Source organism: Mercenaria mercenaria, chromosome 14, assembly GCF_021730395.1.
Source record: "Mercenaria mercenaria strain notata chromosome 14, MADL_Memer_1, whole genome shotgun sequence".
Lineage (NCBI taxonomy): Eukaryota > Metazoa > Mollusca > Bivalvia > Venerida > Veneridae > Mercenaria > Mercenaria mercenaria.
This window is the reverse complement of record NC_069374.1, coordinates 71,304,899-71,365,846: the sequence shown is the minus strand read 5'-3', so window position 1 is coordinate 71,365,846 and position 60,948 is coordinate 71,304,899. Positions and strand designations below refer to the sequence as shown.

The following is a 60,948-nucleotide window of genomic DNA, read 5'->3' as shown; positions in this document are numbered from 1 at the left end:
TGCCTGCGCGCCTTTTCAAGAATTTTAAAAGTAGAATGGACAGGAGAATAAAGAAATCCCGAATGTATTCCCAAGCATAAATACGTTGATGTTTTAAAAAAAAGAAGGATTTACAATAAAAGCAGTTTAAAAAAGAAACAGGCCCCTTTGTTAAAGCATTGTGTGCAAGTTTGGTTACCCCCTTTTAAAAACGGGTTCAGGGTTGGGGTTGCACAAGTTGACGGGAAAGGGAATTCAAGCCTAGGGTGCTGGAAAAAAAAAAAATTACAGAATTTACAGGGAGTGAGGATTAGGTTAGGAGTGGGGATGCTATGTTTTTTAGCGGGTTTGGGGGGGGAGGGGTGACATAGGGGAATGGTACGAACCCAAAACCCTCTGCAAAAAATTCCACAATGACGTTTGCAGGAAGCGAATTTCAATTTTAGTCCGCGTGTAGTTTACTCGCCCTTTTTAAAAGAACTATAAATTGTAGACTTTTTGTGAAAAAACTTAAATTTTTAAAGGCAGTGCATAGTGTATTTTTTCAATTAAATGAAATTTAAGTGCATTTTCCACGTGCTGGGGAAAGTTACCCTGCGAAAGGATTATACTAAAAATCAAAATTATCCTGTAATCATTATTTATTCCCCGATTCCCCAAGTTTTAATGCGGGCAGCAAAACCATGAGAGTGCCGCAGTTATTTTTTAATATTCACACAAAATAGGTATCCCACAGTGATGCGGGGCCCGTTTAAAATGGGACTTTTAATAAAAAACTTTAAATGTTTTTTTTTCTGCTAAAACCCATAGTAGACTATTGCAGGAAAAAAAAAACTTAATTGTCCCACAGGTAGTTTTACCAATAACCCCCAAAAGGGAAAAAATCCTGTTAGCACCTTTTTACAAAAAAAATTTCCGAGCATAAAAGTAGTATATTTTTTTTAACCCCTCTATTTTTAATTGCGAAAAAAATAAAATTTTTTCCCCAAATCGCATTATCGCTAAGGAAATGAGCACCCACATTTTCTGGTAGTTTTAGTTCTGCGGTAGCCCCCCTTTGCAAAACGTAGCGGAAATGGAGAACCCAAAAAAATATAGTCTGCTTTGGCATCTCAGGTAGTGCTTTGGGTGTACATAGGGTAGTCGAAAGGAATGCAGAAAAAAAACTGGTAAGGTACTCTGCAAATGTTTAATTATGAAAAATATAAAAAATTTGGGAAAAACTTGATTTTTAAGGCTAAAATTTAGAATTTGTAAAACTAAACTTGATGAACTGAAAAACTGCAAATGGAAACATTTGTACATTATATTACAATTTTGTTGTTAAAGTAAAGAAAGAGTTCAAAAAATTGAATTTTAAAATGTTGAAATTTTCAAAACTAAACTTAAATTGAAAGTTTGTTAGAAAAAGATTTGGACAAAATGTGTTTTTACATTTTGCTGGTGCGCTTATCATCAAATTATCATGATTTGATTAAAAAGAACAGTTTTACAGGGGAAAAATTAAAAAAATTCCATACTTTCCAATCAAGCAAATTGGATTTTCCTTGGGAAAACCTTTCCCAAAATTTTGTTCCATTTTTTGACATACAAACAATGTGGGGTCTGCTGAAGAAATCTAAAAAAAATAAAACAAGACATTTCGTAAAATCTAAAGCCCCAGATTAATTTTCCCACTTTGTGTAATTTTTCCCAGTAAACATAGGAAATATTTCACTGAGAACCCCCTTTAAAAATTTTTCATGTGAAAAGCTATAGCTGCTTACGAAGATCATGGTTGTATGGGTTCCGCTGTGATGAAAAAATTTTCGAGGGGCCCTGCAATCTTCCCCATCATCAAATTGGAATTTCCCCCCTAACCTATTCCCATAGACTTACAATTGTTTGGTGAAAATGCTTAACCCTACCCCCTTCGAATCCCATCCCCCTCAGGGCCACTTTAAAAAGCTGTATGGCCGGGAACGTCAGTGTTTTTTTGGTCAAATTTTACTGCGTTTAACCCCCGAATTTCGACGTTTCTATTTTCGTCAAAAAAACAGTCTTTCCCATACAGAAAAGGAAAAAAAAACTATTCACCTAAAAATTTAATATTTAGTTTTAAAATAAAATTTTAAATTTTTAAGGGTATGAACAGAAATTTTTAATTTTTTGGCAATTGATCACAAAACCATATTTTTTTTTTAATCCATTTTTGTAAAAGTTTTCATAACAGAAAAATGTGGTGGAGGGTATTAAGTAGGTTTTAGGGAGTTTTTTTTTCGGTCATTAAATTTTAGATTTCTTAATGCCCTGGGGGGAAAAAAACAAAGGGGAAAGCAAAAGCGTTGCAGCCAAAAATTAAATTTGCCAAGTGGAACCCTCATTAAAAACAGCGCTTTCTTAATTGCACGCATGAAATCAAAATTGCCTTCCCTTTTGTCGGGCCGAGCCTGAAAACAACCTTTCCCCACAGTCCCCTCAGACCCTTTTAATAGGTGCATTTTGATTTTTCTACGTAAATTTACACCATGCCCCGCAGAATGGGGATGCTGTAAATAACAAAAAAATTTAACAAATGAAAAAGCTTTTTAAAAAATGAACACTAGAACACTTGTGTCGCCCGCTGCTTGTTGTCCTTGATGCATACTCACCCCGCCCGCACCCCAAAAAAAAAAGGCGGTCACTTGGGCCAAGATCAATACTTGCAAGTTTTGAGATTTTAAAGAAAAAATCTTGTAACTGTCCATGAACAATAAGCCTACCCGTTTTAAGATTGTGGGCCTGTTTCTTCTGTAAAATGAGAAAAAATTTACCCTTTTAACCGCTACCCCCAAAAACAATATGGGTTGACTAACTCCCAAGACCTAGTTTGATTCCCCAGGGGTAAGTGTTCTAGTAGATGAACAAATCAAAATGCCCAAATTTCAAAAAATGTCACTTGGCCTTCACCCTTTTACCAAATGACCCCAATATCGTACTACGACCCAATAAGCCTACAAAGACTGTTATCATGACCAAGCTTTCTAAAAAGTGAGGAAATTAAAGCGGAAACTGATGCCGGCGCCAAAGTCAAAATGATCCCCGTGTGTCGACATGTACGCAGCGCACAAAAATGCAACAGTAATGTTTTACCTGGCTCCCGATATGCTTTTTCATAACAAAGTTTTTTTGTTATTCAACTTAAACAAATTTTTTTTTTATTTATAATGTGAAAAGAATTCAAAAATTATCACTGCCTGAGTCAACTCGATTTCCTATAGAACAATCAATTAATTGTTATAAAAACCATTATTTTTAACTAACGATATACTTGTTTTGGTCCCTCTGCCCCCGGGGCCTTTTAAAACTGAAGTGTCTATTTTTCTCTGTGGTAAAATCCCCGGGTGGGGGGGGTGGGGCCCCTGAGTCAGGGCTTTAACATGGAAATGTCCACTAGACAAGCCCTTGTAACATATCCAAGCTCTGTTCAAGACGGGTTTTAGAGAAAATGCTTTTTTCATTTTTTTGAGTACTCTGAGATTCAAAGACCCCAAGGGGGACCATATAACCCGGGTCATAATTTGTTAATCTTTGGGAAAGAGTAATTGGAGACTTTGGTAAGTAGTAGGGTTAGTAAAATATTTTTTTCAATAAGAGGGGAAAAAAGGGGAGCCAATAAAAGTAAGGAAAAGTAGGCCGTTTACAGTCTGCAAACACCATTTTTTTGTTATCTTCCTTTCTCCATGAAACAAAACGATCTCCCTAATCTATCTTATTTTTTTCCCCGGACAAGTCCGCAAACCAATTACAGCTAGCTGAGGGTTTTTGTTTTGGGGCGTGAAAATTTAACCTTACGTCGGATGCCTTACTCTCGGATCATTTTTTCCCCCCCCCTGAAAAAAAATGTTCCATCAATGTGAAAAAGAAAAAATTTAATCAAAAGTAGTTAAAATCTTTTATTTCATTAATTTTTTTATCCTTTTAAATTTTTTGTTTTTTCCACAAAATTTGCCCTGGGGTTTTGTCTTTTTTGATATGACATCTTACCATTCACACAAATACTTGAGTGCAAGCAGGAATGTTTTTCTTTGTTCAAATCGCTCATTCTGGGATGCTGTGTATGTAATTTTAATGTATGATAACCCTGTGTGTTTAGGATGAATGGATTTCATGTGATCTGTAACTGTACTTTCTGGTAGTGATAACAAAAGGGAGTTTTAAAGATAAATTTTACTTGATCTAAAAAAAATCATTTATATTAACTTTTGAAAGAAAGAGGAACTGGAAAGTTCTTAGATTATGTCACAGTAAACTATCCTAAATACTAAAAGACAGGAAATCGCAGAAAAAAACTGATTTAATTTTCCCACAAAATTAGCTGTGGAGAATGTGTCTTTTGTTGATTTGACATTCCCGCCCCCCCGGTTTGTTTTTTTTTTTCCTCGGGCAGTCCCTTTAAGAAGTTCGCAATACCCATTAAGTTACCTGGTCAGAAAATACCACAAAAACCTAAACTGGCAATTTTCAAGGAATACTAAATTCAAAAGATTTTAAAAATATATCTTTTGGGGTGTCAAAAAATTTGATGTACAAGATGCATCAGATATTGGACTGCGCACAAAACTTTGGGCGACCTTGCTAAAAAATTTCCCCAAACAGGGGTCTTTTACCATGCCGTTTTTCATCAATTACAACATCACCGTTCTACAAAAGTACACAAAATTTTGCAACAGGAATGTTTTACTTTTTTCAAATCAACATCTGTTTTGCTTGTAGACAATTTTTAAGTATGACAACCAGGGGTTTTTAGGATGAATGGATTTATGTGTTCTTAAAAGATCTGTAACTGATACTTTTTTGGTTGTAAACAAGGGACCATATGTTTTAAAAATATAATTTTATAAGGAAATCGCTTTTATCAAACAAAAGCGCCCCCAAGGGGGGCAATATACACCGAAGGTTACATCATAGGATTGGAGCAAAAAAATTTTAAAAACTTGCTGTTGTAGCCCCAAAGGCTGGAACAAAAAAGGAAAACTTTAAAAAACAAATCTAAGCCACAAAAAAAAAAAAAAGTCACAAAAAAAACCTTACAGGTTTTGGTATGTAAAAATACACCTTAAAAATTTGGGGGTACATCCATGTTGTACCACAGAAAAGTGTCTCGGTTTTTCCCCCACGGCAATATAAAAAAAAATTTTAAAAAAAGTATTTTTTTAAAATAAAAAAGGAAGTAATTCAAAAAAAAAATTTTTGTAAATTTCAAACAAGAGCACGCCTTTTGGGTTGCGCTTTGATTTTTTTTATAAAGAAATATTGTCCTACCCATGATTTTCTAAGTCTAAAAAGGGGCCCTACTTTTGCAAAAAGCAGGATAGAGTTTTTTTTTGTGTACAGTGTCCCCTTATGAGGTTTAAAAAAATGTTTCAAGTTTTAAAGCAATACTTTGATGTTTATGAGAAAAGTTGACAAAACTAATATTCAACAAGAAAATGTTTTTCTAAGTCCAAAAAGGGGGAAAGATTATTGCAAAAGCAGGATGAGTTATTTGCTTTTGTACAGGGCAGCTTATGAAAGGTGAAAAGAGTTGAAGTTTTAAAAACAATAGCTTTGAAATTTAAGATAAAAGTTTACCTAAAATAAAAACTTACCAAGAAATTGAATTTTCTAAGTCCAAAAGGGGCCCATAAAACTTCAAAAAGAGGATGGAGTTATGTTTCTTGCTGTACGGGGTAGCTTATGATGGTGAAAAGTTTTAAAGAATACTTTTATAGTTTGGGGTAAAAGCTTGCCCCAAACATAAAACTTAACCCCAAAAAAACTGATTTTCTAAGTCCAAAAGGGGGCAAAAATTCTTGAAAAAACAAAAATGGGGTTAGTTCTTGATGTCAGGGTTGCTTTGTGGTGAACAAGTATTCCAAGTTTCAAAGCAATAGCTTTGATAGTTTAGGAGAAAAGTTGAACCAAAACATAAAACTTAACCAAGAAATCTGATATTTTCTAAGTACAAAAGGGGCCATAAATCTTGCAAAAAGCAAGATGGAGTTATGTTTCTTGCTATACAGGGTCAGCTTATGATGTTGAACAAGTATTCCAAGTTTCAAAGCAATAGCTTTGATAGTTTAGGAGAAAAGCTGACCTAAACATAAAACTTAACCAGGCAACGCCGACGCAGACGCCGACGCCGACGCCGACAACCGCTCAAGTGATGACAATAACTCATCATTTTTTTTCAAAAAATCAGATGAGCTAAAAAGAGATCTGCCAAATTAAAACAAGACCACTGCAATGCAGAGCAATATACACAAAGCAAAGTCATACATGACCTTTGACCCTTAAGTGTGACCTTGAAGCGAGTCATCCGGAACATGCGCTCTGCACGTCGTCTTGGTGTGGTGAACATTTGTGTCAAGTTTCTTTGAAATCCTTCAAGGGGTTCAAGAGATACAGAGCGGACACGAAACAAACTGATATGACCTTTGACTCCTAAGTGTGACCTTGACCTTGAAGTGAGACATCCAAAACATGCGGTCTGTACATCGTCTCGGTGTGGTGAACATTTGTGTAAAGTTTCCTTGAAATCCTTCAAGGGGTTCAAGAGTTACAGAGCGGACACGAAATTGCTAACAGACAGACGGACGGACGGACGGACGGACAGACGGACACCAGCGTCATAACATAATACGTCCCTTCGGGCGTATAAAAATCATTTATATCAACTCTTTGAAAGGATCATGATGTAAACTGGAAAGCTGCATCAGATAATTGTGTCACAGTATCATGCTAAGATACTAAAAGACTGGTGAAATAAGTTTAAACTTCTCAGAAAAGCACTAATGACAGACAGAGCTCTTGGTTACATGTACTGGCTCTAAAAACAACTAAGAATCAGATATTTAAAATTCTCCCTATTGTACGTCTATGTTATTTTACATGACCCTCACAGATTTGACACAACTGGCCACACTATGACATTTTTTAATGAAGTGACAGTCCTGTGTGTATGTTAATGTAGTCGATTTCCTCTATGTTTCGTAAGTTAGTCTGGTTAATGTGTAATACATTGTATTCTGAAACCAAATACTTTATTCAAATGACTAATAATACAACCTATATATGTGACAGAGCATGAGATTTTGGGTCCAAATGCAATTTTGGTCAAAAATGGGGTTTTGGGCTAATCTGACAGACTGACCCGTTCTGAGTATAAATCGTCAATTTGACAACAAAAATCAGTCGTTGTCATGGAGATATTACCACTTTTCGGACACCATGTTTTTGTCTAACTATATCAAAATTGAGACAGTATATCTTAATAATGAGACCATATTTAAATAATATCAAAATAAAATACATGATAAAATAACAAAAACAACATGCAATTAATGGAATATATTTCTTTTTGTCTCTTTCTTTCATGTAGTATAAAAATATTTATGTTCTAAAAATCGTTTCTATAGCAACACTGTTGTTTAACCTCTTTTTTAACAGTCTCTTGATGAATCTAGCAATAAATTACATAGAATGTGAAATAAATACACAATTAACTTTTTTCTAGTGTGCAAACAGTTTACAGACAACTGTTTTATGACATTCTTTTGAACAAGATACAGAATTTATTTGATATAAAATTAGACAACATCCCAAAAACTACGACATTAATCTTATTATTATAGACACCTTATCTATTAAACAGTAAGAAAGTAAATCAGGGAAGAAGATATAAATTATTAGACTGTTATTATCAACTGAAGTTTGCTAAAATTTCAAAAAAACTTAGATAATGTCGTGAATCTTACCATGGCAAAGATGTGGTGAATACAAGATATGTAATTACATAGCACTCTAGGGATGCTTGTATGAATGCAAGATATGTAATTACATAGCACTCTGGGGATGAATACAAGATATGTAATTACATAGCACTCTGGGGATGCTTGTATGAATACAAGATATGTAATTACATAGCACTCTGGGGATGCTTGTATGAATACAAGATATGTAATTACATAGCACTCTAGGGAAGCTTGTATGAATACAAGATATGTAATTACATAGCACTCTAGGGAAGCTTGTATGAATACAAGATATGTAATTACATAGCACTCTAGGGAAGCTTGTATGAATACAAGATATGTAATTACATAGCACTCTAGGGATGCTTGTATGAATGCAAGATATGTAATTACATAGCACTCTGGGGATGAATACAAGATATGTAATTACATAGCACTCTGGGGATGCTTGTATGAATACAAGATATGTAATTACATAGCACTCTACGGAAGCTTGTATGAATACAAGATATGTAATTACATAGCACTCTAGGGATGCTTGTATGAATACAAGATATGTAATTACATAGCACTCTGGGGATGAATACAAGATATGTAATTACATAGCACTCTGGGGATGCTTGTATGAATACAAGATATGTAATTACATAGCACTCTAGGGAAGCTTGTATGAATACAAGATATGTAATTACATAGCACTCTCGGGAAGCTTGTATGAATACAAGATATGTAATTACATAGCACTCTCGGGAAGCTTGTATGAATACAAGATATGTAATTACATAGCACTCTGGGGATGAATACAAGATATGTAATTACATAGAACTCTGGGGATGCTTATATGAATACAATATATGTAATTACATAACATTCTAGGGATGCATTTATGAATACAACATGTTATTTACATAGCATTCTAAGGACGTTCGCGTTAATATCAGTCACGTATGGTATCCGTTCTAGAGATTCATACATGCATATCAAGCACGTGTATAGCATTCTAGGGATGAAACATTTTATAGCATTTAAATCATGCTTGTATTTACATGATATATGTAAAATGTATTCTAAAAATATGTATTTATCAAGCGTGCATATAACATATAGGAGATGCTGACTGTAATGAAGTTTGTCCTGACGGCTGGACAAGATTCCAGGGATCCTGTTATTGGATTGGCTACCAGTAGCAGCTCTCTTTCATAGAAGCAGCGGTAAAAAATGAGTATTCTGCTTCTCTAAGAGGTCGGATTTAATATTTTCAATTTCACTATCACAAAGTAAATTAATTATTGTTAGTATTGACTATCATCCGAACATCATTTCTTAGTTATTTTGAAAACAAAGCTGCAATCATGTAAAGCAGATGTCATATACATTAAACCTGGTAGATAATAAATTTTGTGCATGTTTTATGTAGACAGAATGTAAAATATACATTTTCTGTATATATTTTTTCAGCACTTTTGCAGACAACATATGTCGCATCTTATACATGTCAATACCAACCAGGAAAACATCTTTATAAAGGACCTACTTCACAAGACAACAGGTATAAACACACAAAATATAGAGCACATTTGTTTGTTTTTTAGTGTAAGATCGAAATTTCAACGAGTGAATTTTCACATGTGGCGATGTCACGATTAACAAGAGCACCGCCTTGCGGGTGCTGACGCTCATCTGATTTTTTTTTGTGTAATAGAAATATTGTCCTACCCATGATTTTCTAAGTCTAAAAAGGGCCATCATTCTTGCAAAAAGCAGGATAGAGTTATGTTTCTTGATGTTCAGTGTCCACTTATGATGGTGAAAAACTGTTGCAAGTTTTAAAGCAATAGCTTTGATAGTTTATGAGAAAAGTTGACTTAAACATAATACTCAACCAAGAAAATGATTTTCTAAGTCCAAAAGGGGCAATAATTATTGCAAAAAGCAGGATAGAGTTATGTTGCTCGCTGTACAGGGTCAGCTTATGATGGTCAACAAGTGTTGCAAGTTTCAAAGCAATAGCTTTGATAGTTTAAGAGAAAAAGTTGACCTAAACATAAAACTTAACCAAGAAATCTGATATTTTCTAAGTCCAAAAGGGGCCATAAATCTTGCAAAAAGCAGGATGGAGTTATGTTTCTTGCTGTACAGGGTCAACTTATGATGGTGAACAAGTGTTGCAAGTTTTAAAGCAATAGCTTTGATAGTTTAGGATAAAAGCTGACCTAAACATAAAACTTAACCAAGAAAACTGATTTTCTAAGTCCAAAAGGGGCAATAAATCTTGCAAAAAGCAAGATGGAGTTATGTTTCTTGATGTACAGGGTCTGCTTATGATGGTGAACAAGTATTCCAAGTTTCAAAGCAATAGCTTTGATAGTTTAGGAGAAAAGTTGACCTAAACATAAAACTTAACCAAGAAATCTGATATTTTCTAAGTACAAAAGGGGCCATAAATCTTGCAAAAAGCAAGATGGAGTTATGTTTCTTGCTATACAGGGTCAGCTTATGATGGTGAACAAGTATTCCAAGTTTCAAAGCAATAGCTTTGATAGTTTAGGAGAAAAGCTGACCTAAACATAAAACTTAACCTGGCAACGCCGACGCCGACGCCGACAACCGCTCAAGTGATGACAATAACTCATCATTTTTTTTTTCAAAAAAATCAGATGAGCTAAAAATGTAAATTATGGTTTTCACGGGTGAAATATATCTGATTTTACTGTGAAAACAATTAACTTTTCTATTTATTTTATGAGTTTTAAATGGTTTTAACCAACTCCAGTTTGTCTACGCAACGTCACGTGCATCGCACCCAGACGTAATAATGCAGGAGGATATCTTTGTAGAAAAACTTATATTACGTTTTCTGTTTTCTTTTACCTTTATTATCATCATGGTAGAATGTATATATTTATGATCCTGTCTGTATTTTTATGCATCTATATCTTTACTGAAATATATTTTGCAAGGAATTTTCTGTTATTTATAACTCATATTCTTACACATTCAAGTGTAGTTTCGTACCAGTGAAAAATGAAAATGATATTTTCTCTGTTTGAAACAGTGAAAACATCAGTTTTATTTCACTGATAAATTTCAGTATTTTACTGAAGAGCATAAAATGAATGAATTCTCCTAGCCCCATAGTTCGTGCTCTCGGGCTCTGTTGTAAAAATCAAAACATTTCTCCGATATTTGTCTCGTTTCGTACTCGCTATGTATTATCAATTTGTATGGGTTTTGGAATTCCCTCCACAACAAATAAATGCATACCTACTATCTGAAGTAAAATGTTGCAGTTACCAGTTTTATCCAGTATCCAAGTTGAAAAGAAGTCACCAGAAAATATGTCACTGTTTACGTAAAAAGTCTAACTTCACGTGTCAAAACAGTGTTTTGATATTTGGATGGACAAGATCTCAATTGATTCGGATAAAATCTGTGTTTTTACTGTTAAAAATGAACATGAATATTTTTTTCCTGAATTGACACACTCTATTTTATCTAAACAGAGAGAACTATGCTTTTACTGATAATTGGTGTTTAACGATTAGCCCCATATTTGGAGTAAAAATCAAATACACCCAACTCATAAAAAGAAAGAGCTATTTTAGGTTAAAATTTATCAACATATAAACATGTGCATTGTATATTACAAACAGTTGTCAATTTACTGATATATACATTGAATTTCAGAAAAGGACTGCAAAAAACGGCCATATTTTGGGATAGTTCAACGCCTTTAAAAACTAACCATTTTCAAAGAACTGTTACATATCTTTGTGTTGTGACATATGCAAAAATATCAACTTTTTGAAAATACTTTAAATATCTAGTCGTATGGGACAAAATATGTAATGGGCAGGTAGTCTCTTCGTAAAGATGTTGTTTGTTTACAAAATGTACAAACTATTTCTGTGTTTGATGATATATTCATAAACCTTAACTTGATTATTGACATTTCTGGACATTTTATAGCAAGATTTCATTGTCTTGAGTTTTCTGCGGGGATAGACAGCTCTCTGGTTGTTGCTTGTTCAGGCAGTAGCTTGGTCGTGACCCCCATTGGGTCGAACGTCCGGTTTTAGCTGCAGCCACCATATTTGCCAATATCATTTTCTGATGTCTGTAAGCTGGTACATCCTGGCTCGGGTTGAGTGATATGGACATAGAAGGACTTTGGAAATGGTACGATAGCAATGAACTGGCCGGATATACAGACTGGTACCCGGGACAGCCAGATAAAGGTGACGGGGAGGACTGCGCTGCGTTTGCAGATTACCATTCTGATCACGCGTATCTATGGGAAGACTACCCCTGTGACCGGCTTCATCATCCGGTCTGTGAAAGGAAGTAAGACATTATCTTTATTTCATTTATATATAAAAGCTTATAGGCGACAAAAGTGTGGTGGCTTGTTTCTGTCATGTTGTGCTGGCGCTCCCGCCAGAACGACAGCTTGGCGTGTTGACATCAGGCCAGGACAAAAGTATGACAAGACCACAACTCTAGGATAAAATAATAGTAGGGCGATGACACAACATTTTTCTGCCGTGTTGGTGCCTTTTTTGTCTTGTCATCGTGCTGGTGGGGGCGCCAAGCGACAATACGAGGGCACCACAAAATATCCTTTTGTCGTGCTGCCGGAGGATCCATACGACAACACGATAACACCACAAAATAGTATTTGGTCGTGTTGTATGTCGTGTTGGCGTGGGTGTCACGCTGCAACAAGAGGATACTATAAACTGTTGTTTCATTGTATTTTGTCGGTAGCTGTTTCGCTTTTCGGTTGACATGCAAAGTTAAACATTGATAATAAGTAGGGATGTACGTCTAGGTTAATAACATAGCGCAATGCTGAAATACAAAATTAATTCTACTGCACATAGCATACTATTAGTTATTATTCTGTACTTTTGAAACTGCATATATGTGTAATTTAACCGTAATAGATAATTTGTAGTATCCTCATGTTGCCGTGTGGCAAACCCGCAGGCACGACAGAACGATAACACGACAGAATGCTATTTTGTAGTGTCATCGTGAAGTCGCGTGGCTCCTCCCGCAAGTGCGACACAATGACAGCACGACAGAATTCTATTTTCTCAACTAGAAGGCGAAACAATGACAAAATATTTTTTCGTGTTATCATGTGACACCGGCGCCCTCGCCAGCACTAGTGCACGACAATATTAATCACGACCCATAACGACAGAAAAAAATGTCGTAATGCCGTCGTGCTGATAAGGGCGCCAACATTACAGCACGACATTATCGAAACAAGTCACCATACAACTGAGATATTTCATAATAAAGAATCCCTCGGTGACATAATTAACATACTGCTTAAAAATTTGAGCTTTGTCCTTAATAATCTCGTCTTCCCTATTTGTATTAAAACTGCATATACAGGTGTCAGACACAATGTGTTTTATCAATCATCAGGGAGAACATACGCCTAGCCCGGGAATCAAACTCACGACCCCATGATCCGTAGTTCTGCGCTTTCCCTCTCGAGCTAAGCGGGCGAGCTTTAAATAAATTACAAAAATGTTTTTCCTCAAATTTCTGTGAACGAGGATTTTTTTTTCATGTATCTGTCATATCATTGTTTTCATATTTATATATTTGTTTCTTTTTTAATGCGCCTTTGTTGTACACAAAATACTGATTGATTATTTTACTAAAAATGCCAACTGTTTTACAGTGTGTGTGCTGAAGTGACAGACATCGTTGGGTGATTTTGAAAATTCAGCATGAATTTATAATACAATGTACAGCTATACCAGCAACAATTGTACTTTACCGAAGAACATTGTATATTGTTTAATAAAGCTTCGCATATCGTGTAGTAGTTCGTAAAATATTTTACCAAGCAATGCAGTGTTAGAAAGTTTGTTACCCATATATATGCGGTACCAGTGTCACACATACTTTTAACTGTAAATAACAAAATAGGTTTGAAATATTGTTTACGGGGTCATCTTTATGGAACTTAATTACACCATGTGCAATTCTAGCAATATAAATACTTTATTAATATTTCCAATTTGAGCAGGTAGCGAAAATGTCCTACATAAGAAAAAATGCTTTTAGCTTTTATCCATATAGGCAAGACTGTTCTACTAGATGAAACTATGATATGATTTTGTAGCAGGTTTTAACAACCGCTTTGAAACTTGAATTGCAAAATACCAGTTTGCAGTTTACAATGCGATTACCAAATTTGGATATGAGAACTGCGAACTGCAAGGAAGTGTGAGCAGATTGTTCTTTGAAATTTGAAGAGACCAGACTGCAGTTTGCATTTCGAATCGCGAACTGTATGCGAAACCCGCACTGGAGACAAGCTTAACAAATATGCCAAAACAACTCTGTATCTTAACTACAATATTCACACTGTCCTAGCGTTTGGAATAAATGTATCTAATCCACGCTGACCTAAGCTTTGAACCAAATGTATCTAACCTAAGTTGACCTAAGCTTTGAACCAAATATGTCTAAGCTAAGCTGACCTAAGCTTTGAACCAAATGTATCTAACCTAAGTTGACCTAAGCTTTGAACCAAATGTATCTAAGCTAAGTTGACCTAAGCTTTGAACCAAACTTATCTAACCTAAGTTGACCTAAACTTTGAACCAAATCTGTCTATGCTAAGCTGACATAAACTTTGAACCAAACGTATCTAACTTAAGCTGACCTAAGCTTTGAACCAAATGTATCTAACCTACGCTGACCAAACGTTTAGACCAAATTTGACTAACCCACACTGTCCTATGGTTTGAACCAAATATATCTAACCCACTCTGTACTAAGCTTTGAACCAAATATTTTCTAACCATAATTATCTTAAAGGTTTCGACCTTGTCCATATGACCAGGACATATTTCCCTATTATTCATTGAAGTGTAGGCAAACAAGATGAATGAGTAGGAAAAGAAGGTGATAATATTGAAGATGATAATAATGATGATGATGATTATTATTATTATTATTTTATTATCTAATATGTTTCGTTCTTATTCAAGCTAGGATTCGGGCTTGTCCTGAAACGGATAACTATTATTATTATTTATGATTTTGATATTGAAGCTTGGAGCTTTATGAGGACTGTGTATACATCCTCTCCAGTGGCGTGGGAGCGAACACAAAGTTGGGGCCCTATAACTAAAGGTGGCCGGTCAGCTTTACCTACCCTGATTTTCCTTGGAAATTTTGGGACAACCCTTTAAAAAGGTTCTGCCTTCTTAGTGACGACAGAAATCATAAAACAATCCATATCTAATAATAGGCCTTTTCCTTCTATCTACTGTTTTTCCTGAGAAAAATAAGTTATTTAGATCAAACGTTAGTGGGAGATGGGGGACCATATGCTTCCCCCGTCTTCTTAAAACTGTGTGGTAGTGTGGGGAAGGGGGGGGGGGGGGGACTGGGACCCCCTAGACACCCCCGCCTTTTTGTGGGTTTCCGTCTTATTTACAATGGTTCATATCGTTCAGAGGCTTAGAAACTTGACCAGTCTGGCTAACACTTTCGTGGTACAATTACCGCGCATCTATAATAATAATGATAAAAATAATAATAATGATAATGATAAAAATAATAATAATAATAAATTCTTTATTTTCAGAAGGTAAAATGTACAGATGTGCAAATAAAACATTTACAGTATCTTAGCTCAAACATGGCCTTCTGTAACATAAAAAAATTGTTTGTACAAACGTTAAATTACACGACAATCACTCAGAAAACATATTCTAATATCGCATTCATACTTAAACATTATGCATAAAACAGAGCAAGTTTTATAGTCAAAGACTTCATATAATCTCAAACCTTAATTGGTACATTCATGTAACAAATAAGATTTTAATGACTTTTAAAATGAGTTTAGAGATGGTAGGCAACGAATATTTGTCGGAGTGTTATAGTAGTTATATATATGGGGTAGCGAGCGCAGTTTGACCCAAATTAATTTTAACCCTTGACCTAAACCGACCAATGCTGACCAATTTCAACAAATTTAAAACAAATTTTAACAAATTATTGTTAAAACCTATAGTAAAATATGATTAAAGATAATTTTAAACACTTCCACCAAATATTTGCCAAAATCCTGCCAAGTGGCAGCAATGTGGCAGTCGCTGCCAACTTGGCAAACTTTTGGCAGAACGTTGGCAAACACAAATTCAACCAATCAAAAGCCTGCCATTTTTCTGCCAAGTGGCAGCAATGTGACAATGTCTGCCAACTTGACAAACTTTTGGCAAACTTTTGGCAGATTATTTTTATTGATAAAATGTAAAGGTATTTGATCTTATTTTCAATTAATAACTACATTATTAGTCTTTAAATAATTTTAAATACATTTGATATAGATGAGTTTACAAAATAAAATATATTGTTTGAAAGAAAGAAGATTTACTGATAATATAAATCCTCATTATGTTACAACAAAAAACGGGAGAAAAATGATAAGGGCTACTTGTTCATCTTGTGGAAAAATGAAATCAAAGTTTGTTAAAAGTACAGGGGGTAATTTAGATATTCACAAAGCAATGTTACCTTTATTACCTAAGAAAGGTTTAACACTTCCAGGATATAACTATTGTGGACCAGGAAATCCTTTAAATAACGGACCTCCTGTCAACGAACTGGATGCAGTATGTATGGACCATGATGTTTGCTATGACAGTGATGTAAAAAAGAGTACATGTGATAAGCAAATGCTTTCCAATTTAAATAAAACTAAATCAAAAACATTTGGAGAAAAGATTGCAAAACATTTAGTTGTGAAACCTATAATTAAAACGAAATACACACTTGGGTTGGGACAAAAACAAAAGTCAAAAAACGGGAAAAGGGGGTAGAGTATACCCCCGGAATCACTGTACCAAGCTACCGCTGGAGCGATGAATTAGCAGAAGAATTACACAAACCAATTAAAAGGAAATTTAGGAAACGAAGAGTGATAGTTAATGATATTGATGATACTTGGTCAGCTGATTTAGTTGACATGCAAGCTTTTTCAAAATATAATAAAGGAGTAAAGTACTTGTTAACTGTTATTGATATATTTAGTAAATATGCTTGGGTTATTCCATTAAAGAATAAAACTGGAGAATCTGTTACTGAAGCATTTGAAAAAATAATTTCTGAAGATAGAATTCAGGGACAAAAGTCCCCGAAGACTGCAAGGATTCCACAAAATTTATGGGTAGATGAAGGAAAAGAATTTTATAATAAAAAGTTTGAATCATTTTTGAATAAAAATAAGATTAATATGTACCATACATTTAATGAAGGAAAGGCTGTAATTATTGAAAGATTTAATAGAAGTTTAAAAAGAATAATGTGGAAATATTTTACAGCAAATAATACTTATACTTATTTAAATAATTTGCAGGATATGGTTGATAAATATAACAAAACAAAACATTCTAGTATAAAAATAACACCAACCGAAGCTAGTAAAAACTTAAATAAAGGTACTGTTTACTTTAATTTATATGGTGATTTAAAGATACCAAAGAGTAAAGCAAAATTTAAAATTGGTGATCGAGTTCGCTTAAGCAAACTTAAAAGACATTTTGAAAAAGGATATACACCAAACTGGACAGAGGAAATATTTATAATTTATAAAATTAATAATACAAATCCCAGAACATACACTATTAAAGATTTAAATGATGAAATAATTCAAGGTTCATTTTATGAACAAGAACTTTTACCTACTACACAAGAAGTTTTTAGAATAGAAAAAGTTATTAGACGAGACTGTAAGAAAAAACAAGCTTTAGTAAAATGGAAAGGTTACAATGAAAAATTTAATAGTTGGGTACCATTTAGCGATCTTGAACAAATTTAATTCAGAAATAAAAAGTTTAATTATATAAATGAGCAATAAAAATCTAATTTCTAATAATAATGGAATAGAAACAATAGATCAATTAATTATTCACTTAACTAAACTAGCTGCTGCTTACAGAAAAAGTTATAAATTTTGTGGGAGAGTAAATACTGGATTATATATTACAGCAGGTATTATTGGTTGTTCAGCTGCATTAGTACTTGTTCCAGCTATTCCTATATTTGTAGCAGTTGCTGGCGCTGTTCCATCAGTAATTACCATATTTACTAACAGACTAAAACTTGACGACAAGAAATTTATTTTAAAATCACATCACCACAAAATAAAACAACTTATAACAAAAGCACGGATTGGAAAAGTAAATAAAGAAGATCCAAATAAAGTTATTCAGGATATTTTTACAATACTATTAGAAATGCAGAAAGAAAAAAATTATTCAACACCTCTTGAAATGCATATGAAGGAATTTAAACTTAACGGATATAAAAATAAAAAAGAAGAAGAGCTGTATTAAAGATTATTAAAGATTTTTTCTATAAGTATTTTATATAAATGAGAAAAATTATATCAGTTGAAGGTAATATTGCATCAGGAAAAAGTACGTTTTTAGATATTATTAAAGAATATAATCCTAATTTTAATATAATTCCAGAACCAATTCACGAATGGCAAAATGTTATGGACTCTGATTATAATTCATATAACCTTTTTGAACTTGCTGCTCAAGAACCTTCCAAATATTTATTTCCTTTTCAGCTAACAACTTTAAACAGTCATATAAAAATGTTATCTTCTGCTAAACAGTTTGATGGTGTTTCTGTCCTTGAACGTTGTTATTTAACTAACAGTAACGTTTTTACAAAACAACATCACGACAACGATGTTATAAATGACCCCGAGTGGGCAGTATACAATCTTTTCTTAACTGATCATATTATAAAACCATATGGAAAAAACCCAATTGATGGATTTGTTTATGTTAAAACCGACCCAGAAATATGTTTTAAAAGACTTCAAAAAAGAAACAGAACGGAAGAAAACAAAGTTGGTTTAGATTATTTAGAAAACCTACACAAATTACATGAAGAATGGTTAAACAGAATGTTTCAAGAAGGTATTAAAATTTTAACAGTTGATAACAATTTAGAAAAAATGACTTTAAAATCTTATTCAAAAGATATAGATAATATAAACAAATTTCTCAAATCAATATAATTTCATTAGGTGCGTTTTTAAAGATTTTTTTCTATAAGTATATTATATATAGATGGTTAATAGAAAGGTAGATAGAATGATTATGCCAAAATTATCTAGCACTTTAGGAGAAATAATGAATCCAGATGAAAATTCATATAAAAAAGTTCTTAAAAGAAGAAATGTTATTAAATCAAAACTTAATCAAATAGTTAGCGATGAATATAAAAATCATGTCATTGATAAATTACAAAATGTTATAGATCCTTATCTTTTAAAAAATAATTTATTTGAATGGGACTGTGGTTGTCTATTAACTGAAGAAGAAAATGCTGAAAGATTATGTGATTGTCCCAGACCAAATAATATTCGAAACAATCCTAAAAAAGTTATTGCAACCGATTGTGACACTAATGAAGAAAAAACATATAAAAGCACTTATGCAGCATCCAAAGACCTTAATATTAATTCAGGGTTAATAACAATGTGCTGCAAAGGAAAAAACCAAGTTAAAAGTGGAATATCAAAAACCAGCGGAAAAAGATATAAATTTAAATATTTTAATTCTTCTTAAAGATAATTTAAAACTTTATTTATTTTATTATTTTTTAATTATTTTTTTAATCCTTTTTTCCTTAGTGATTTTTTTTTCTAAATATAATATATAGATGGAAATCGAGAGATCTTCAAAACAATATTATAAGAAATTTGAAATTAAAATTACATATAGACAAGATCCAAAGAATCAATTATATTTAACTATAAACGACTCTTATGAAATACTTAAATCTGAACTTAAAACTTTAAAAGGTATAAAAATAAATGTTGTTTTAAAAATAACTTTTGCAAAAATGGATAAAACTGATACAATATATAAATCAGCTTATTTTCAATCAAAGGCTTTAGAAATTATTAACACAAACGAAATAAAAAAAACTTTACATCAAGCTTTTGATGAAATAATAAATAGAATTGGTAATTGGATTTCTGAAGGAAGTGGCTGGAGAATAGAGTCAGTTGATGCTCATTATATAAATAGATATAAGTATAGTCCTTTGGCTGCTTCAAGTTATTTAGAATTACCAAAACCATTACAAAATTCAATGAAAGGATTAATAAATATAAAGAATGATGATAACGAATGTTTTAGATGGTGTCATTTAGCTTATAAATTTCCTGTTGAAAAAGACCCTCATAGAGTTTCAAAATATAAAAAACATATAAACGATCTTGATTATACTGGAATTAAATTTCCTGTTACATTAAATCAAATACCTAAAATAGAAGTTTTAAATGAATTATCATTTAATATATTTGGTTATGAAGAACCTACGGGAATTTATCCATTGTACATATCAAAATATCAATACGAAGAACACTGTGACATGTTGCTAATTACTAATGATAAAATAAATGATAAAATAAATGATAAAATAAATGATAAAATAACTGATGATGACTGTAAACCCTCAAGAACTGTAGTCCAACATTATGTTTGGATAAAAGACTTTAATAGATTAATGTTTCAAAAAACCAAACATAAAGAAAAAAAACATTTTTGTAAACCATGTCTACAGAATTTTTCACAAGAAAGAATATTAAATGAACATATTCCAAATTGTTTAGCTATTAATGGTATCCAAGGCGTAAAAATGCCAAAAGAGGGAAGTAAAGTACAATTTAAAAATTATCATAAAGGTTTAGCAGTACCTTTTGTAATTTATGCTGATTTTGAATCAATAACTAAAAAAGTTTTAACTGCTTTACCATCAACTGAATCTTCATTTACTGAACCATATCAAAATCATATAGATTGTGGTTACGGCTATAAAGTTGTTTGTTGTTATGACGATAAATATACTAAACCAACCCAGATTTATAGAGGTCCTAATGCAGTTTATAAGTTTATTGAAGAAATGCTTGAGGAAGTGGAATATTGTAAAGAAATATTTAGAGATAATTTTAACAAAGAACTAAGAATGTCTAAAAAAGATTCAACCGAATTTAAAAAACAAAAGTTTTGTCATATTTGTGAAAAAGAATATAAGGAAAATGAAAATCCTGTCCGTGACCATTGTCATATAACAGGAAAATTCAGAGGAAGTGCTCACTCAGAATGTAATATTAATTTTAAACTAACACATAAAATTCCTGTTATTTTTCATAATTTAAGAGGTTATGACGGTCATTTTATTATGCAACAAATAGGGAAATTCAAAAAAGAAATTAATGTTATTCCTAACAATATGGAAAGATATATGGCATTTATGATTTCTGACTTGGTCTTTATTGATTCATTCCAATTTATGTCTCAATCATTGGATAACTTAGTAAAAAATATTCCAGAATTTAAATATTTATCTCAAGAATTTGATTGTGAAAACATTAATTTATTAAAAACAAAAGGTGTTTATCCATATGATTACATGGATTCATTAAAAGAATTCAAAGAAACAGAATTACCTTCTAAAGAAGAGTTTTATTCAATTTTAAATGAAACTAATATTTCTGATAATGAATACGAACATGCTAAAAATGTTTGGAAAAAATTTAAAATTAAAACAATGGGAGAATATCATGATCTATATTTAAAAACTGACGTATTACTTTTAGCTGATGTATTCGAAAATTTTAGAAAACTATGTTTGGAGTACTACAAATTAGATCCTTGTCATTATTTTAGTAGTCCTGGTTTAGCTTGGGATGCAATGTTAAAAATGACTGGAATTAAGTTAGATTTAATAACTGATATTGATATGTATCTTTTTATTGAAAAGGGACTAAGAGGAGGAATAAGTTATATTTCAAACAGATACAGTAAAGCAAACAATAAATATATGAAAGATTATAATTCAAAAGAAGAAAGCAAATACATTATGTACCTCGACGCCAATAACCTTTACGGTTGGGCTATGTGTCAACCTTTACCCTCTGGAAACTTTAAATTTATATCCGAAAAACAATTTAAGAAATTAATTGCAAAAGGTAAAACTAACTTTATTGTTGAATGTGATCTTGAATATCCAAAAGAATTACATAAAACCCACAATGATTATCCTTTAGCTCCTGAAAAAATTAAAATACCAGATCAATGGCTTCCTGATTATAGTAAAAATATTAAAACAGAATTTGAAATAGGAAAAAGTAATGTAAAGAAGTTGGTTCCAACTTTAATGAAAAAACAAAATTATGTAGTTCATTATAAAAATCTTGAACTATATACACAATTAGGGTTAAAAGTAACAAAAATACATAAAATATTAACTTTTGACGAAAGTCCTTGGTTAAAAAAGTATATTGATTTTAATACTCAAAAAAGATCTAAAGCAAAAAATTCATTTGAAAAGGACTTTTTTAAGTTAATGAACAACTCTGTATTCGGTAAGACGATGGAGAATTTACGTAAGAGGGTTAATATTAAATTAACACATGATGAAAATATTTTATTAAAATACATAGCCAAACCTTCATTTGTTAGTTCAACGATGTTTAACTCTAACCTTTTTGGTATTCATAGAATAAAAGAAAGTTTGTTATTAAACAGACCTTGTTATGTTGGAATGTGCATTCTAGATTTATCAAAATATTTAATGTATGATTTTCATTATAATTATATTAAGGAAAAGTACGAGGATAATTGTAAATTATTGTTTACTGACACTGATTCATTATGTTATGAAATAAAAACCAAAGATGCATATAAAGACTTTTATAAGGACAAAGATTTATTTGATAATAGTGATTACGATAACAACTCAAAATTTTATTTCGACAATAATAAAAAAGTAATTGGAAAATTTAAAGATGAAGCCGCAGGTATTCCAATCGTTGAATTTGTCGGATTAAGAAGTAAAATGTATTCATATTTATTAGAAAATGAAGTTAACATTAAAAAATGTAAAGGAATTAACAAACTTGTTGTTAAGAAAACAATAGTTCATAAAAATTATAAAGATACTTTGTTTAATTCAACCCAAAGTAATCACACCTTTAAAGTTATTCGTTCTAATAAACACAATCTTTCCAGTTATGTTATAAATAAAACATCTTTATCATGTTATGACGATAAAAGATATATTCTTGATAATGGTATTGATACATTAGCTTATTCTTAAATTAATTAAAGTTTTTATTAAAGTTTTTATTAAAGTTTTTATTAAATTATAGAACCATAAATTGTTAACTGAATATTTTTAACGTTTAAAGAATTAATATAAATAACATCATTTATTTTAAATTTATTAGCATAATTAATAGAAATAGATTCATTTTTTCTGTTATTTTTTACATCATAACTTTGAAGAATTACATTTTCTTTATTTTTTAATTGTAATTTAGCTTCTCCTTTATCTAATTTAATTGCATCAACAAGAATAATTAAAATGCAATTAAAATTAATTCTTACATTATTACCATTTTGAACTAAACCAGGACTAGCATTTACAGTTTTCCATTGAAATAATCCACCATCAGTATCTTGAGTATAACATGTTAAAAACAATGGAGGTTTTCTTATTAATTGCCTTTCTATTTGTTTTTCTATTTTATTTACTTTTTCATTTATATTATTGAATATTCCCATTATATTAATTATTCCAGTTAAATTTCAGTTAAATAAATGTCCTTTTTTATTAAAATAATTTATAATAGTTTGTTCATTTACTCTTTGATTATGAATTTTTAGTATTTTATACAATAAATCATACAACGGTACTTTATCTTGTAACATTTTAATGAAAAATAAACAATAATATCCACAAAGCATACTTGTTTTGTCTTGATATTGAACATTGTTGTATTTTACATTTGGTATATACTTAATTACTTCTTTTGGTGGAGGAAGTCCAAATGGGTCGAAGTATATTTTACCAATATAACAAACCCAATGTGTTCCAGGACCAACAGAGTCGTCCAAATTTATAATTCCACATTCAACCTTTTCTTTTAATTTTGGTAAATTATTTCTACTAAATACACCCCTAAAGTTTTTAATTTTTAATTGTTTTACCCATTGTTCAATTTCAAAGTTAGAAATAGGTTTGTTTATAAATTTTATTTTTTTTTTTACTATAGGAATTCGTCTGTAAGGTCTCCGTTGTGAATCAATCTGTAATCCTTTCCCACTTAACAAAGATGTAATCAAAGGTATTCCTAGACTAGCAGCCAACATACCTAAAAACCCACCGTCTTGTTTTTGTTTTTGTGTTAATTTAATCACTCCAGATCCTACGAATTGCTTTCTTTGATTAGGTGTAAGATATGGTGATATCATATTTCTCTTATCATTAGCTACTGAAATAATACCATTTCCAAGTATTTTACTAACACCAGTACTGGCCAGTCCAGACAAAGCGCCAATGCCTAGAGGAGCTAATATTTTTGGAGCTATTTTTGCTGCCATTGGAAGAATTGTTTTTCCTAACAAACCAGCCAAAGCTCCTAAAAATCCACCATTTTGACCTTGACTGGACATTTGTTTCTTTGAAATTGTAATTTCTAATCCCTTCTTATTTGCAACAGCTTTTTTAATTTGATTAATTTGTGTTTTTGTTAAAAGTAAAGGGAAGTTTCCACGTAATTGTTCATGTTTTAATCTAAAAGTATGTGGAATTTTATTATTATAAGCTTGTGCTAAATTTTTCTTTTGTCCATCTGTAAGGTTAATTTTATATTCAATATAATTTGATGTCATTATATATAAATTATATTTATTTTATTTAAACAATAACAAGTTCATTTCCAATAGTATTTATTTCAACTGTTTCCTCATATAATACAATTGCGTAAACACGGACATGTGCTGCCGGCCGAACATTTAATTTAGCTGTTAATGTAATGTGTTTAGGATCTTCTGTTATTGCTTCCTTTTTATATTCCAAGTTAAAATGAACAAATCCAAACAAACTTTGAAAATTAAATCTATTTAAGAGACTTCCAGTAGTTTTGTTATTTTGTTTATAATAATAATTAATTACATCGTCATATATTCTTGATATACTTGTGTATTCTGTTTCTGGATAAAAAACACCATTACCAACTTCAAGACGACAAGAGCTCAAAATACAAGTATTATCATCTGCTGCATCAACTTTAAATGTATCTAATAAATGTGGATTCTGTCTTTGTGCATTACTTTTTTCAGGTCGTTGTAAATAAACAAATACATGTTGTGGTTTTGTTATACCAGCTGTTATTCTAAAAGTTATGTCCGTCTGTCGTGTATCAGTTGATTGTGTTATCATTTCCCTAAGGTATGACCATCTTGCTTTTTTAAATCTTTCAGTAGCAATTAGTTCAAACCCAAATTCATTAAAAATCAAACGTGGAACCCATAGAATTAATTTTGTTACAATTACCCTACCTGGATCAGCAGCATTAGCTCTAAAAATTAATTCATCATCATCTGTCAGCTGTAGTGTTATTTGAATTTGACTTGGAGGTAAAATATTAGTTTCTAAACCCTGAAAAAATGAATAATTATTTAATGGAATTTTAGCATTTACCTCAGCACCACCTTCGATTAATTCCTTTCTAAATTTAAAACCTGAATTATCAGCAACAGCAGCAGTATCAGTAGTATCTAAATAAATAAACTCATTTGTTCCAGTTGATTTTGCATAATCCTCAGATAGTTCAACTAAATTTTTTACATTTATTATTTTGTATAAATTATTACAATCATAAACAATTTTTCCATTTTGTTTAACCACTAACTGATCAATTAATGAAGCTGCATTATTAATTAGAGCAATTTGATCTCCACCAGCATAATTATTACCATCAGCAAGCTTATTTACTTTAAAACTTACTTCAAAATAGCCATTAAACCAATCAAAATATGAACTTCTATCATTAATTGTAAAGTGATATCCGTTTTTTTGTTGTTTAACATTATTTCCCAAGACAGATATTAAGGCTGTATCTAATTGAATAGGAGTTAGTTCGTATCTTTCGCAATATTCTTTTGTTCTAAACATGTATATATTATATATTATTTTATTTTTTATTTTAGTTTTTATTTTTTATAAATTAATCTGTTAATACGTTTTTGTTGAGCTGAAGTTCCAGATCCTGACAATAATCTATTTAATCTTATATTAATATTTTCCTCCTTATTATTTTTACTGTTATTCTTTTCTTGTAATTCCTTAGCAATTAAATTACCAACTGCCGGAGCAGGTTTCTTTTTAAATTTTTCAACAATTTTAGCTGCAGCCAAATTTCCAACTTCTGTTCCAACCTTTTTTGTTCCACTTTCAAGTGCTGCTTTTCCTGCTGTTTCCAAAGCTTTTTTTCCAGCTGTGCTAATTGAGGATTGAATTAATTTCGTTAAAGTGTCAAAGATACCTGTTCCAGAGATGGAATCTCCAGAGACCACAGGTATTCCGTGTATGATTTCTTCTCCTGTGTGAGCATCAACATAAATAAATATTCCTTTATTTTTGTCATAAACTTTCTTGTACATTATATAAAACTAAAAGTTTTTAATTAAATTTCTTTTAAAATTAGTGTAAAACTTGTTTCAACCTCATTAAAATTAATTATTCTACCAAATACATCTGTAATATATATTCTAATTGAATTTATAATATATTTATTAATTTCAGAATATCCAACTCTTTGTGGTTCTTTTGTAAATGGATAAGCTCTTGTTAAATCTGCAGTACTTAAAGCATAAATAATATCACTGAAATTACCATCAACAAGTGAATTATCAATAAGATCACAATGAATGTAAATTGTATCCACAGAGTTAGTTATATTTGGTGTTTTAGTTCCCCATTCAGTTTTGTCTAATTTTTTTTTCTCAAATCCAAGCAATGTATGAAAATTTGATATTTCCAAATCCAACTTAAAATTATCTGTAATTGAAATCAAAATCTTAAAACTACTTAAATCAAATTCCAAACTTATTGGAGCAATTTCTGATTTATCAAATTCATAATCATCATTACTTATTAATGTTTCCCTAATATAATTATTAATATCTGTGTAACTGTAAGAACCATTTGTAAATATAATATTTTTCCAATCCTTACCATTATGATAACGAATTCTTTTATTGTCATATTCATCACTAATATTATGCCAAGAGTAGGTCATAGTGTTAATACTATCCAAACCAACAACGTAAGTTTTATTTTTATCTAAAATTAAAGAACGACTAAATCTGATTGTAAAATCACTCGGAGTATTTTTATTATCTTTAACTGTTTCAGAACTTAATACTATTTTTTGTTCCATTTATATATTCAAGAAAAATAATTTTTATATAACATTTCATGTTGTTCTGGTAAAAGAGAATTCATTTTTAATAGTTCATCAATTATTCTAATACCTTCATTTTTTAGTTCTTCATTATTATTTCCAGCATTAATTGAACCACAAATTAACTCTAAGTCATTAACCAATTCTTTTGGATTACATGGACAAACGTCATAACCTTGTCCCCTAATTACTTTTTTAAATTTCATAGATCTTTTATTGATAGGTAATCCTGACTTTTCTGTTAATTCTTTAAATATTTTTATTGAATGAATTGAATGCTTTTTCTTATTGTTATATCTTTTATTAATCAAATCAATCAAATCATTATCTACTTTAGTGTTAATTACTTCCTTTCCAGTTATTCTATCCTTAGCAATTAATTTGTTTTGACCATAAAGTTTATTTAAGTTAATAATTAAATTACCATATTGTCCATTTGGTGAAACTTTATATGGGTTATGATGTTTTATTCCCCTTCCAAATACCTTTGGGTCTTTAATAATTTTTAATAAGCGTTCATTGTATCTTTTAAAATTTTCTCTATGTAATTCTAACTTCGAAACATACTCACCTGCAGTCATAGGTTCTGCATCTGTAAATTCAATTTTTTTATTTGGATTTGTTTTACTGTATTCATTTATTTTACGAGTAAAGGTCTTTAATTTTTCGGTAACCTCTTTTCTTGTTTTTATCCAATCATCTTTATTTTTTTTATTACTAACTCTGTTAATGTAGGCAATTCATATTCTGATATTATATCTTTATCGATATTTATATCTAAATTTGCTATAAATTCTTCTGTTAGTTCTTCGGGAGGTTCTTTAATGTCTTCAAACTCATCATCTTTATCATCTGAAACCATATGATCTTTCGGTGGTAATAATCGTGTCGATTCTCGGAATAGCTCTTCCAAACCCATAGTATCTTCCGGCGGTAATGGTTGTAATGGTTGTTGTAGTCCCGGAGGTGGTTGTTCTTCCGTTATCTCTGCCAATTTTTGTTGTTGTTCTACTTCTTTTATTTTATCAACAAAACTTTTTGGAAGTAACGCTAATTGCTCCTTAATTCCAGGTAATGCTTTTAACTGACTTGATAATTGTTCTTTTTGACTTTCTATTTTTTCAGTAATTGGCTTATAAATTTCAGTGTACATATCCCGATTTGTAGCTTTTCTTATTTTTTCTCTCATTATTTCTTCTCTAAGATTTCTCATCTTTTGCCCAACTAATTTTTTTCTTATTATCATTTCATTAAGTTTTGATTGCATTTATATAATAATATAAGATAATGTAAAATAATGTAAAATAATGTAAGATAATGTAAGATATTGTAAAATAATGTAATATTATATAAATGGAAATTCCAAATTATGATACAAAAAATGATAAATCCAATAACTTTAAACAATTTTATCCTTTTATGCCAGATTCATGTTTTAGAATGTTAATATGTGGATCTTCTGGATCTGGAAAAACAAATACATTAATGCATATACTTCGAAAACCTCTTATATATTATGATAAATTATACTTATATGCTAAAAACCTAGAACAATCTAAATATCAAGATTTAATTAACAACTTAAATGAAATTGCAAAAAAGATTAAATTAGATCCAAATGAAATACTTGAATATTCAGCTGATCCCAACCAAATTGAACCTTGTGAAAATCTTGAATCAGAAAAACAAAAAGTAGTAATATTTGATGATTTTGTATGTGAAGATAAAAAAGTTCAAAATGAAATAACAAAATACTTTATTCAAGGACGTCACAAAAACTGTTGTGTTATTTATTTAAGTCAGTCTTACTATAAAACACCAAAAGATATTCGAATTAACTGTTCACATTATATTTTATTTGAAAGTCCAGGTAAAATGGAAAATAATAGGATTTGCGATGAACAAAATATAGATCGTGATACTTTTGCTAATGCAACAAATCAAAAATACGATTTCTTATATATTGACAAACCAAGGAAGTTTTTAAGAAAAAACTTTACTGGTAATATATAATAATTATATAATGGGAGTTTTTAATGATGTAAAACAAATTAATCAACCTGACAGTATAAGTAAAGTTAAATTTGATATTGATTTAAGTGATTATGCTACTAAAAAACAATTCAAAAAGCTTAAAAAGGAAACGGAATCGTATCTTCACAGAAATAAGGAACTTGATAACACAATGAACAGAGCATTAGATATGGGAGGTAATGAAATAATCAACCTAGGAAATCCAGATAAACCCAACGATGCAGTTCCAAGACGGTTCGTGTATAAAAAAATTCAAAGTGTAATAGATGACTATAAACTTGAAGACATCAAAAGTATAAAACAAACACTAGAAACAGAAGTAAAGAATATTGAAGAATTAACAAAAGATTTTAAAAAGAATTCATTATTAATTAATCAATTACAAGGTAAAATTGAAGAAGAAATGAAAGCTATGACTGATTCTATTAAAGAACTTGAAGAGAAATCTGATTTGACAGATGACAATATAAAAGAAGTATTTCGAGTTAATTTAAACATTTTATTCACTCAAGTTCAAGAATTAAAAGATAGTATGATTAAACATGAAGAACTAAAAGACAAGATTATTGAAGCTGAGAAAAAGTTACAAAATATGTATCAGTTAGAAATCAGAACAGAAATAAATAAACTAAATACTGAAATGGCAAAAGGGAATCAAGATTTACTCGATACATTTTCAAATAAATTTGCAGAATATAAAGCTGAATTGGAAAAGGCAGCTTCACAAAGAGGTGATGATCATGATACAGCATTAGATAACCTTAAAAAAGAAATTAATTCTAAAATAGATGACTTTAAAAAACAAATTCGAAATTGGATTAGTATTGTTGACAACCGTCACAATTTAAAATATGCAGAATTAAGTAATATTACAAAAAAATTACAAGAAGATATTAATGAATTTAATAATAAAATTAAAAAAATAACAAATGATTTGGACTCTGTAGTTGAAATATCAGCTAAACAAGAAGAAGCAATTAAGATAATTAATGATAAAATTAATGATAAAATTAAAAAAATAATAAATGATTTGGACTCTGTAGTTAAAATATCGGATAAACAAGGAGAATCAATCACTGCTAATACCCAAGTAATTACTGCTAATACTAAAGCAATAACCGCTAATGTTGAAGAAATTACCACTAATACCCAAGAAATTATAAAAGTAAAAAATGTTTTCTTAAAACAAGAAACACAATTAGCTAGAACAAAAGGTGTTGTTGACAATTTATCTGCTTCTGAAGTTGCCACAACAAAACGAGATGATGATTTAGCTGAAATAATTCTTAAACTTAAAAAGAAAGACAAAAAAATAAAAGAAGAATTGGAAAAAGAAATAGAAAAATTAAAACATGAAGTGTTTCTCTTTGAATACTATAATAAAAGTTTTTATGATTACGTAAAAATGAAAAAGTATTTTAACCGTCATGGTGCCTGGGTATATTCAACATATGAAGATCTGGGCGGTGTGAGCTATTTAAATATATTTCATTTAAGACCTGAAATTATCGTAGATTATAAAGATTTTATACACATAGACCAACAATATAAAATAGATGTACTAGATGTGCTTTTGAAGGGTGTGTTTATAGTCAGAAAAACCGGAACTTATATAATAGATATTAAGATTTTATTAACGGGGGCCAGGCCCATAGGTGGACCAGATAAACCGATTAAAAGCCCAATATCACATTTTATATTTAGGTGGTGGAATGATAGGTTTCGGGATGGTGTTGATGATCTATTTTTTGGTAAATTTAGCAGTAATATAATAAATATAGCAGCTGAGGCAGCTGAGGACTTTGACACTGATCAGTTAATATCTATGTATAAGAAAAAAATTAAAATTTATTTAACACAAGGGACAATGTTTGACATTCATCCTTATGACGATTCAACATCTACAGAAATAACATTTTCACTTATGAAGGATAGTTACATTAGATTCTACATATCGGATGAATCTATACCGGATGGACGTGCCGATATAAGCAAACTTTTGAATTAAAGGTTTAATTAAAAGCTTAATTAAAAATTATTTAAAACTTCATTTAATTACTATGTGTACCCTAATAATATACTTACTAATTCAAAATAAGATCAAATAAGTTACATTTTATCAATAAAAATAATCTGCCAAAAGTTTGCTAAAAGTTTGTCAAGTTGGCAGACATTGTCACATTGCTGCCACTTGGCAGAAAAATGGCAGGCTTTTGATTGGTTGAATTTGTGTTTGCCAACGTTCTGCCAAAAGTTTGCCAAGTTGGCAGCGACTGCCACATTGCTGCCACTTGGCAGGATTTTGGCAAATATTTGGTGGAAGTGTTTAAAATTATCTTTAATCATATTTTACTATAGGTTTTAACAATAATTTGTTAAAATTTGTTTTAAATTTGTTGAAATTGGTCAGCATTGGTCGGTTTAGGTCAAGGGTTAAAATTAATTTGGGTCAAACTGCGCTCGCTACCCCATATATATAACTACTTGTTATTCCAGTAATATGCAGAGATATTTGAAAAAGAAGCTTTCATGTAATTAGGTAGTTGTTTATGTGTTATTAAATTGTTATTTGAAATCTGTCAAAGGCTATTTGCGTTATTACTGGAAAAGTTGAGCAATTCTTTTATATGAAATTGGGTGAAATATTTTTTTCTGAGCTCTGTACACCAAGACCGCTGCGTGATAGTGACACCTGTTTGTAAACGATAACCATTTCAGTTCATTGAATAATGCAGAGTTCGGTTTGTCTGATTCATTGTGTGTTTTTTTTATTAATTTAACCATTCTTATCGAAGCTTATATATGGAGTTAATGCACTTAGTTCCTGTCACCCACACGGTGCAACAATAATCTAGTGTCGATAATATATATGAGTTATAGTAAATTATCTTCATATCATAACTTAAGTTATGTCTTATCTTCTTGAAGAGCGCTTTATTATTTAATTTAATAGTTCTGATATATACTGTGTTTAATTGTTGCTTCAACGATAATGTATTGTCTACGTAAACACCAAGAATCATTAATTTGTTATATTTTCTGTTTCAGTGTCGGCTATATTTAACATTAGATACAAATACTTTTGACTGTTGAATTTGTGGCTCGTAGCTAATATCATAAGTTTGCTTTTAGTGGGGTGAAGCGACACATTATTTACTTGGCACCATTTATTGCTAGCATTCAAGTTAGTTTGAAGTTTATTCTGTAATACGAGAATATCGGAGTCGGATTCATATAGTGTAGAGTCGTCTGCGTAAAGATCTTTATTGGCTTTTATTATAAAACTATATTGTGTAAAAAAACTGCCCTTTTATTTCACAATTAAATATGAACAGGCAGATAGAAATCCGTATTGTTCCTTTTAAATTCCGTACTGTATGCTGCCGGACTACATTCATTAATATGCATGACCTGAAACAGTTCTATAAATAGCGCACAAATCCATTTTGATATCGATAAACATTGAAGATTTCTTTAAATAACAAAACAACGATTAATAATGTACAGGTAAATTATAAAAGGGTCATTATTGATCATTATAACATTAGCTAGATCTGGGATTTTGTACTCGGCTCTCGTGGATTTTGCAAGGTCGGGTCACACTCGGCGCTTGCGCTCCTCATAAGATCCGATCAGGCTGGCAAAAATCCACTCAAGTCGAATATAGCATCCCAGATCGAGCTACTATTATAATAACCTTCTTATATTTTCAGTATTCGTTTCTCTAAGGCAATATCTGAACTTCGAACAATGATAAAGTACACGACAAATCACCCGAAGATCATGATTACTTGTTAATGTATGTATGTATGTATGTAAAGGCATTAATTTAGCGACGATGAACATGACCTACACATTTGGTGATAAGGCTAACATTTTGGACTATTTAGTTATAAATTTCATGTATGTGGGTTATAACGATGGAAAGGATATTATTGCTTGGTTTACTCAGATTTATTTACGTATCTGCCGATTTAAGTACGTACATTCGATTTTAAAATTCGAAGAAAGATAAATTCAATTTTTTTAAAATCATTACTTGCATGTTATATAGACAGACAAATTAATGCTGCTTTAAAACTTGTAAAATATTGAAATAACATGGCATAACAACATTAGATTGGCTTTGAAAAGTGCTTATACTTTCAAGTTACTTTGCAGACAGTAGGGCAGACTGTGGAAACGTGTGTGCCGATGGCTGGACAAGGTTTCAGGACTCATGTTACTATGTCGGCTATGAGCTCCACGAGACCTTCGTAGAGGCAGCAGTAAGTGTTGTAACATAACGGGATATTCACTGAAACGCTGTCTGAGAGCCTGAACAAAAAAAAAACAACAACAAACAAACAAAAAAAACAAAAACAACAACAAAAAAAAGAAAAACACACACACACACACCTCCCCATACTGTCCGATACAAAATTGTTGTGTGATTCCAAACATATCTGGTCATGAATAAGAAATTCACATCTATCTAAAGGAAATAAATCAAGTTTAAGACTTAACTGAGTTATTATTTCTTAACTTAAAACTAAACGCATTAACCAATCCATTATCTCAAATGCAGAACTATTGGAAGTAGTAAATTGTCCATTTACTATCCATTTTGTTAAACAGACATGAAATGTTTTAAAATTTTGCACAAAATTAACTAGCATTGAAGCATTCATGCTTAACAAAGTACATCTTGTAATGCTACTATATATGGCGAGTTAAGTAGATGTACCCTTTGTAACAGATATATTAGAATTATTAAATACTGGACAATATTCTATTGAAGTATGTTTACGAGAAGGCTGTAAATTATTGTAGTCAAGGACGCATTAAGTGGATGACAGATTTTAGACAACTTTGATTTTTCATTTGACAACATTAAATCAATCCGTGTTTTTACCTGAGTTTCAGTTGCGACTATTTGACACAGTTAAAGGTGATTGTCGGGGGGACTTTAACCTCTATATATAAATTTCTAAAAACGTAATTTGAGCCGTGCCATGAGAAAACCAACATAGTGGCTTTGCGACCAGCATGGATCCAGACCAGCCTGCGCATCCGCGCAGTCTGGTCAGGATCCATGCTGTTCGCTTTTAAAGCCTATTGGGATTGGAGAAACCGTTAGCGAACAGCATGGATCCTGACCAGACTGCGCGGATGCGCAGGCTGGTCTGGATCCTTGCTGGTCGCAAACCCACTATGTTGGTTTTCTCATGGCACGGCTCATTTTATTATGAACCTTACTTAGACATTTTACCTACATGTAGAGATCTGTAGGCTATTGCATAGATATGCATGGAAAATTCGGTAGAAATAGAATACCACGTGAAGAGAGATATTGTTTAATTTGCAACAGTGTTAGGATAAATATAACTTCGTATGTATTTGTCCTGCATATACTGATATTAGAAGAAAATATATATGTAACTTACTTATTCTCCATCCGTACGTCTGTTTATAAGTATTTACAATTGTTAAGATCAATTGATAAAAATATTCTTGAGAAACTATCATTTATGTCTAAATTCTAACATGAAATATTTACATATTAAAGCATTTCTTGAAAATTAATATAAATAAAATAACGTGACCTTCCTGGTACAAATATAAAATCTCAATATCGCTTACGTCATTTTTCAACACAAAACAATAAATCATACATACAACCTCTTTAGCACTTATGGCAAATCATATTGTTTTTTAATGAATATCAAAAGGAAATTAAGTAATGCAAACTCTGCAAAATTTATTTAATGTACAATGAGCATTTTGTGATCCATGTATCTTTAAATGAGCACTACAGTGTGCTGATAAGAAAAATCGATAAGAAAACTGTCTAAAACTATTACAGTTAGGCCAAGCCATTTCAAGTATAAAGAAGACAGTAATTATTAATCGAGAAAAGATATTTTCGGACAAAATTGTACAAATAACCGACACATATTCTTATTTCAGCATTTCTGCAGACAACACAGTGCTCATCTTATTCATATTAATACAGAACTTGAAAGTAAATTCATCAAAGATTTTCTTCGTAAAACTAAAGGTGAAGTTTTATGCTCTTTATTAAGATGATGTCACGTTTTGAATTTCCGGTGAATAACAAAAAAAAAAAAAAAAAAAAAAAACAACAACAAAGAATATTCAGTTCTTTCCAAACACCGTTATGTTATGGTTCAACCAAATAGTTTCCCTTGTCTACCAAAAAAGGACAATTCTTATATCTTAATATTGAGATCTGGTACCTTTATAACAGACAATAAACTAAAACAATAGAAATTCATACGTGACGGTGAGCTCATCAAAGCAATTTCAAGCACAAATGTTAATGTGGAATGTAAAGTAAGTTACACACTACAATATCCGACCAAGATACTTACAAAAACAATGCATCTGCAGAATAGAGAGATAAAAATAATTTTGACAGCTCGTGAAAACTAATGACAAATTTTGACAGGTATAAGATAAGATAAGGTAAGATGATATATGATGACTCATGACCTAATTAATTTTTTCTGTTATTTCTAACTTCCAGTTTGATTTTCATAAAAACGGGTATTCTATATTGTAGCTTACAACTCAAAAATTAAAACAATAAAAGAATTTATTTTCTAATTTGCTACGCTCAAACGTAAATAAATTATTTATCCCATAATCAAAGTAAATCGAGGGAAGAAAGGAGAACAAATACATAAATGTATTTTAGGATTTGTTGTCTGCATTGTCATATATCCACATTGTTAATACATTTCAAGCTTTAACACAACACATCATGCATGAACTTTAATACTATTTTGTTTTTAACTGAGCGAAAACTGCACATATTTATATACATTATACAAAAAAGCTGAATAAACCTTCTTTATAATCATATCCTGTTCAACTGAACTTCAATCATATAAAATATCAATTTTCTTTAATTTCTTCACGGAAAACTTACATATATGAATATACTTCCCCAGTCAGTGTGCTGCGAGGCGGCTACTCAACCCTAACTCCGTCGTGGGAGGGGGAAGTAGAAAGATACCAAGTCTCAAGACCAGCTACCATCTTCTGGCGGCCTGACAACCCCCCACCCCACAATTTATTGCCGAAAAATATTATCCTCAGTGAAGATAATGTAGTCCATAGAAGTTCAATTGCTAGCCAAAAGCATGTACATTCATTAAATGTATGTCTTCCGAACATATCATTTTATTAAGCTTATAATATACGAGTACCTATAAATTCATTTGAATTCTTACAATGTATTTATATCTTAATGGGACTATGATAAAATCGATTTTGCACTTTTGGTAAAACACTGTCTCTATCTTTCTTTCTTACAAGAAAAAGTATCTTTCTATTTTTAAAGAATCTTTAAACAGGCAAATGTATCGACCATGGTACGTCAGTCCATTGAAGAACAGTTCTCTATAAACACATATCCATCCCAAGAAATCTAGGCGACAATATAATGTATCCAGAAGAACTCCTCAACTCTTGGAACTGTCTGTAAAAATATAAACTAAACTGTATTATTATCAACATCGTGTTGAAAACTGTACAGATTTTACTTAAATCAGCTCTTACAATTAAGCCGAGCAAGTTAAGCAAACATAACATAAAATACATGAGGGAAACTTCCATGCCGTGCTATGTACTGTTAGTTAATACTTATAATAACGTTAAAACTCGTATAACATTTGTTTATGGCGTGGCTGTCATACTTTTATGAACATAAATATATAATTTATTTTTAGTTCCTAATTTCTTTCTTTTGATAATTGTTTTCTCCAATATTTCAAAATTTGCCAGGAGTTTGACAATTACAACTGAAACTATTATTGAATTTTCTATTTTTATAGTTCGGATTGCCTTCCTTTATGCAAGGCTATTGTATAATTTCTTTTTAAATATTGAAATAAATGCCAATCCAACCGTATACAAAATGGACATCATGTATATCGACCAATTTTAATATCATTATTATCATTGTTATTTGTTTTAACATTTATATCTTTTCAAAATTTGAATATTTTATTGAAATTTGAAAAAGCTTCCAATGGGTGGGCGGGAAGGGATCCAGCTTGTATACATGTAAGTAGTGTGTGTTGTGTTAAGCAATGCAGACAACCTCGAATGATTTAACTGACTATTCAACTCAGCTATATACCAACAAAATTTGCACGAAATAATTGTGCAACCAACACTTCAATAACATTTCAATACAGTAAAATCTCGAATACTTTAAACCTAGAATAAATACATATATTGTTACCTCACTGTCGTTTTGTCTATCCAAGTCACTTACGAATTCCTATTGTTTCAGTCATTTGTCACTAATTAGAGCAACTCACTGTGTTGCAATTATACAAAACACATCCCATATTTTCACATATTGAGGAGTTATCTAATGAGCATATATAATGGAAACACAATTTTAATACCGACTGTGTATTGCAATAATGCTAAACTATCTCAGCCGTGACGTGTCCTTAAAACTAAACAGAATACAAGTGTGTAAATAAAGAAAACGGATTGTTACCTAAAACACGGTGGGGAAACCAAGAATGCAACGTCATCAAAACCAAGCGCAAATGAGCTGACCACACACAAATTTACGTCGATTCAGGTCAGAAAAGTCTTGTAACTTTTTTATTACTGCAGCTTTCGACTCGAGATAAAGAGCACCGTACCCGGCCTGGAGTATACTATTCTGCGGTAGTGTTCCATATTGTACGTATAGCTTGGTTTTTGCTCGAAAACGCGAACAGTTGGCAAAGAGGGTATGAGCTGTACCACACTTTTGTCTAAGAAAGTGAGTTTTGACCGCATTTTCGTGAAATGAGGACAGATTTGAAGCTCATTTAATATCAGTGACTAGCATAATAGTCAACCATTGCTTTATTTTGCTATTTTCAAGGATATCTTACGATATTTTATTCAAAACAAACACCGTTATTAAAATGAGAACATCCACACTGACGACTTTGTTGGAGAACATCCACACTATTATCATGCACTATTTAGAAAAATCAAGACAAAACCGTTTTTGTTTTAAAATCTGACATGTGAAAAAGTAAAGTAAAAGTGATAAGTTTCACTGCATTCAATCTGCGCGTCATTCGTTATTTTGTTTCAGATGGCAGTATCAGTCAGTTTTTACTTCAAAATCTCCTCTCTCTGTGAAATCTTTGACTGATATGAAGGTCCAGGATATCGCAGATATAGGTAAAGAGATCCCAGGAAAAGAAACGTACAGCCCACACAAACCTATGCCTGATATTGATATTTCAACACAAGGTATCGAAAAACTTCTTAGCAACCTTAATCCCCATAAAGCTGCAGGGCCCGACCAAATAAGACCGGTTATGTTTTATAACATCTTGCATAACCAGATCGCCATCCCACTACCGGACTACCTAACACCCAACACTAGATCTTCCAGAACCAGAACCACTCATTCCCAGGCATTCGTTCAAGTTTCACCTTCATCCAACTATCATAAATTTTCATTCTTCCCTAGAACAGTATATCATTGGAATGCCTTGCCCTCAGATGTTGTCAACTCGTCTGGGCCAGTGTTCAGTCAGACTGTAAGCCAGATTGAGCACATCTCACCTTAAATACACCTACCCTATTTTTAACCTGTTTTTAACCATTCTCCTTCTTTCTTTCTTTTTACTACTACTTTTTTACTCATTTTAACATTCTTGCTAGTTGACGCGCAAAGTCTAGGTCCCCAGCAGGGGTTTGACTATATGGAAGATAGATAGATATTTGTTTCTTTTTATGACATAAATTTAATAATGTCAATTTGAAAATATTTTTGAAATCCGTAGGGCATTTGATCTATATAAATATTCAGTAGAGTAGATTCTACATGAATAAGATCGTGTTATATATAATATAATATAAAATATAAAAATGGAAAAGAAAACATAAATCTTTTTTCCACCTTTTTAGTGTTTGAAATTACTTTTCTCCAATGTCATTGCAGTATTTTTGGAATTATGGGGAAATTAATTTTGGTAAATCAAGATTTACTTTCAGTCGTTTATTAACCCGGTAAGTCACATATACTGTACGCAGAGCTTAAATTTGTAAACAAAAAATAATTTTAAATACTAAACAGGTTAGCCAATAATTAGAAAAATAAAACTTCTCATCCCATTTAAATTATTTTAGCACCAATTACATATGCGAGATAACAAAGTCTATGTAAATTTCTTTTACCAAACCACAAACTTATACTGAAACACCCTTACAATTTTCCTGGCTGAACTACTATTAACGAAGAATACGGCTCAAGCTCTATTAAACAGTTTGAAATTAAGATCTGCTAATGTGAATATGTGTCCGCAACTAGTAAATTATTAATACAGTTGTAACAGTATTTAGTGATTGAAATTATTTTTGTCCAATGGTATTGCAGAACATTTCAAATTATGGGCAATTCATTTTAATAAATCAACATTTGATTGAAGTGCGATATTAGGGGCTAAGCTTCAGCCGGAAAACCTGCTCTGCGGGAACACTTATTAAGACAGTCACAGCGGAGAGAGAAAACCAAGGATGTGAGGAGTATGGAAAGGTGTATAAATACTGACGAAAGTTTAAGGTGTTACATGAAAATCTTTCCCGTATGATGCTTAAGGTAGTTCGGATCCATTTTTGTTTTCTTCACTGATTTGAAATTTGATTAAACTCCCGATTTTTCCAAATTATAGAATAAACTTGCAACTTTTGGCAAATGTAAATTGATAGTGTCATGTGCTTTTTCTGCTGAACAAAATGTTTTGACCTTAAGTAACTTTTTGTAATATGTGCCTATAGGAAATCATCTTTTCAAAAGTAAATTGTCCCCAATGAAGCTTTTAATGAATATTCTCAGTCAAAAATATAAGCTACGGTCTTACATGTGATTAAATCAAATGTATAAAACCGTGTTTTTATGTTTGCCTTTATTTTAGTTTATACAGAATTCATTTTAGGTCGATTTTGAAGGAAGTTCTATAACTTATATTAATCACTCTCGACCCCTCATTCCTGATGGGATCAATCGCCACGAGGGTATGAGAGAAGAGGCCAGTTTCCCTTTTAATGCTGAACGCCAAGCAAGGGAGCTACTGGTACCATTTTTCACGTCTTTGGTATGACCTTTTTATGTATAAGGTTGGATTGTATTTGATATTTGAAAGAGACTTCCATTTGCTGAAATAAGATTTAAAATATCTAACAGTTATAATATTTAGTTAAAGTACTAACTATCCGTCTTTTATGCACTTTGGGATGGATATAGTTCTAAACAAAACAATACAATAACTATTCCAATCCTCTATTTGCTTTTAAACTTTGTGTGCAGGACTGTTATGCGAATTTGTCTTGCTATCTTAAAATAATGTTTTTCCTAAGATGCAATCAATCTGAACACCGTGTCCTTATGCCACACTTTACACAGAGATTAATGTTAGCATAACATGTGCTCAGCCATTGCTATAAAATTTGGCAGATCTATTTTAACTGGTCTACAGACTTGCGGTAAATGGTATGAACTGCTTGTTGTATGTATAGACGACATTTGTTGTTGAACAACGTAGCTTGACTGCCTAAGACACAGCTTTTAGGAAGCATTACTGCAATAATGGTAATTAAGAGTGTGGATGTTCTCCAACAAAGTCGTCAGTGTGGATGTTCTCATTTTAATAACGGTGTTTGATTTGAATAAAATATCGTCAGATATCCTTGCAAATAGCAAAATAAAGCAATGGTTGACTATTATGCTAGTCACTGATATTAAATGAGCTTCAAATCTGTCCTCATTTCACGAAAATGCGGTCAAAACTCACTTTCTTAGACAAAAGTGTGGTACAGCTCATACCTTTTTGCCAACTGTTCGCGTTTTCGAGCAAAAACCAAGCTATACGTACAATATGGAACACTACCGCAGAATAGTATACTCCAGGCCGGGTACGGTGCTCTTTATCTCGAGTCGAAAGCTGCAGTAATAAAAAAGTTACAAGACTTTTCTGACCTGAATCGACGTAAATTTTGTGTGGCCAGCTCATTTGCGCTGCTTTTTGATGACGTTGCATTCTTGGTTTCCCCACCGTGTAAAATATACCCAGACGTCTGTCTAAACAATCAGATATCGTCTGTACATTTTTGTTTGCATTTTTGCCTAAATTAAAGAAATATTTCCTAATTTTCATAGTTTTAGAATATTATTCTAAATTCCATTGATAATGATGCTCGGCATTAAGGTGTTTTACCCGTAATGCCACTCGGCAATTTCCGCCCGGTTACGTATTATATAGGTATCCTACTTCAGCATTCGTCGGTGGTCCATTTACCGAAATTGCACACGTATAAAACGTAATCAAACGGAACTTGCCGATAATCATTACGGGTGCAATACAATGATTTTATGGTTACCATTTGCTTCGCGCGAGGTAGGCTTATACTAGAACATGAGAGTACTTTACTCTGATCAACTGATGTCTTCTCTAGCCAGTACTTCCTGGATTGGTCTCCAAGACATTGACATTGAAGGGGTTTGGCGATGGTATGATGACAATGAAGTAGTGACATACACGGATTGGCATCCCGGCGAGCCAGCTGGGTCTACCGGTGAAGACTGTGCTGTTATACACTCTGGTGATTATTTGTGGCAGGACTACCCGTGCGATCGTACTTTCCCACCTATTTGTGAACGAAAGTACGTATAACGTAAATGCAATAGCTATTTCGTAACTTTCAATAGTTAAAGAAGACGTAAATAAATACTTCTTCTCGGACGGGGCGTGTGTTCTCCATGACGATTTGATAAACGACATTGTGTCTGAAATCATTCGTCCTCCACCTCTGATTCATGTGGGCAAGTTGGCAGTTACTTGCGGAGAACATGTTTGTACTGGTACAGAATCCAGGAACACTGGTTAGGTTAACTGCCCGCCGTTACATGACTGAAATACTGTTGAAAAACGGCGTTAAACCCAACACAAACAAACAAAATAAATACTTGTGTTTAGAAATATCCTTATACTATCTTATCTTAAAGTTTATTATTACAGTTTGTAGGCAGGAGCGGCGTTCCTAAATTAGGGTTATATTATTCTGCTGAATTCATAAACGGTTCACAAATTTCGTCATCGTCTTTTTTTCTGAATACGGGCTTGAAGTTGCCGTCGACCGAACACGCAAAAGACTTTCAATTTGCGTCAACTTTTTTCTAAAATGTAAAAAAGAAGACAGAGCTGATTGAGTTTGATATTATCATACGATTACACACACTTATTGCATAAATCTATACTAACTACATCTCTTACGCGAAATTCAGAAAACGTTTAAGTGCGGAAATCATACGCCGAGTAAGTATGAAAATATTCCACTAAAAAGTGTATATCGTTGTTGGAAACCTCAGGAGGAAAACTGTTTTATGGTAACTGTGATATACATCTAATATTATAAAGAACACAGACCAACGAGTGTAAAAATGGATATTGTCAACCTGAGAAAGTTGATAATACCAGAGTCGCTAGCCGATGATATTATTATTTTTAGAATGCTGATATCATTTACATCATTTGCATCCATCAGTTGTTCGTCATAGTCAACCGATTCTTGGTATGCGAGAATGATAGCACCCAAGCAGACTTTTGTTGTTTGTTTTATTATACCGAAGAACACATCCTAAGACATTTACCAGCACATCGGCGGAGAGGACCAACCACTAATTGATAACACCCATTGATAAGTGTCATTTAGAAAATCTTATGACGTATGTTAAAAACGAATAACGCCTGGACTGTTATAGAAATATAATACCAAAATATGGTATTCCAAATAAATCTTCGTTGGGAATTTTGCACTGAATATTACTTTAGGTACAATAAAGATGGTATTGACTAATTAGAAACTTGTCTTTCAGCATGAATGAAGACCTCTCTGGCATTGTTGGCTGAAGATACTAGACGACATGTGACTCTTTCTAATGGCATTGTTAAAACAAATAAAGACAACAAAATTGAACAGTATTTTCATTGTTCTCAATCCTGTAAACATACGTTTTTACAATACGTCGCAAAACTATATGGATCCATAATACGCGTGTCTTGTGTCTGCAGAAGCCCACAATTTATTCCTCGTTGTCATAAACATGACATTAACCATACTTTTGCATATGACTTAAAATTTGGTACACAGGAACAAAATTTAAGGAATATTAATTATAAAACTATCAAAATTATTTTGAGTACGAACTGTTTTCAATGTGTTGACCTGCTTGCAAAATTTACATGTTTTTTTGTTATATATTAAATAAAAACATTTATTGATACTTCCCAAAATCGATGATATGATTCCTAAAAATAAGCAAAAGTTACATGCGGTTCAATACATTCACTGTTACCGACAAACTTTTTCCTAAAGTCAAACTCGAAGGAGAGTAAACACACAGAGAGTAAACAGCGCAAGAAAACACATCCGCCCCTTACACAGCATTTCAAAAATAAAAATCATGAATTAACTGCACGTAAAGAGCCTTGTAAATACATTACATGTTTTTTTTTCTCCCAACAAGACACGTTCGGATCCGGTAGCGAAGTAGTTTTTATGCAAAAATATGTGTTAAACTGTAACATGCGTCGTTATATACAGTATTATATGTTGCATTTAGGGTGACTGTAGTGTTTTCGTTAAAATCTGTCCGTAACTAGTGAGAAAATACATTGTGAAGCCGCTCAAGAAATGTAGCCTCTTATAATGTGCTTTCAAAGTTAAATACAGCATTTTCACCATAGCAAGGGCTATGGTTCTGACAATATATCAGCAATCTTGACCAATATTCAACATATATGTCATTTTGCGGCAGTACATATTTTATGTGTGTGGAGCATAGCGGTTGTCCGAGACACGATGTCTCTGTTTAATATATAATATATGTTATTTTGACTGATTCAAAGGTTAAAATTCTGCTATTATTTAAAGCTATCTTGCCCGTAACAAACCATTCCTCAGATCCATTGGTCAATTACATTTGGTGCACGACAATGACGACTGCTCAAGTTACGTGCCCTGAAATGTTTTTATAATTTGTGAAACGGTGTTTGGTTATTTTATAGACCACTGCTCTGATGACATCGGCGGCCCTTTGTCCATTATTGAACCTGTCTGCAATCTTGTGACAATATGAATTCTTTGTAAGGTTAATGAAGACTTAAAAGAAATGTGGTCAATGAATGAAAATTTGACTAATTCAAGGGCAATAACTCTTGTGTTATTAAGCTTTTTTCTCTTTTCTTGAATGTTTGTCCTTTTACGTTCTGTGCATGAAGTCTCCAGTATGTTTGCACAAAAGTTGTCGACGGAGCTGTAACGACAGATGTACAAATGATTTCAGGAATCCTTTCATTTATTTGCAAGCTAGTATGATCCGGTCCGACTGCCGAGAAGTCAATATATTAAGTCATGATAAGTCCCATCGGTTTTCGCGAAAATATCAAACAGCTTTGGTTGATTCAGACATATAAAAGTGTTCAGCCTTATTATATCCTGTATGAAATATGGTGCGCCTGCATGCCACTGTGCTGATACTCAATGTTTTGGCCACCCCTCAAGTCCATTATAAACTGACTGTCCGTATCCTTTCCTGAAAATGATCAAAACATTAACATAATATTTAAAAGGTTCAATTTTTTGCTTGACAACGGTACGTTTACAACTGACATGAAATCGAAGTCAGTGTTTTCAATTCAGGCAATTGTGTTTACAATTCATTATATAGAAAGCATAGTTTACATACAATAAATAACCTTTGATTTAGCATGAGATGAACTGGTTTAAAAATTCTGTTACAAATGCTTAGAAATTACTAAAATAGAGAAAAATAATTATTACCCTGGTCTGACATCTTCCCTTTTTCTGTTTACGCATGCGCCAATCATAAGTGAAAGAAAGGCGAAAATAGCCATCAGAATTGCCAGAAAAAATGACTTTATTGTTGAACAATTACATCCCGTTTTTCTCGGACGTCCATGTATGACCATCAAGTAATGGTCGAACTGCTTTTTGGCAAGACTGTCGTGGTCGAATGGGTATGGTGAACCGATCCTGTACGCAGCGGAGAACCCGGACATAACGGCCACCTCATGAGTATTGACCAGGGTATAGGATCCGCAGTAATATGTATGCCTTTTCCCCTGAATATACCTCATTAGCGGAACAGTAAATGCAAAATGGCGCCAAGTGTGCGAAAATTGGCGCCACCAATGTTTCAGCATGATTTTCTCGGGATTTACTTTGTTCAAGGTCCACATATCCGAACACTCATCATCAAGGTATATTGTCTGAAAGACGTGGCCTTTCTGGTCACGAATTTTCTTCAATTGTGGTTGATAGTTAGATAGATCAAAAGACATTTCGATCTTTGACGGATCTTCTGGGTCCGTGCGTACGAGGTACTGATCTGTGTCTTTATGCAGTTCATAGTGATCATTCATATATTCCTCGTCTTCGTGTGTAATTATAAGGTCATTGAAATATTTTACGTTTCCAAGTGTTTTACGTTCCATGTAACTGGGATCTTCTAGCAGTTTAAGCGCAGTTTCTGCATCACAAGCAAAAATGATCTCATCAAACACTTCAGTCTTGCCTTCTTTATCTCTAACATATACTTTCCCGCGCGTTCGCTTCACTGATTCAACGGGCCTGTTGCGGAAAAATTTCGCACCGGAACTAGATATTATAGTCTCATACATTTTCTCTAAATTTGGAAACGCAAACATTTCCGGAGTCTGGCTCAAAAGTCTCTTTGTATCATAGTCAAATAATCTTAAATCGTCATCAAGGAAAACACGTGCCATTATTGCAGACGACACGTTTGGTGTCTGGTTTCCAGTTCCAAAGAACAACGCTGTTAGTGGGAAAACCATTTCGTTCATGAATTCTTCCGAGTACCCAAACCATTTCAAAACCTTTGCTATAGGTAGGAATATAAAGATCGGCTCAAACCGATGAATCAACTTCAAAGTTTTCTCAAATTTTCCGATGTCTTTGCTCAGTCGTTGTGTAAGGTCTGAATCCGCGTAATTTGTCCAAGCTGTTTTCTCCTTACCGAACGAGATCATCATGTGAACTGGATGTGTTTCGAGATTATTTTCTTGTAGTATGTTTAAGGTATTCCTATATGTAGGTGTACCGCCTTGTACACCATAGTTGACAAAGGTACCCCTCTGCTTCTCCAAACTGGCTGTGGCTGCGACCCCACCTGTCAATACAAACTACCTTTGATAACCCAGATTTAAATTATAAGAAAAAACTGATACATAAGTAACATAGCGGTAACAAACACTTAATTAATTAATTATTTATTTGAATGTGTAAATGTGTGAGTGTGTAGATGAATCCGAACGAATAGCAAGACCATGCCAAATATGATATTATTATTATTCACTTGTCAAAATAACTTTCCATTTGCATAAATGCTATCACAAAAATGCTATAAAATACCATGTATGAATATATGAAAATCAATTACTTTTTTATTATTTGTGAACATTATTTGTGACTGAAGCCATGTAATTACGTTGGCATGGAAACGAGAAAAAGTGCTGTTGAGTCTGTATAATTTTTGCTTCTTCTCTTAGAAATGGTAGTTTGTCTCAATAAAACCATTTCTGTCCTCGTTCGTGCGCAAATTTGCTAATTATTACAGAGAGATGGTGTAATTAATGAGACCTCGTAGTGTTATCACCGTCATAAAGACACAACGTCTTACTTTAACCTCTCTACAAATGGTCTTTATTCAAGTATTAATTGCGAATTCATAGAGTGTAAAACAGAGATAAAACCTTAGTGAGAATTTTCACAAGTAGATAAAATCTTTTACAGGATAAATCCATTCATGACCGCCTCAGTACGGAGAAGTGTTTTTCTTTTATCGCGGAAAATATGTAGAATGTTGACCTGGAAAAGTCTGTCTTAGTTCTCTACATTATTTTACATAATAATTATTACTGCATTTCGCAGTTTGGGTATATAATTATATGTATTTGTAGTAGTTATATAAACATCTTCCATTAATTTAATGAACGAATTTACAATATCATTTGCCAAAAAAAACGTTGCTTATTGCCAAACAAAAAGTCTCTGAAACATAGTTATCAAAAGTCCAATATAACAGTTCTTTTATCTTAAGGCCTCTTCGGGCGCTTTTTTTCCTGTCTCAATTTCAGTCACACAGACATAGTTCATGTCATACTGCGGCTTAATTAGAAGAGGCAGACTCTATGTGCCTCCGGTATTATTTAGTATAAAGGCGAATACTCAACAGAACCACTGACCTTCTGTAAATCATCTTCAAGTTGATGGCGTCATTGCAAGAAGGTCCGGGCCGGGTTCAAGCAGCATAGTTACTATATTAGCGGTCTCTATCCGAATAGATGTAGTGTAAGTGAATTATAAATTAGTAAAAGTTCTTTTAACTTATCATGACATCCGTGATAGCGGCTAACATTTTACACACATTCTAGATATAAAACTTACCTGGAACGGAGCCCCTCTCCCAGATTTCCACTTCAAACTTATCGGGATTTTTGCCAAGGCTATAAGCGGCTGCAGTGCCGGCAGCACCCGCTCCAACTATCAACACCCTCTTCGTTTCCTGTGTGCTTCCGGTCTTTTCTGTAGTTTTGTAAAATAAAGATGTATTTTATGTAACATCTATTTCATAATAGTAGAAGTAAAAAGACATAATGCAAAACACAGAGCTAAAATTATTCTTTAAAATGTTTCCAATGTACCATGCAACATAACGCCCCTTTTTCAAAATAAACATGTATTACTAAATAGGAATATTAAGCACTGTAACTTTTTTGTACTTATATCAAGAACATTCTTTAAAGAAATGGACGACTAAAGCGTTGTCTTCTAAGTTACTGAACATGAACTACTTTTGTATGATGAGGATTGCGAAAACATATAATTTCCCGCTACTCTGAAATATCGAAGAGGTCCAAATTCCATCGCTTAATTGCAGCGGACTAATTTAGCATGTAATTTTGTTACATCATAATTATGAATTTCTCTACCGTTCTTTGTAATAACCTCTCTCCATATAGCACAGCAGAGTAATCAGGCATATAATGTCACGACTCTTGACAAATTTTGCTCAGTATGGTTGGATATTCTGCTACATTTGTTCCCACTAATTACAGGTGAAGTATAAAAATGAAATTACTGTTTTCCAAGTCAATCTTCTGTGGGTTGGGTTCTGATGAGCAGTCTGTTATCGATCCACCATTAGAAACTTTACTCGTCTCAGTATCGTCCAACATTGTGACGACTGTAGAACGTGATGGCGGCGAATCTCTGCCCGACATTGTGACGCTCTCTGAATTTAAGGACAGATATATTTAGTTTTAATTTAGAGTTTAGAACCTGATTTTAAAACGGCAAATTAGGAAGATATGAAATACATGCGTACTTATGTGTTAATAAAAAGCTGGTGGTCGGAATAGGGTATTCAGGGCACAGCAGATTGCAAGAAGTATATACAGCAGCCATAATAACCGATTTTAAATGCGACAAACTACAAAACATGTTTTGATCCTTATAACAATATTTCATAAGTTCTTAACTTCAGCAAGCTTAAAAAAAATAAGCGATGCACATTTATCTTGACATTTAAACATATTCAAATTTTGATTATTCTCTTAATCGATATGAATCGACTTGTTGCAACAACTGATGAAATGACAGAACAATTAAAACATATTTACTTTTTACTATTTGATATGAATTGAAATATTTGAAAATGCATACATCAAAAGAAAAAATAAATAAATAAATAAAATGAAGCAAAAATGTGGCTTACCTTTACTCTATCTATCGTATTTATGAGGAAGGCTAAATCTTGTTGTGTAAGGGTATTTTGGTATTTTATAATATATTTTATAACTTATATATCTACATGAATATGTTTACAATTTTAGCGTGCTATACAACGTGACTAGGCTAAAAATATCACAACTGGCCATTCAATCGGAAATATAATTAACATAAAACTAACCTTAGCGAGCGGTCAAAGAATATTTATTAACCGAATGACCACGTTTAAAATCGATATGATCCGTAAATAAAAAAAGTTTACGATAAACTAAGATTGTTTACGACATCATGCATTACAATGGTTTATACTATTAAGCACACTGATAATTTCACTAATATAGTTGTAATGGAAGGGAGCGGGTGAATGTACTGATGCATTTAACTCCATGTTATAAACTGTTTTAAAGGACATCCGACAAAAGCTGGGATTTGAACTAATAGCCGGGTAGACCATAAATACCAAAACTCTCTACATAAAATTCCGTAATGATGGTAGATAGTAGATTGTTCGAAGTTTATCATTCGAGTAACAAATAAAATCTGCAAGAAGCTCCTTTGGGCGTACTTGTTACCAGTGATTAATTCAGAATTGATTGACTGTTTGGAATACTTACTAATTGTACATAAAACAGAGTCTAGCAAACATTACATAAATGTACCAGCTTGCCAGTTTCAATTTCGCACACAAATAACCAAATGCTGGAAAGTAGTTAGTTCTTCAAATTTCTTCTGTATACATTTTTTTTTGTCATTTAAAGTATGCCAGTTTCAACAGTAGCACATATTTATTTATGTTAATTCGTAATTCGAAATTCGACATTTCGTCAGTGGTTGCCTGCCAACTTTTAACCGTAATTTGCCAATTTTTCATCAAGGTAGCAACTTTTTACCATCGTAGTTTCGTCGCTTCGACTTCTCACCGTCTTTGTTTCGGCCTTCACCAACGTAATGTCGCCCTCAGTTGACGCCAGTTATGTCAGTCGAAATTAAAAATATGAACGAATCATCAACAGATTATTTTTATAAAGAATATACTAAATGGAACATATTGATACTACTGACTTTGAACGCGGGGCTGAACTAAAAGTCAGTATTAATACAAGCGAAGTTTGGTTCGATGGCTTACATATTTTATCATTATTAAAAGTCGAAACAAAGAAACTACGACGATGAAATGTTGAAACAATGATCAGGAGACCACGAATAATTTCGATTATTCGCCATCATAGTTCCGTGGTTTCAACATTACCTAATGTAATAAATATGACGCGAGAGCCCCAACGGAGCACCTTAGTTTATTGTCCTTCCATATGTTAGTCGGCTTTTGTTACCGTCCTTGGATGAAATAAAGTCATGCGAGAGCAAGTTGGGTTTAAATGTTTATCTAAAGCATGTCTACTAATCGAGAGTTTCAAATAAATGTACCGATTTCATTTATTATTACCATCACATGGATTAATCATAGAAGCAATTGCGAAATAACTGTCACTTGGAAATCACAATAGCAACTAATAGACAGGCAACAAATTGGTGTCCGCAATGGGATTATTAATTTCCCTAATTTCCCAGTTATTTCATTCCGAAATTACTTGACAATAACTCATTAGACAAGCAGACTAAAATTCATCTGTCGTATTGTGTGTTTCAGTTATGTTGTCCGGGCTGGATTTGAATGCACACATTGATTTTTGTTATATACTCGTAATACAGAATAAAATGTGAAGTGGAACTGCATGCATTTAAAAAAAAGTCAATGGTGACGTTTTATGTTCAGTTCCGAGGTAATAGGATCAATAATAATATGAGTATGAATAATGACTTCTATTTTTGAAACCTTGTAATGGTACTCGATAATTTCCGTATAATTACGTAATCTCGTTATGCAACTTCGGCATTCTACGGACGTAGATATAGCTGAACGCGCACATGGGTTTCCGTAAAAAACGGAGAATGACGAAATTGCAAACGGAAAATACGTAATTTGGCGACATCAGCAGGAGCTGGATTAAAATATTGTTTTCAAGCGTTATTGAGACCATTTGAATTCGTTATTGATATCATTTGAACTTTTCAAACGAGCGTGAATTCAATCAGATATGCTCATTTTCCTTTCGCTGTTGACGATTTGTCTCTTGTCACTTCTACTGCAGTACGAAGAATAAAATATCAAGTGTGAACTATAAAGTATGAACTATGAACAGTAAATTTGAAGTGTTAACTGTTAAAGTTTGAAGCATAATCGAAGTAAGAATTGAGACGTAGGAACTTTGCAGTCACTATGATGCTTTTGTATGATTATGACTCGGGTGTTGAGCATAATACTAGTAGTTTTTTGGCACTGACCTTTCCAGTGTGACCAAGTTCGATTACCATCTGGATTACACAGAGTTATGACCACTACTAAAACACGCAAGAGGTGAAGTGTCCGTTCCTTAACATTAACTTCACAATAAGTTCACAAATTATGGGCATGATATTTCGGACAAATTTCTATAACCAGCCGGTTATTACAAGTCACTCTTGAGTTATGACCCTTGAATTATTTAAGATTGCGAAAATAGACAGTTTTCGCGTAATAACTTAAACAATTCTTATGTGTTCCAAAACTTAAAATGTTTATGGCCATATTATTTTGGCACACAATGGTTATCAGTGGGATAGCGTCATGGCCTTTGAATTAGTCTAAATTGAGAAAATGGACAGTTTCCTCTATCTTACAAGTAGGTTATATTAAAAGTCGAAAGTAATTTACGGTATCGCGCTTATGTTGTAACAAAGCCTATCACAATATCGCTACAAGTCAAAACAAATCTAAGAAACTTTCCAGTTCCGACAAATTTAGAAGTACCATCATTAGTACTTAGAAAATATGCATATTTGTTTCTGGTGAAAGAATTTGACATTTCTCTCTTTAGATCTTGCGCGGATCTGCAAAAAAGAATTTAAACCCATTAAAACAAAAGAGTATTTTACCTATCCTATCTAGCAAATATAAAAGATAAGGGTAGATTTCCCGGAAGCACAGAGCATCCTAAACATCCACAGCAAAAACGTTTCTTTTGTTATTAAAAGGGTGTCTCGTATATTCAAAAACAAAATGTCAATCTAATAACCGTGCGTTGTATAACTACTATTTCTAATATTTTCATTTCCATCAGGGTTTGCTTAACTAAATTAAATGAATATATATAGCCTATATAAGACTCTGTACCGGTATGTTTCCTAGAGTTATTGCCAATTAAACATCTGCAAGTTTATTGATATTACACCAAAATTAGAATTTAAAGATGAACTGTACATTTATTATCGTCAAAGGAGTGATTAATTATTAACATTTTACAGTTAACTTATTGTAGTGTTCAAAACAGAACTATCATAATGGCATGTACAATACTAAGTAGTTTTAAATCAAATTAATTATTCATTTAGAACAAATACTGAGTATTATGTATAAAACTAAGCAAAGCAAATTCGTCTGCTGTTTAGAAATTTAAGCAATCACTAAATTATTCTGAGATACATTTGGCCGAAGGGTACATGTATACACTACGGGTGTACGCGTACACAGAAGTGCTGTGTACATAATATTTAAATGCAGTACACGTATATTTCCATCTTAAGCAAAAACTAACAAAATTATATGGTAAGTTTGGATTAAAGTGGCAGTACAAATATACTATTATCTCGTCAAACCATTCAAGAAAATCTGACATTTTATATCAGCAGTTAAACTTTCAAAGTGACCTCGAAGAGTGTAAGGTTACGTTAAAGACCTATAATTAGATATACCCACACTTATGGTGTAATGTCTAGAGTCATTGACAATATGTCTATCCTTTTTCCGTACACTTCATTTTATAGAAGAAACATAGCAGCACACAAAATCATCCTTTTTTAAAAATCAAATTAATGGGTTTAATTCTGCCACAGAATAAGACCACAGTCTGCCATTTCTGCAGATATATATTGATATAATACTTTCAATTCATAAATTTAATTTGAAATTAAAACTAGATTTTCTGTATTTCGTCGGAAAAAAGGATATTAAAGTCTGCTTAATGTTACAGCTTAAAATTGTCTGGTACATGCAAAATAAATCAGAATTTCTAGGAAACGCTGCAACGAATTTGGTAGAAGACAAGACGATCGCATTTCACATGATACATCCTACTTTTAAAATAACCAAATATAAAAGTGAATTGCAAACCGACATTCATGATTCCATTATGCTACAAACTGATATTAAATTTACATAACCGCTCTACATATTTATAGATTATTAATTTTGTATCGTGAAAATGCACAAGTTCTGCAGCGGAAATATTACGCGACTTTAGGAGCGAAATATTATTCTGCGAAAGAACGAGTGCATATTTTTCAAGGCACATCTAATAATCTTTTTGTTACATACACATATTACACTTATAGGTATTACACAAACGATAATTTTTATTTAGCCGTTGCTGAACTAAAAATATCGACGTCAAAAACTTCTAAACGCGATGACACGCATGAAACTGAAAACACAAATGACGTCACGCACCCGATATGAAATTTGACCGTCAGTATTGAAAACTATGCAGGTTCAGGTTTCAGGTTCCACTGTAACTTAACAGAGTTTTGAATTATCGATATACTTACAGGAGTTGGAAGAAGAATAGCAGTTGGTTTAAAACTAGTGCCTCAAAGCTAATCACTTTGAAAGTTCCTAAAATATGTTTAACCAAGTTTTCATACTATCAAATAATGGGCTACTTACATGTTATAATTCTATGCAACTTTTACGGGCGCGAATGGAAATTTTGGGTATATATTTATCTAAAGGTCTTTCAAATAAGTGTACAAGTAGCAGTAGTATTATATCATTGAACAAAACTATTAACAATTAAAAATTTGCAGTCGCATACAACACATAGTCCGCAGCGGCCACACTATTTTCCGCATACTACCTTCTAAAATTACTGGACAATTGTATGGTGGCTGATTTCTGCCATTTCGTATTGGTATGTTGGCGGGGCGAAAACTCGGCCGAAGTATACATAGAATACAAGTCAATTTTTATTCTTAAACTTATATTCTCTAGTTGTTTTGGCATATGTTTGCGTGCAGTTATGTTGTGTTTAGTTCAGTAATTGTTGTGCGCATGTCGAACGGAAGACACCAAAACGAAAACACAAAAACTCGACAAGTAAGATATTTGTCGTGTTTTCGTGTCGACGGGGCGAAAACATGGAAACAAGACAAATAATGTATTTGTCGTGTATTCGTATGTTCGTGTTGGCGGGGCGAAAACATGAACACTCGACAAATAATGTATTCGTGTTTTTGTGTTTTCGTGTCGGCGGGGAGAAAACACGAACACACGACAGCACGACAAATAAAGGGCGCCAACACGACATAATCATACCCGCCAACACGAAAACTCGACAAATATATATGTCGTATCGGCGCCCTCTAAACATCGTGTTTTCGTTTAAAATTTGTCGTGTTTTCGTGCTGTCGTGTTTTCGCCCCGCCAACACGAAATGGCAGAAATCAGCCGCCATCAAATGCTTTATGACAAGCCGTCGGGAATTATATTTTCACAAAAACAATAATTTTTTTTGCTTATTTGTAGAAAAAATAGTATATTCACACCGGGATTCCATCCTTTCGAAGTACCATAGTTATAGGTTATTAGATTTGTATCGAGAAATATGCATGAGTTCTGCTGCGGAAATGTTGCGCGACTTTAGGAGCGCAGTATTATTCCGCGAAAGAACGAGTGCACATTTCTCGATGAAATCTTATAACCTTTTTATTATTGAAAATATGCATTTGTTTGTTAACAGTGAAATTTTGATTTGCGGAGATCTAAATGCAAGAACAGGGAATGAGAATGACTATTTAAGTACTAATGACAATATTCCTGTATTACAACAATTTCTTGATATTATTGATGATAACATACCTACATTTAGAGCTAACAGAGACAGTAAACTAAATTCATATGGCAGAGACTTACTAGCTTTTTGCAAAAGTTATAGGTTGTTGATAGTAAATGGTAGACTTGGGACAGATAAGGATATTGGAGATTATACATATTTAGGATCAAATGGATGTAGTACAGTAGATTATTTCATAGGCACAAGCGGCATATTTGATGCAATATTACATTTTAACATTGAAACTAGGACTGACAGTGATCATTTACCAATATGCCTTAGTATACAAAGTTTAGCTTCTAGAATGTGTCTAAATAAAGTCAAAACAGACGCAATCAAAACAAACAAATTCAATATTAATAGTGAAAATGCTGCTGATTATAAATCAGTGTTAACAGAGGGCGTATTCAATTATATATTTGATATTATTGATTCAAACATTGATGATATAGCAGTTAGTATAGATGATATAATTTCAAGTTTTGAAAATGTAATAATCAATTGTACAGAGAAGTTTAGAGAGCAGAAAAATGTTTACATCAATAAGGACAGACAGAAATGGTTTGATTCAAAATGTTCAAAGTTAAAAACCAGATGTAACAAGTTACTACGAAGCTTCAGAGTAAGTAAGAATGTAAGTGAATTAAATGTTTACATTTCATGTAGAAATGAGTATAGAGCTGTCTGTAGAGAGAAAAAAGAAAGCATATTTCAAACGTAGTTTACAAAGTCTGGACTCATCAGTGAATGATCCGAAATTATTTTGGAAAAAATTAAAACTTCTGACGAATAAAAATGTGGCTGAACCTAATATTTCCATAAATGAATGGTTCAATCATTTTAAAAATGTATTTAGTTCTGAAGATGGTGTTTATGTACAAGAAGTTGAATATGATACCAATATATATGACAGTGTCGAAGATATTCTATTTAACAGCGATATAACTGATGAAGAAATTAAAGATGCCATACATGATATAAATCCAAGGAAAGCCTCCTCTGGTAATTTGATAGCTAAACATTTTATATATGGAATTGATGTCATTTTGCCATATCTGAGAAAATTGTTCAATAGAATATTTAAATCAGGAGAATTCCCTAGTGCTTGGACACACTATATCTTAATACCTGTACATAAAAAGGGTAGTTTAAATGAACCTGACAATTATAGGGGCATATCACTGGTCGATTTATTTAGTAAAATATATGTAAGTATTTTGAATAAACGTATAACCTTCTATGTAAATGCATATGATAAAATTACGGAGAGCCAGGCCGGTTTCCGTTCTGGTTATTCCACAGTTGATAATGGTTTTATTCTATATTCTATGATAAGCAAATACTTGTGTAAAAAAGGTAAAAGTCTTTATGTAGCCTTTATCGACTTTAAAAAGGCATTTGATTCTGTACACAGAACAAAACTTTACCAAGCCTTAAATCAAAGTGGTATAAAAGGTCATTTATTCAAATCTATACAAGCAGTATACAATACAGTTAAGGCTTGTGTAAGAAACGGATCTGTCTGTTCAAATATATTTGACTGCCCTATTGGACTAAGACAAGGATGTAAGCTGAGTCCAATCTTATTTTGTTTATTTATCAATGAATTAGCATCAGTAGTAGAAAATTGTGGGTCACATGGTGTTCATTTGAGTCCAGATGTGGTTGAAGTGTTTACATTAATGTTTGCAGATGATGTTGCCCTTTTTTCCGACACAGTGGTAGGATTACAGAAACAATTAAATGCTGTGCATCAATATTGTATAGATTGGCATCTGTCTGTTAATATTAGCAAGACAAAAGTAGTTGTATTTAAAAACGGTGGTCAGTTGTCAAAAAATGAAAAATGGTTTTATGACGGTACTCGTATTGAAACACAAAATTCTTTTATGTATGTAGGTTTACAATTCACATGCCGTATGTCATTGTTTAAAATGGCTGATTGTATGGCTTCAAAAGCTAAAAGGGTTATTGTTTCCCTCTTGCAGAGTTTGAATAATGTATTACCTATGTCACACAAAACATATTTTAAGATATTTGATACTAAAGTTGTACCTGTACTACTTTATGGGTCTGAGTTATGGGGAATCCATATGATGGAAAATACTGAAAGAGTACATATATATGCATGTAAACGGTTATTAAATGCTTCCCTTAAAGCATGTAATGAAGCTATTATGGGAGACTGTGGTCGATATCCTATGTATATTGTAGCACAAAAAAGATGTATTAAGTACTGGATCAAGATTTTAGAAATGCCTGACTGTCGATATGTGAAAAAATGCTATATCATGTTATTAAAATTAGATTCCCTTGGATACAGTAACTGGGCCAGTGTTATTAAACGTAATTTGTACAGTAATGGATTTGGATATATTTGGGAAAGTCAAAAAGTAAACAATCAAAATGTTTTCATATATACCTATTTGCAACGTCTAAAAGACCAGTATCTGCAAATGTGGAACACAAAATGTGCTGAGAATAGAAAATTAACATATTACCATGTATTTAAGACAAATTTTGATGTCGAAGCATATGTAGATGCTATAGATATAGTTAAGTTTAGATCAAGTATCGTCTCTCTAAGATCATCATCTCACCAACTATTAATAGAAAAAGGAAGACATTTGGGTATACCTAAAAATGATAGATTATGTTTTTATTGTAAAAATTGTGTTGAAGACGAGTACCATTTTATACTTATTTGTCCAATATATAGAAATATACGACAAAAATATCTGCAAGAAAAATATTTTAGAAACCCAAATGTTAATAAATTTTGTATTTTGATGTCAAGTACCAATGTTAATATTATAAGAAACTTGGCAATGTACATATATTATGCATTTAAGTTAAGAGCGGAATATAGTGACAATAGGTAAAATGAAATTTGTATAATATGTGACGAACTGAATAATTACTGTATTATTTGTGTATTATATTTAATAAAATGTCAGCTGGGTATCACACAAGTACAAACTGTATGCATGTATTGTATTAGCTTAGCTATGTAAATATTGTGTATATGGGCCTTCATGCTTGTTGAAATAAACTAAAAATTTGATAGAACCTTTTTATTACATACGCATCTACACTTAAACAAATTTGTTATTAAAACTGAGTGAAATTGAAAATATCGTCGTAAAAGAACTTTTAAACGCGACAGCATACATGAAACTTACGTCACAAATGACGTCACGCACCCGATATGAATTTGAACGTCAATATTTAAGAAATCATTTGTGCTTTAACACTATTTATGCACGATGGATGGGTATACGTCGGGTGAAATTATTTGTACGACGTATTACCACCCGAGTGTATAAATAGTGTTAAAACACGGTTGTGCTATAAATTATTTCGATTCTAATATGCCCTTAATCTAAAACAGTAGATAAAATATAGAAGCGCTCTTTCTTGGTCGCAACAAAATCTTTGACGTCACTGCACGTTAACGTGACGTCATTCTAGCTAAGAGTGTTTTAACAGAGATAAGCATATTAGAATGAAAAATATTGACGTTTCAGGTTCCATTTAATCTTAAAGGAGTTTGTAAATGAGTATGTAATAAGTTAGTATATTGTCTATAAGTGCATCGTGTACACATAATTAAGAAGGACCGCAATTTTATCTAACGAAGATAATATAGGTACATTTCACATTGCACTTTACACAACATGCGGCTTTTGACAGAAAAAGTATAAGTTATTATTAAACAGCCATCGAATTTGGCTATAGTCAACTCACATAAGGTCCTCTTACACAAACATTCTTCAAATATTGCATAGACATTGAAATGAAACGAATTTTGTAACTGAAATAACGTTTTCTCCATAGTGACATGAAAATTGTTTCATCTGTATGTAGTAGAGCTACTGCGGGAAGAACCTGTTATCTATTATAGGCAACATAAGCTAAAAGTATGTAAAAGCGGTTAAAGATCAAATGTTCTTGCATACCAGACGGGGATTTCCGGTATTTTTGCCGGTGCTGGAAAAATCCATCTTACACCCCGGGGTGTAAGATGACTCTCGTGCTGTAAATGACGTATTATGAACTACATATATGTAGAAGATTTATGTAGTGATTTATATTTAATTTAAAAAAAAAAAAAACGGAAAAAAGATCCAGTACCTTGACAGTTCCTCTTTGTTCCTGGTAGTACATTTCTCGATTCAAAATATGTTATTTTATCAAAAATTCATAATGTTACGCTGCAACTAATAAAACAAAGCGGGAACTAAACATTGTTATTTGTCTTTGAAACGTCATGACGTCTTTCCTGTTTACGGACGTTGCTTTCCCGCGCTTTGTTTAAATACGCTGCTATAAGAAATAGTTTAAGAAAGAAAGCCGTTCGATTGATTTTATTTTTATTATTATTTCTTGATATCGGTATGCAAGAAAAAGATTTTGTCACTGGTTATAGGTGCAGATGGGAATATCCGGCTCTCGGGTAACTGTTTAGGCGGTCACTCAGCTGGAGCCTCGTTACCGTCTAAACAGTTACCATCGAGGCCGGAAATTCCCATCTGCACCTACAACCAGTGAAAGAATCTTAAATAACTAGTAGAACGAAACATTCTAAAGCACAAATCGGCAAACATAGAAGACAATAACTTTTAATGCAGTTATGCAGGGTTTCAACAAATGTATTAAATTACAACCAATAAAGCAGTAGTATGTGTACAGGGGATGTATAATTATAAATCATCAACGTTTAATTCACCAAAAGAGCCTGTATCGTCTATAAATGAATATCATGTAATCTAATTGTCTGTTATGATTGTTTAATAGAGAATAATAGGTTAGTGCCGTAGATGAGAAAGGTTATCTGGCGAGGTGGAGGAGGTTATCGGGTGAGCCGAAGGCGAACCTGATAACGTCCGGAGCCGAGCCAGATAAACTTTCTCCATCTTAGGCACTAACCTATTATTCTATTTATCTTGTCATTACTTCATTTTCCGATATTTGGCAATTTATTTTACAAAAATAAGTGTGCGACAACCGCTTTAATGACGTCATATTCGTAATGACGTCACTTATATAATGACGTGATTACCGGCAAAATCGCACTAACTTCTTCGTTTTTGAATAAAAACTCATTATTTGACCACTCATTTTCTTAGTTCGGACATTTCCAACACAATGATGATGGTTTCGTTGCAAAATTTCTTATGACAACTATATCGATCATAAGGTCACATGATCAACTGACCGTATATCACTGGTCACATGATCAACTGACGGTATATCAAGAAAGATATACGGCACCCTGATATCGGGTCGAAAATACTGCAAGTGACAGGATAAATTGTCACTCCTTGTCACTCAATAGTTGACGTAATGTAAGCATTGATTTATACAAAATGTACCTCACTTTGTGTGTTCACAGAACCCCCGTGTTGATTGCGTGCTGACCGATACACTGTGACTAGTATTATGGGAACGTATTCTATAAAACTTTATTAACAAAGAATGTTCTTTTAATTAAGTCTACTTTATTTCCAATATAATCTTTGTACCTATGTACTAATTGCTTTAATGCTAAACAATAAAGATCGCTTTTTACATGTCAGAAATTTATAGTATTGTTAAGGAAAACAGGCAAACATAGCAATATTTGAAGAACATGTCTTCATTTTTACAATAATCTGTGCAGTTCTGATACAAATGATTGCTTGCATAGTGACTGCAATCAATCTAAGCTTTTTTTTGTTTGTCTAAAGTAAATGCGTAGTATTCATGAATGCGTCATCATTTGTAGGTATACACCGTTAAATTACAATTTACAACACATGACCGCAGCCTGAGTGCCATTTCTTTTTGTGTAGAAGTAAATTCTTAAAGGACCTGTTCATCAGAGAATAACTTTTGTCTTTTGATACCAATGTTGTCTGGTCGAGGCTGCTATGTTCACCCTTTCCGCTCATATCTGCTGAACCTGATAACATTGATATCAAACGACAGGTGTTTGTTATTCTGTCTATCACACAGCTAATATAACCGGCCTAGAAAAAACATATTTTCTTATCTTATTTCATTAAAATTGATTTTAGAAGCAAAA

The 60,948-nt window shown here is 32.3% G+C and overlaps 3 protein-coding genes across 3 annotated transcripts; 2 read left to right on the top strand and 1 right to left on the bottom strand.

Annotated features, from left to right (window-relative positions):
* The first annotated feature begins 8,803 nt into the window (after window positions 1-8,803).
* On the top strand, window positions 8,804-13,574 carry LOC123526256 (perlucin-like). The gene is made up of 4 exons (XM_053522790.1): window positions 8,804-8,944; window positions 9,192-9,282; window positions 11,858-12,077; window positions 13,435-13,574. Exons 2-4 carry the CDS (start codon window positions 9,210-9,212, stop codon window positions 13,466-13,468), a joined length of 327 nt encoding a protein of 108 aa, XP_053378765.1. The 5' UTR covers window positions 8,804-8,944; window positions 9,192-9,209; the 3' UTR covers window positions 13,469-13,574.
* A 19,341-nt stretch (window positions 13,575-32,915) lies between these two features.
* Window positions 32,916-43,101, top strand: LOC123528280 (perlucin-like). Its single transcript, XM_045308014.2, has 5 exons — window positions 32,916-33,072; window positions 33,256-33,362; window positions 35,044-35,134; window positions 41,581-41,788; window positions 43,001-43,101. Exons 1-5 carry the CDS (start codon window positions 33,000-33,002, stop codon window positions 43,032-43,034), a joined length of 513 nt encoding a protein of 170 aa, XP_045163949.2. The 5' UTR covers window positions 32,916-32,999; the 3' UTR covers window positions 43,035-43,101.
* A 1,862-nt stretch (window positions 43,102-44,963) lies between these two features.
* Window positions 44,964-48,449, bottom strand: LOC123526910 (uncharacterized). Its single transcript, XM_045306163.2, has 3 exons — window positions 48,308-48,449; window positions 47,614-47,751; window positions 44,964-46,336 (listed from the first exon to the last, which is right to left on the bottom strand). The coding sequence occupies exons 1-3, from the start codon at window positions 48,447-48,449 to the stop codon at window positions 44,964-44,966; spliced, it is 1,653 nt and encodes a 550-aa protein (XP_045162098.2).
* Window positions 48,450-60,948: the final 12,499 nt, after the last annotated feature.

Bases quoted from the DNA above. Each gene is read 5' to 3' on its own strand.
- LOC123526256 (XM_053522790.1), top strand. From the start codon at position 9,210: ATGTCGCATCTTATACATGTCAATACCAACCAGGAAAACATCTTTATA. The intron at 9,283-11,857 runs GTATAAACACAC...GATGTCTGTAAG, and splicing joins CCTACTTCACAAGACAACAG to CTGGTACATCCTGGCTCGGG. The intron at 12,078-13,434 runs GTAAGACATTAT...ACTGTTTTACAG, and splicing joins CATCCGGTCTGTGAAAGGAA to TGTGTGTGCTGAAGTGACAG.
- LOC123528280 (XM_045308014.2), top strand. From the start codon at position 33,000: ATGTGGGTTATAACGATGGAAAGGATATTATTGCTTGGTTTACTCAGA. The intron at 33,073-33,255 runs GTACGTACATTC...GTTACTTTGCAG, and splicing joins TTACGTATCTGCCGATTTAA to ACAGTAGGGCAGACTGTGGA. The intron at 41,789-43,000 runs GTACGTATAACG...CTTGTCTTTCAG, and splicing joins CCACCTATTTGTGAACGAAA to CATGAATGAAGACCTCTCTG.
- LOC123526910 (XM_045306163.2), bottom strand. From the start codon at position 48,449: ATGTCGGGCAGAGATTCGCCGCCATCACGTTCTACAGTCGTCACAATG. The intron at 47,752-48,307 runs GTAATTTCATTT...ACAAAACTACAG, and splicing joins GAAGATTGACTTGGAAAACA to AAAAGACCGGAAGCACACAG. The intron at 46,337-47,613 runs GTAAGTTTTATA...TTGTATTGACAG, and splicing joins GGAGAGGGGCTCCGTTCCAG to GTGGGGTCGCAGCCACAGCC.